Source organism: Cygnus olor, chromosome 5, assembly GCF_009769625.2.
Source record: "Cygnus olor isolate bCygOlo1 chromosome 5, bCygOlo1.pri.v2, whole genome shotgun sequence".
NCBI classification, from domain to species: domain Eukaryota; kingdom Metazoa; phylum Chordata; class Aves; order Anseriformes; family Anatidae; genus Cygnus; species Cygnus olor.
Genome location: NC_049173.1, coordinates 2,546,501 through 2,599,662, shown reverse-complemented (window position 1 = coordinate 2,599,662; position 53,162 = coordinate 2,546,501). Strand labels below are relative to the sequence as shown.

Below are 53,162 nucleotides of genomic sequence, written 5' to 3'. Positions count from 1 at the left end.
GCACCACCAGAGTTCCTGGGGTGAGAGGTTGGCATGCTGTGCGCCAAGGGCTCGTGATTCGGTACTGTGGTGCAGAGCTGTAACTTCCTGCCTGCGTGCCACCATCATAAAAGGTCTAAGGCTTCAGGGTGTGGGAAGCAGTGGGGAATTAACAGTTACCATCAGAACAGCAGCAGAGGGGCAACAGTATGTAGGTCTTGAGCCAGAAATAGCCTGTGGGCAGGGCAGATACTTGCTGGGCTGAGGCCTGTGTGAGATGTGCTGGATAGTCTGAACATCCTCACACTGAATTAAGGAGCTGAATTAGTAGGGGCTTATATATGGTTGGAACCACGCATCTGTTGCTTCATCTGGTGCGTTCTGAAGTATCCAGCCACCTGAAGATTCTGATATCGTGGGGTTGAAGAGTTGGGCTAAGGAGCACTCAGGCATGTCAGAGGCCTGGAGTTATGCCTTCTATTTACCTTTAAGGGGATTAAAAGCGTCTGTTGGGGCTGTCCTATCCAGGTTGGTTTTTTAACCGTTCTCCTGAAGTTACTTTGCATGAGATTACTGACCAGTCAAGTCTAATTATACCTGAAATGGCAAATGGAGCACTTCTGATTGGGTGCTCTGAATTTAGTTTGGGAATCCTTGCCTTTTTTTTTTTTTCAGTCTAGTGGCTATTAAATGTCACAGAACAAAGTGGGGTAGGGTTTGGGGGGGAGTGGGAACAAATTTTAGTGCCGGTGGCTGGAGTATTTATTCCATGTGTTAAAGCCTCGCTCCTGAGGTGCACAGAGCAGTGTACCCGGACCCTTATCCTCTGTGAGTACCTCTCGGAGCTGAAGCGTGGCTGCGTCCTGTCACAGTTCCTCTTTAGGTTTATGCAGTGATGGAAGCGCAGAAAAATCTGATAGATGCCACAGGGATGAGCTCAGCATAGACCTGTCAAGCAAACAGGCATGCCTGATGTCACAGCTGGTGGCCTTTGGTGAACTTTAATGTCAAACTTCCCACGAGGAACCTGTGGGAAGCTGCGCAGGGGTCTCAGGTGGGTTTACAGCAAAAGCTGAAGGGCTGTGGGGGTGAAGCTGCAGGCTGGCACCAGCAGCAGCATGGAGCTTGTTTACTTTTTTCCTAACTGTGCAGTTAAACTGGCACAGCAGCATGTGCTGCAGTGGTTAGTTGGTGCCAGCGGTTTAGGAATTACCTGAAACTAGTTTGAAACTTGCTTCAATACTTGGTAAGTAACACCAAAAGTGAGTTAAAGCAACCAGCTGGGTTAGCACATTTTTTCCCCTGGAAGAAGGTATTGCTATTATCTGAAGAGTTATGTTATCTTCATTGCAAGGGGATTAAACCTTCAGTGAATGACAGGGGAGGAATGGATAGACAGGGAATACTAACCAAGATCAATTAATAGTTAAAGCCTGATACAAAAATTGAAAGGTAGCTATATGGGACTGTCTGGCCTAGAGGATTTCCATCTTCCCTTTGCTTTGAGGCAACAGCATGTTACAGAATCTTGCAGAAATGCGTTCAGTCTCTGTTTTAATCATGCACTGGTCCTCAAAATGTCACACAGACTGTCCTGCATGAAGATGCTGGCCAGCTGTAGCCTGAGAGGATGATGTCTGAGGATCAAAATAAGCTGGGAAAGGCTGAGAGGGCAGGAGGAGTCCTGAAAGTGGTCAAAGTGGAGACCCAGAGAGGGGGGAACCTTGAGGCAGTGTGGGGCAAGAAGGGCACTGAAACAGGAGTGAGCTGTTCCTTTTTGCAGATCCTACAGCGCAGGGATGTGGGTCCTGGGTCACCCTGCAGGCTCTGATGGCTCAGCTCTGCTGCTGAAGGCCTGGGTTTGGTGGACAAGGAACAGCCAGGGCGTGCTGCGGGGCTCATCCTGCTCTTTGAGCCAGGAATGATGAAATCCCAGGGTCTTGGCTGGAAACTTCCCAGTGTAAAGCTCGGTTTGTATGCTAAAAAAAAAAGTTCCTCTGGTGATTGATTTTCCAGTTTCAGCTAAGACATAGGTGAATCCTACGGGGTGCATTTGTTTGGCTTCAACGTGGCTCTGATAATCAGAAACTGCTAGCTGTTTTTTTATAACCGATTACTGAATTTCTTATGTCAAGGGGACTCATTGGAAGGGTCTTTCGTTAAATGTTATTTTAGCTAATGCTACAATCTTAGATTTGTTCTGTTTCAAGAAAGCAAGAAAACGGCCAGCTTTGCTGCTGTTACTGGCCTCTGCTCTTGGGCCCTCAGCAGAGAGCTGGGAGCTGTGGTGTAAAAGCTGCTTTCTCAGGAGGTTGCTCTGGGCTGACATGGGTGCTGCACTTGTGCAGTGCCTCTGCCTGAAGCAGTTACCCACCTGGCCACGTCCCGGGGCATGAACCCCTCCGCATGGTGATGGAGCAGCAGCCTGACACCAAACCTCTGCCAAGGAACGATGTTAAGGAAAATTTACTGACATTGCCAGCAGCTGGGGCTGCGTATCCAGACACATCTCTTCTTACTGTGAAAGATGCTTCTCGTTTTTATTCTGTCCTCATGTCATACACACCTGACATAGTGTAAAATTTCAGTCAAACGCGATATAGGTGAAGATGTAAAATGGTACTGGCCAAGGTGCAAGTCTGAGAGCTCAGAGCTGCAGAGAGACACTCAAGTCTGTTTGGCAGCTGTGGATTAGCCCGCGTCCCCTGAGCAAAGCTCCCTCCTGGTGGTGAGATGCTCTTGGGCACCTCCTTTCTCTGCCCTGTGTGGGTGGTGGGGCACAGCACTGAATTATGCTGGGGCTCTGGGCCCGGCAGCCCAGTGCCCGAGCAGCTGGGTTAGCTGCGTGATGGAAAATCGTAATAAAAACGCTCCGTACCAAATAACTAAGGAATCCAATTGAAAAGGAGCTTCCTACGTGAAAACAAAAGTGAAAGATGTTTTTGAATTACTCTGCACACATTAAAACACCTAAATTGTCACTTGGTAATTTTGTAAACTCCTTAAATGGTCCTGCCTTTTTCCTGTTCTACTGCTCCCATCTTTTAAGTCTAGTGGGAAGGTGGTGTAGTAGAAACTGCAACACCTCTTTACCTTACTCCTGCCTTAGCTAGGTATTTATTGCCCAATATACAGAGAACACTAGGTGCCAAAACCTTGAATTTCCTGAGCTCATTGTGAAAATTGCATTTTTTTTTTCTTCCTAAAGCTGACGGTTATGGGCTCTGAAGGCGCACAGATGTGAAGCTCAAATTTATTTGGAAGCAAAATGATTTATAAAGAGCTGCTGATTCCCCGAAAGAACAGGCAAAATCAAAGTACTCTTCAAGGACTCTGCTTTAATAGCAAACAACTAATACATGTTTTTCTGTGGGGAAATAATGTTGCCTATTTGAAGCCATGCAGGAGATACTGATACCTTTGCTTTGAAAGAGATGAACCTCTAATTGCTGAAATAGAGTTTATGTGAGGTTTGGAGTGTAGGAAGAAACACTAAATTGCGCTGGATTATGCATCAGATAAAATCTGTGATTACCAGAGGCTCCGAGAGGAATTTGCAAAGGTTTAGGTAGAACACCATCTTTTGAACTTGGCCTGAGGCTAGAAAAAATGAATCTGCTTGGTATGCTCGGATAGGAAGCAGTGCAATTCCTTCAGGCCGGCCGCAGCAGCGCAGGTGCTGTGGAAGCCTGTGTGCCTCGATGCCCTCCTGCATGGATTTCCAGCCTGCGTGTGGAGCTGCTCTTCAACCAACAGACCAGTTTTATGGTGGTGGGTGAATGTGGGAACAGGCCGGGGGTGTTCTTTGGGCTGTTGTCTTGTTTGCAGCACCTTGGGATGAGTGCCAGGCCCGGCAAGGGACTCCCTGTCACCTCGGCTGGATCCAACTCCTTGCCCTGTGTGCGTGGAGATCTGGGGGATGCTCTGGTGTCAGCAGAGGCCACCAGAGAGCCGCAGAGATCCTGACCTGACAGTTCAGTGGCATTTTCACTGTTAATGGAATGATGGCTTTCTTATTAGAAACGGCTGAACCTTCCTCTTCTGCTGGTGATTAAAGATGCACTAGTATGGTGGGAAGAACACCAGGTGCACCCTGTTGGGACGAGGACAGCAGCTTGCCCAGGGCTGTAGGTATTTCAAAAAGTGACATTCCTGAATTTCTGCAGGAGCAGTTTGTTCCAGCACACGTGGGCTGCAGGTGATGCTCGGAGCGGAGTGCGCTGAGCCACTGCCCCAACAGGTAAGGGGAAAGGGGCCGGGGAGTTTTGGGGATTTTTGCGGAGGAATGGGGTGTTTGGCTGAGGTCATGTCAAGCAGGCTCAGGGTGGGAACTGCTGCTCCAAAAGTGTGCTTAATGTGACGTTCAGCACCGTGGGCTCCCAGGTCTGGTGGACACGGGGAGATGGCACAGGGGTCGACCGGGAAAGGTGCGCAGGGATGCCAGGTCCAGCAGGAGCTGACCACCACGAGCAGAGCACCCAGCGGCAGGGTTCTGCCCCATGTCCTGTCCATCTGCCAGACCAGGAGGGAGCTGGGGGTCTGCAGTCCCACACACCACGGGTGGAGTGGTCACTGCAGCGAGTACCGAGCGCGGCGCAGCCACCCATGCCTGGGTGCAGAAGCTAGATGGCACAGTCAGCCCGCAGTATCGCTGCTGCGGCAGCTTTGCACAGCCTGGCTGCCAAGGGTGGCCAGAAACTTTCTTCTTTTCTTACTGTGACATCAGAACTGAGTTTTCAATTCTTGTCTTTTTCTCTTTTTTTTTTTTCTTTTTTTTTTTTCCTTTCCGTTTTTGTCTGCAGCCAGCTGACCCAGGTTCCAGGGTGGCCCTGATCTCACTGGTACCTGGCAGGATTGCTTCACAAAACCAAAACATATACAAGTGCTTCGCTGCCAGCCTCGTGCTCTGGTCCTGCACTTGCTGTCATTTTGGAGAGGAATGTTAAAAACCTACCCAAAGCAAGAAAGCACGCTTTATCCCCAGTCAGGTCATCGCTGTCTTTCTCCTGAGCTCATTTGTCACTGCAAGAGGTTGTGCAGAGGGGTGCCTGTCTGGGCCGGCACCATCCCTGAATTTGGGACCATTCATTCATAAATAGATTTTGGTAAAGTCTCAGCTCCCACCTGTGTGTCACTTAATGTGCTTAAGTGCTAGGATGTTGCTCTTCTGCATGCTCTCTGCTTAGGGGCGAGCATTGCTCTTACACCAGCGCTCAGCCATAGCCCCAGCAGATTTGGGTAAAACGCACAGATTTCCCACCCTGATTTCTGCAGATGGCCAACACCAAGAAGGCTGACCCCGCAGGCATGTTCTGCAGTGACACTCGGGTACTGACGGCCCTTGATTTATGGATTTTGGTTCCTCTGCTGCCCCTGCCCCATCCCAGTGCCTGGAGGAGCCCCTGTGGGGGTACAGCACCCCCACCACGTCCCTGTTCTGTGCACTTCGTGGCATGGCAAGATGAACGCCTGGAAAAGGCTGGCCAGATGGGATCTGGCTCATGGCACGGCGAGCAGAAGTGCTTCTAAATAAAACATTCTCAAAGACCAGCATTAGGCATCGGTGGCTCTCTAATATGCGCTGCTTGTTGGGAGTGTGTGTTCGTCGCACACAATGTTTATTTATGGCATGTAAAATTTATTTCAATCAAATAATTTCCATAACTGAATATTTATGCCAACATCCACTGAATGCTCCTTGACTAAACTGAAAACTATTTATTCAGTTATAAATGTTTACTTGTTTAGTGTTAAAACTGCTTTAAACAAACTTAAAAATCAAATTGACATCTTCCCTGCCAGCAGGATTTTCACTGTATTCCAGACACTGACTGTCTGAGCAGTGTGTTTTATTATTATAACTTCAGTTCAAATAGCCTCTGTATATTTATGGCCTTTAATGGCACTGACTATCGGAGTGCCAAGTCCAAATGCAACAGAACTGCTGCCGCTGTTCCCAAATATCTTGGTCGTTTTGAGGCCAGGTCAGGTAGAATAGCACTTCACTGCCCCACATGCTCAACATTGTCTTAAATGACATCGTGCTGAGTTAACTCCGTGTCTCACTGCCTCGCTGCTTTAAAGCCCAGGAGACTTTTAAATAGGGTGAGTCCCCAAGCACGAGAGGTTGGAAGTCGTATTTGTGTCTTGAGGGATCGTGGGCGCTCTGCGTGGGGCTGTGGTGGTGGCTTGGGGAGCAGAGGGTTTTACACACCCTGAAGGAAAACCTGCCTGCTGGGCTGGTGGCACAGGGGTGGGCAGCACATGGTGCCACCTGTCCCAGGGTGGTGGTCAGCAGAGGAACTGCCAAAAATCACAGAGCATCGCCCTGTGCTCACGGCATTTGTGCCCCCACCTGTGATTTTCCAGCCAGAGCTGTGCCCCTGGGGACAGAGGCAGTGGCCATCAGCTGCTGCTGCCCCACTGAAGTGCCCTGTCTGTCCCACCCCAGTGAGGTCCCCAGGATGCGACCACCAAACCCAGTTACTCGTGGTGCTGGGCAGGGCTGAGCAATGTGGTTATTCACTGTTTACAAAATGAATTTTTCCTTATCTTGCATCCTGCGAGAGGCTGAAGCTGCCCATGCTCTCCCTCTGCAGTGCCGGCTGCCTGGCAGAAGGCGGTGGTGATCCTGTGTGGGTACAAACACGCAGCCAAAGTCCTGCCTCCTGGCCAGGTTTGTGCTTTGCAGTAAGGGTTTTGCTTATTCAGTGCCTCTGTGCTGCACTCTGTCCTGCGCATCTCCATCATCCTTCTGTGCCGGCAATACCCATCTGCAGAGCTGGGACTTAGTGTAGGAAATGTGTGAATTTTAACTAGGAGTTCACACACACTGCAGAAATCCCTTCCTAACCAAACACCTGGGATCCTACCGTGTCTGCGGTGCCTTCTGATGGCTTAATTACTTCTCGCTTTTCTGCTAACTCCAGTGCAACAACGAAAAATGTGACCCTGCTCAGAGCAGCGGGCGAAACCCAGCCCCTGCCTGGGGCTCAGCTTTGCTCAGGGCAGCTCCTTGCTCAGCTGTTTTTCTTGAGGATCTAGGAACACAGACATAAATCTTTTTGTGCATGTGCAGGCGTTGTTTATCACTGCTTTGATTGTGTATACCCTGGGCAAGCACTTTACAAACCCTGGCAAATAGATGGTCTGTGGCTCGGAAGAGCAGAAAATCCCCTGGAGTTATACCCGAAGTTTACAGCATCTTGTCTGCAGCACTGCTGCGCTCGCATCAGCTGTAAAACTTGGTTATGTTTCCCCTGCTCTCTCCCAGTGCTCGATGCAAGGGTGGTGGCACAAAATCAATGCCCAGCTCCATGCTCTGAAGCATCTGTCCCAGCTGAAGGACTTGGCGCTGTCCTGGGCTTGTAGGATTTGGGCCACCTCCTGTGTCTTGTCCTTCCCAAAACTCTGTGGGACAAGGTAGGTTCCCACAGGTCTGGGTATTCTTGGACACAGACGTGTGGGTCTCACTTATGATGGGTTTTGTGGGGATTTGCACATTTCTGTATTTTTGGGGAGCATTTGGTTTGGACTTGAATGATCACATGCACATGGTGATGTTTCCCCTATGTGAGGTGATACATGAAGTTATAGCTAATTAATACAACTTATAATAACAAGCTTATTAATACAATTAATAACTAAAATACAGTTAGCAGGAAAGGAGGGCATATTTTAGGATCACACATCCAGAAACATATCCCCCCTGCAGGTGACTGTAGGTGAATCCCATTGGCATGGGGCTTTGTGGCTTACCAAGTCCCCTTGCTGTGGGGCTGTGGGAGGAAATCAGGGTTTGTCCTAATGTCGTAATGTTTGTCCTCTGTATCAGTCCTGCTGCAACACAAACCCGACCTTCTCTGGCTTGAGGACAGATCGAGGACTTGGCTGAAACCTCCATTTCTGGGATAAGGAGGGGAGAACTGACAAATCACCCTTGGATCTTTTATTACAGAGCAGTGTCATTTTATCTTAACCCTGCCAGTGCTGTGGGTCAGAATACACAGCAAAATGATGAGCTCTCTCCCACTTGCAGGTTTCTACCCTAAAAGCTTTCCACTACGATGCCGGCTGAGAGTCCACTGGGTGACTGAAGTGAGGAGGGGACCCCCATACCCGTGCACCAGGCTGGGGTGAAGGAAAAGAGAATATAAGAAAAAATACAGAAGGAAATGTTATTTCCCCAGTGCTTTCCTCCCAGAGGGCTGAGAGTTGCTCCGGGATTGTGTGGGTGGAACCGGGCAGGGCTTTGAGTATCCAGACGCCGTAAACCAGAGGGATGTCGTGCTCTGAAAAGAGGCCGTGAGCTGTGACACCTGCCTTTGGGTGACCCGAGCTGCCTGGTGCCTAAAGCTGCGACCCCTATGACACAAATAAGTGTGTGTGTGCACTCACACGTGTGTGTGTGCCCCTCCAGGGACTGATGACGGAGGCTGGGGGTGCCAGGGCGAGCAGCTGATCGGGGAAGCACACAGGCTCTGCTGCGCTCGCTCCCAGCCGCGGCGGCAGCAATAGAGCTGTTCACAGGCCTGCTGTCCACAGGAGGCAACTTTTAATTACTCTAAAATAAGCACACGTTTCTGGCTTTTTGGCTTTGGTGGGTGGATTTATTCTCTGCAGAGGGATGGAGCGGACCCAGTAAATAACTCTCCGCAGTTGCAGCAGGAAAGGTCTCGGTGCATCTAGAGGGATGGGTATAGATTGATTTATGGTTTTAACAAGCATGGCTGGGTAGAGAATCATGCCTATATGGTTTCAAAGTCGTGAAGAGATATTAATCAAAATTAAGGCTGCTCTAAGAAGGTATCCGAGCCAGCAGTCTGGCTCCGGTTAATTGATGGCCCAGCTCGGGCTGTCCCTGCAGAGACAGCCAAAGGACAGCTCCCGCGGGGGGCTCAGCATCTCACGGCACACGGGGAGCTGAGGAGGGAACAAAGGGTGTAATGAGGAGTAATAGGAATCAGTTAGAGGGATGGTGGACTTGTCCCCGTTGATTATGCCACGTGTGAAGGGAGGAAATGATTAATGGAAACATGTGAAGGAGAAGCAGCAGTGGCATTTCTAGAGCTGCAGCCTGAAACCTCACGTTGCCAAAGGTCAGGGCTGCTCGAACAGGTAGTGAGCAAAAGAAGCATTTTTGGGGCAAAAGCTCTACCAAAAATTTTCAAACACCACTTTTCACTGGTCTGCACAAAGGAGTTGTGTTGTAACGTGAAGATTGGGCTTAAAACTTTTGTTTTAGGGAAAATTGTGTCTGGACTTCTTTGCCTTGCCTCCAGCCAGGATGCACATGACGCTTTGCCTACTGAGGTCTGACTTTACTTTGCCCTTGGTCTTCATGACACAAGGTGTCCCTGGACACTTTCACGTTGTCCAGGCTGTACTCACACAAAGCAGTGGAGCCAAGGTAACTTCCTTCCATGTCCTGAGCTCTTGCAATGGTCCAAGTGTGCCAGGAGGTCTTACTGCAAATATCCACGTCCTTTCGACCCACTGACAGCAGATGGGTACGGATTAGCTGAGCTCCTTGAGAGGCTTCTCAGTGAAGCCTCTGAATTTCTCCAGGCATGCTCAGGCATTAGCAGTTTGCATTGTCTCAGGCTTTGAAGAGTTGTGCTGGCGATCCCATGGGATTAGCTGCAGACATCTGGGGATTTAAGAAGTTTCCAAAGGGTATAGAGGCCTGATTGCTCATCCAAGCCAAGCAAAGCCCCTGATAATAAAAGTTATTTGCACTTTGTAGTTCAAATGATGGCTGCCTGGGGCTCAAGCCTCCTTCACATAATGAGTTTTGCCATTAAATTAAATCTTAGCTGCACTGAAGCCACTGGTTTCCTGCTGGGAGTTTGGCCAGCCACCCATTTCCTTCTTCAAGGAGGAGGACACAGCCTCCAAACCCAGCTGGGCCTGAAGATTTTGGTGGCCTTCCTTTGGGGCAAAGTGCCAGCGGATCTGGCAGGCCTCCTACCCAAATCTGACCCCATGTCCTGCTTAAAGCAGGCTTAGACGTGGGCTCTGTTAGCAGAGCAAGATGTCCCTGCTTGCTGGAATGCTTGTCCTTGGCTCTGCTCCCACCAGGTTTTTTCCAGGGACACTTTGTATCTGTGGGATGAATGGGGAGCGTTCAGGGCTGGGGGTCAGCGCCTGATCCCCATCAGCTGTAAATGGGACCGCACCTGCTGGTGATTTACCCTGCCTAATCCCGTCGAGAACCTGATGCTGTTGCACGTTCTGGGAGGATGTGGCTCTGCTCAGGGGGTCCGGTGGTTTTCTTCCTCAGAAGCAGTGCTCTCACTGACTTTGGAATGATTTCCCCCTCTTCTCTTCCTCTTCAATCGCAGCTCAGGTGTAACTCAACAAGATCGATAGTTACGGTCGTGAAAATGAGAGAAGAGCGGCTCCTCCGTGTGCCTCATGGAGCGAGCTGCTGCCTCTGCCCTGTTCCCTGCAGCTCAGCTTCCATCGGGGTGTCCATCCTCCAGCAGACAATGCCACATACGTCAGTGTTTCTCTGTGAGAAAGTGTCCTGGTTTCAGGTAGGACAGAGTTAATTTTCCTCCTAGTAGCTGGCAGGGTGCTATGTTTTGGATTAGAATGAGAAGAGCGCTGATAACATGCTGATGTTTTAATTGTTGTAGAGCAGTGCTTACACCAAGCCAAGGACTTTTCAGCCTCTCTCTGTCCTGCTAGCGAGCAGGCTAGGGATGCAGCAGGAGCTGGGAGGGGACAGACCCAGGACAGCTGACCCAAACTGGCCAAAGGGGTATTCCATACCATCTGACGTCATGCTGAACAATATATAGGGGTGGCTAGCCGGGGTGGAGGGGGGGCCGGCTGCTCGGGGATAGGCTGGGCATCGGTCAACGGGTGGTGAGCAATTGCATTGTGCATCACTTATTTCGTACACATTATTACTATTAATACTATTATTATTATTATTATTGTTATTCTTTTCCCTGTCTTAATAAACTGTCTTTATCTCAACTCACAGACTTCACTTTCCCGTTTCTCTCCCCCATCCCGGAGAGGGAGGGGGGAGGGTGAGCGAACGGCTGTGTGGTGTTTGGCTGCCAGCCGGGCTAAACCACAACAGAAAGCTTCTCCAACTCTGGCCCCATCAAGGCCCACAGCAGCCTGATGCAGTGAATTTATGCCCCCGAAGAGCTGCAGTGTCCGTCCTCGTGCTCCTTTAGCCTCGTGCCACCGCTCCGTGCCGAGGACGAGCTCACTGCTGTAGAGCCAGCGCAGCAGGTGGCTGCCCGCCACTGTCAAAGTGGCAGTTTTGGGACAAAACACAATTTAAAGCATCCTCAGCTTTCCTGAGCAAAGGCACAAGAGGGAGATAGGAATCATTTAGGAGCCGAGAGCAGGGTGGATGGTGGCCACCTCAGGGTCAGTCCAAGAGCATTGCAGCCAGGACGCGTCGGGGTGAGCCACCGTTTGCTGCGGTCCCATCGATCTCTGGGTGCAAAGAACCATGTGTCGAGGTACAACCATGTGCTGGAGTGTGGAAGTTGGTGTGACGCCCCTTGTTCTCATGCCCTCCTCACTCCCAAAGGAGTTACCCACCTACCAATGGCACCCAACGCCCTCCTTATTAGAATAAATGACGAGGATCAGAGCCAGCTGCTCGGTTAATGCTAAAATCAGAGGGAGAGGAGACCAGACACTTTGTTCCTTGCTGACCTTGAAAACCACGCTGGCGAATGCAACCTTTCATTTCTTACTGCTCCGGGATTAGTGGGATGAGGTCAGCCTGTAGCACTAATTCACTTTGCTCTTAACTCATTTCATTACATTACAGGAGAGCATCGCACTCAGCAAGTGTAATCTTCTATGCTATTCTCCTCTTGTCTTTGCTTTTGTCATAAATTAAATAAGCTACTGACATTTTCCAACTATAAAGATTGATTTTTTTTTTTTTAGAACTGTACTGGGGCAAGTGATGATAATTTATACATCTTAAAGTTGTCCACTTAGTTGTCTCTCCAGCTAGTTATTCTGTCAGCCGCTGAGCTGGCTGCCTTTTCCTTTGCCCATGCTCTCAGGGACAGGCTCTCTCCCAGTGGAGAAGAGGCAATGAGTCTTCAAATTTCCTGCAGTGACGAGCATGGGCAGACCTGAGATGGGCACTTGGCTCCTGTGAACTCCAAAATGAGAGCCCACGGCGATAGGATGTGCTGTCCCCTCCAGGGGGATGTCAAGATGTAATGCTAGGGCATGACTGTGCTGGCTGCATGCCTGGGCTATCGCATCCCCACTGCGAGCAAAGAGAACACAACGTAGATCCTTGGCCAAAATGCAGCATCCGAAATAACCCGGGCTGAGCAGAAGCCATCTCTCCGTCTAGACGTTGAAGTCTAGAAGTCGACTGCCCTGGCAGTATTTGAAACACAATGATAACCCAAAATGACATGGCTGAGTTTCGAAGCTTGGCTGTTGATTTTGAACATGAGGTATTGAAAGTTGTTGTTTGTTGTGCACAACAGGCTCCAGGATCCACGCGGCTCCTGGCGTGCCTGTGAGCTGCTCCCAGGACAAAGCGTTCACTGCTCAGACTCCTTGAGCAGAAGGTGGTGCCTCCTAAAGCAGAGTGAAAGGGCCCCAGCGCTGTGGTCTTCTGGCACGGTAATGAGGCACCATGGTTAGGGGACACCTCTTGGTCAAGAAAGCTGTTGGACCACTGGCCCTTTTTTCTTTTTTTTTTTTTTTACCCATATGTGCTACAGTGGTAGCTATGATCTTGTGTTGCTGATCCATGGCACTAGGGTTTTTTCTTCTTTCTGAACAAGCAGTAGCTTCAGTTCTCTTTTTATTGTGTTATACACAACTCATACAGCTGATGGACATGTGCTAGTTCAGGAGTCTCCATGTCTTGTGTTTTTGGGGAAGCACAAACAACGAACCATCACAGATCCAGTTGGTGCAAACCCGTATGTGGTAGGGTGCCTGCTGAGAAATACCAGAACTGCGAGTGGTTAGAAACTGGATTTAATTATTTATTTATTATAATAATAATTATAATAATTATTATATTTATTTTAATCCGTATAATAGGAGGTGGAATAAGTGATTGGAAAAAAGTGAGCTTGTGGACTTTGCCTAGCTGGAAGGGTTGAGCTGGCTTAAATAAGATGAAAAGCCAGTTGACTGAAATTCCCTGTGGAATGAAAGAAAGAAGAGCCTGAACTAAAAATGATGTCTTTCCAGGAAACGAAGTGTAGCATCTGTGGGGAATGGCAGGTGGGACATTCTGGGGAAGGTGCTGAGGAATATGGACAACTGCTCAAAGAAATCTTCACTGGTCTTAGTCAAAAAAGATGCATATATGAAGTAGACAATAAGCTTGATTACTAAAAATCAGGATAAAAGAATGATGCAAACAGAATTTGAAAGGCTGAAGTGGAGAGCAAAGGGCAACAGGGGAAGCTGTCTCCAGGCGTGCTGGAAGCAGCACAGATGAGGATGGTTGTGCTGAGCCAGCATCAACCGGGAGATGACAAACCAGATGGGAAAACTGATGTGGGAATAAACTACCTAAAAAATGTTCTGAGAAAACCAGAAGGTTGTCAGTAACAGATTTTTTTTTTTTTTGGTCCAGCCGCAACAGTCAGCTCATAAATGCGGGGAAAGGACCAGCGAGCAGAGCTGGAGAGGGGGACCTGGGCTGGGTGTTCTGGCAGGTGTGAGCTCCTTTGGAAGAGCCACGTGCTATATCTGGTGTAGACACAGGAATCAGGGTTTGAAGTTTGTTCTGCAGTGCTGATTTTATTTATGCAGTTGTACTAACAAAGTTGTACAGAGTATTACATAATATACATAAATACATAAATTACATAATATACATAAATACAAAATACAAATATTATTACATAAAGTACATAAATACAAAGTATTTATGCAGTTGTACTAACAAAGGAAAGAAATGCCTAGAAGGTTATTAAGTCAGGTCAGACATCATGGAAATGATATGATGAAATAGATTGTGGCCAGGGAAGTGGAAGAGCTCTTCTTGATCTTCAGCCCTACGGATCTGTCCATTTTTTTCCAACATTTACAGCATCATACTGTTCACAACGCGGAAATCCACTGCCCCCGTGCACTCGATTCATCTCCCAACAATCATTTAAAGCATCACATTAAAGCATCATAAAGATGCAGTTCTTTTAAAAACAATTATTTGATCACTCTGGGGACGCCTCATTGCAGAAGTTTTAATGAACAATGAAACTTCATCATGTTTAGAGGCGTTACATGTGGTACCCATGGCTGCCATCACTGGGGCGAGCGATGGGGAGCCACATCCGTGTCCCAGCACAAGGTTCTTCCTTGTTGTGAAGCCTGTCCTCCGATCTGGGGAGTGCAAATTACATTTTAACAGATATAACCTATGGAAAAATATTATCAACAAAGGAAAAGAAGATTAACTTCTTGCCTGAAGGCAATGTTTGAAGATTTTACAGATAGGGTTGTGCCTGCTAAAGCCGGCACTCGGGGAACAGCGGGGAGATACGGCTCGTGATATACCAAATAAACCAGCACCGTTTTTCATTAGACCTTGCTGGAAATGTTCTCCTTTCAAGGTGGTACATCTGTGAGCTGGATGCTTCTGAGCTGAAGCTGTTTTCAGTGCTCACCAAGGAGCTGTTTACCTCTATTTTTGTTCAGAGTTCTTTGGCAGAAGGAAAATCCCCCCTTTCTTGCACAGCTGATGTATTGGGGCTGCTTCCAGGTGCGGCTGTAAACTCACCACGGTTTCGGGTTGGCGTTGGATCTGAGCCCTTAGAAGTAGGACCGGGCTGATGTATTTCATGAGGATGTGCTTTTGGCTGGTCTAGTGCTTGTGCTAAGCATCAGAGGCCAGTGATCATGCCTTGCTTTTCAGCTGGAACATCTGGTTTAGGATGGGAATAATTTTATTTTCTGGCTTGAGTGGTGTAAAAATGTGAGTGTCAGAACAGAAATTAACCAGCGTGTTAAAGCTGCCCGGGGTCTATCCTGATTCTCCAAGACAAGTGATTTCAAGGTAAAACCAGAGAGGACTGTTTGCATAAAAACTCATGGAGCGGGCTGCCTGGGGAGGCGGTGGGGTCCCCACCGTGGAGGTATTTAACAAGGACAGACGTTTGCTCTCCCCAAGGACTTTGGTGGGTTGGGCTGTACTTCCTAGCTTGAATTCCTGAGGAAATGAAATAAACAATTGCTGACTTTTCCCTTAATTCTTCAACTTGCTGCCCATTTTCTATCTTATTTGGCAGAAAAGCAGAGCTCACCGGAGGTATTACATTTCCACGTGCTATGAGGACAGCTGGCCGAGCAGAGGAGAGAGACCTCTGAACAGTGCTCCTCTGCAGGAAAGGCTGAAGTGTTTGCAAAGCCCTTATTAGACAGGGAAACTGCACGGAAGAGCAAGTGCCAACACGAACAGAGAAAACATGAGTTATTTAATAAGTTTTGCAACCCAAAGCTGTGCATAGGATGAGCTCAGCCAACATTGAAAATAAATGGGAAAAACTGCTCTCCTCGAGGGTTTTTGGGGGTGGACATCTCTGGCAGAGCCTGGTGCACTCTCATGTGCTTGCCTGGGATCAGCCCTGACACTGGTGGGAACCTGCTTGTTTGCCCTTGTGAACTTTTGGGATAAGCAGCCTGCTATGGTCTCATCCACATTTTGTGCATCACTCTTGTTTAACAGAGCCCTGTGCTTGCTGCAGAGCCTGGGACACTCAGTTTCATTAATCTGATACCTCTGAAAGCCCTGTGTGGTTACTATTAACCACATGGGACCAGGCAGCCCCCGAGGATGGGTTTTGGCAGAAGGGGCTCTGGCAAGTTGGGTACCACTACTGGGGAGATGCGCTGGGTGATGTGATGCACACGAAGGGGACTACGAGCTCCAGGTGAGATAAGGAGAGTGATGGTGTTCCAGGATCAGAGAGGGCTGTGCCTGCAGCCCCATGCTGAGGTAGGAAAGTTTTTGGCCTTGGAAAAGCAGCTTGTTCACTGCAAGCCTCAGCCACACAGCAGAATTAGCGGCTTAGCCCCGGGCGATGGCTGGCTTGACAAACCGGCCTCTCATGTCCACAGCCTGTTTTGAAAGGAATATTAAAGCTGTGACATCCATAAAACACTGGGGCTGCAGTGTTTTATTTCTTCGCAAGAGCTGCTCACAGAGGGAGACTAAAAAAAGGGATACTCCATCAAACCAGCCTCCCCACGGACAGGCGGCAAACCACCAAATCTGCACCAGCAAAGGGCATTTCTAAGAACAGGAGGGTTGGTGGGGGCGAGGGAAAGAGCATCCTGTGCCCCAGAGGGACTAGGGGTGAGGCTGGAGCAAAGCAAGTGGATTTGAGTGAGGATGAATAAGTGCCATTGCCTGCCTGGGCGGTGGCAGGGGGACATGTGGATGTTCTGGGGCGGCAGAGGTTTCCCCACACAGCATCATCTCCCTCCCAGCACCGCTGTCTCCCACTGCTCATGCCCGTAAGGGGCTGTGGGTGCATTAAACCTGCCAGCAGTCCATTCCCCTCACTGCCTGCAAGTATACGGAGTTACGCCGTGCCTGCCTCTCACTGAGGTCACGGGATGCAGCTTTCCCTGAGCATCCTCACGGGCGCAGAAGGAGACCGTCATTAAGTCCCTGTAATCACTCGCCACAGCCTGCCTAAATTCATTTCACCTATGAAAATCTAATTATAGGAAGTGGCTCTTTCAGTCATTAACGGCTGCAGGGCTTGTGGCACGGGGAGAATATGCCTCCGGTGCGTTCCTCCACTGCTGTCGCAGATGTGCCGTTAGGGAGATGTGCATTGCCCTGCTCTCCACATCACTTCCCAAACTGTCCCTGCTGAAAGCCCCAGCCCTGTGCAGCGAATCCCTGTGAGCCTTTTGGGGCTGCTCAGAGCCCGACCCAGCACGCCAAGCACCCCCTTGGTGAGGGGGAGGATTGGTGCCCAGCAAGGCCCCTTTGGATCCAGAGAGCAGTAACTCCTGGTGCAGCCTGTCATTAAACTTTTTCAGGGAAACTCATGCATCAGTGGGAGAAGAGGATGGGGGATGGAGGACAAGGAGGCAGCACCTGTGGGTGGGGAGGAAATCAGGGCAGGTCGCTCACACGGGAGAAGAAGTTGGCACCCAAGTGGCCCTGGGAGCCCCGACAGAGGTGGTGGCTATTTATACATTTAAACAAACAGCTACTCCATGCGGTGGTTAAAAAAAAAAATAAATCATCCCTTAATAACAAAGCATCTGCCTGAAGATGTTATTTATAGAGAGAAACGGCAAATGGAATTTCAGGTGGTCCATGACAGCCCTTGCTGAAAAGATGCATTACTGTTTGGCTGCATATCTTTTATTTATTTTTTTATTTTATTATTTTTATTTTCTTTGCATTTTAGCCCAGGGGCTCTGTTGTTGGAGCCCAGCTCTTCCACAACAACCCCAGAACATGCACCCCAGGTACCACCAGGTAAATCTCATCTGGGGTCTGTCCCAGCTCCTGCTGTAAGGGAACTGAACTCACATCTGGGTGTTACATGGGTCAAAAGCCTTGAGGGTTTAATGTTAACTTAACCCGCGGGTGGGTTTGATATTTCCTCCTTCCCTTTGACTGGGTGAAAGCTGAGCAAAAGAAACCTCAGCCAAGCTGAGGTTTCCTGCAGATGCATCAGCAGAAGCTTTTAGCTCCTGTTTTCATTTGATTTGCTTCTTTTCCAAGGGAAGAGATGTAATTTCTCATGATGTCGTGTCCCACGTCTTGTCCCTTGGGGTGACTCTGGGTGCACCACACAGGCACATTTGTGCCCGTGGCCCCAGGACCTCTGCCTCTGTTCCTGGTCCTTGGGGTGCACTTAGGCAGGCTAATGCAGGGCTGTGCTCACAGGCTGAACCCGACCCGTCCCAGACCTGCACAGGGATGCAGGAAAATCTCCTATTTATGGCCTGCAGCAGGGGGTTATCACCACGGGTGAGTTATTCAGCCTGCTCTGCAAACCCAAAGCCACTGCGTGCATGTGCTCATATCAGAGAGGAGAGGAGAAGGAGCCCTCCTCACTGCTCTCCATCCTGCCATGCGGTGCGCACACGCTTCGAGCAGTGGGACCTCAATCCCTTGTGGCCAGAGACCCTCCACCAGCCCTTTCTCAGACTCCTGCCTCTGCTTTCGTGAGGCTGTTGGGTAACCAAGAAGGTGATAAAAGCTGATTTATCTGTTGAGAGTAGAAACACAAATAAAAAATGCCAGCAGTGCTGACAGATCCCCCCCTCCTCCCAGGAAAGCATAAAACTTTAACAAGGAAATGAAACTAAGTTTGTGCAGTGAGGTTAAAGTTGCATGAGGAACGTTTTTGTGCTCGGTGCTGGCTGTGATCTCTGCTCAGCTGCAAATCCAGCCCTGTCCCAGATCCTGCAGGAGCACGGGCATTATTTCCAGCTTCATCCCGGCCCCAAAGCCCAGTTTTTGTGGTCAGAACAGTGAGTTTTGGTTTGGGAAAGAGCATCTGCTGACGGGGTCCCAGCCCCGCAGGGGATGATGCTGGCTGGGGGCATCAGGAGGCTTCCCCTGCTTGGAACTTCCCAGCCCTGAGGATGCAGCCCTGTCCCTGCGGGTCTTTTAGCAGGGATTATAAGGTGATAATTAGCTCCAAATGCTTCTGCCGGGGTTTTAGCATGATTCTCATGCATCTCTGTTCGTCTTACCATAAGTAGCTAAAGTGGGAAATCTGTTTGTGCTGGTGGCATTGGTGATGTTGGTGACATGGATGACAAGGGCGATGAGCCCATTTTGCCTACGCAGGTCCAGTCAGGGAGCATTGGGCATCTCTTGGATGGCATCTCACCATCAGGCTCTTTTTCTAAGGGCTTTGGTCTTTTTTTGAAGGTTTTTGAGTGGGCTTCCTTCCATAGGCATGTTGGAAGGGGATTCCTGGAGGATGTCATGAGACCTGCTCAAGAGCTCACGTCACTCCTTTAAACCCCTTTGCTTGTTACCACTCTCAAATCAAATGCATACTCATCTCCTCGGCTGAAATACAATATTAAAGAGATATTGCATTTCACTCAATGAGATGAAAAGAGATGTGATTAATGTCAATTAACTGAAAATCAGAGGGAACCCTGGTGGAGCCGTGTCAGGAGGGCGCGCTGAAACACATAAGTATTTTTGTTGCAGAAGGATGAGGATCCTGCAAAACTTTTTTTCGGCTCTGTTTTGGTGCCTTTATATTTCACAGGTGCCTTTGGATGCCTGCTGCCCCCAGTGGGTGCCGAGCTGCCCGGGGAGAGGTGGGCTGATGGGGCTGATTTTAATTCCCCCCTAAAACACCGCTGCTCTCCCCAGGGAATGCTGCCAGGGCGCTCCTGGACCCATGGGCTGTGTGGGGCTGTGCCTGGGACGGCAGCTGGGGCTGGCTCAGCCCTGGCAGGATGTGGCTGGTGGCACAGGATGCTCCCACGGGGTCTGGATTTTGGAGGTGAGGATGTCAGTAGATGGAGCTGTTTATTAATGTTTCCCAGTAATTTACCGTGCGTAAGGATGCTCCAGTGCTGTGTGGGCCCGTGCCTTGCTCAGCACAAGGGAAACACCCGCTGGGGTCTCTCTGTCCCCAGGCTGTCCCACAGTCCCCGCTGCCTCCGTTTCCTCCGGGCTGGGTGGCTGAGGGCAGGAGGGGACAGCAGGGTCCTCAGTTCTCCTCCAGAACCACAGGTTGTGCAGTGCCTGGTGCTGTGTGGGACCCTTGGTGTGCTGAGAGGTGGCAGGAGGTGGCAGGAGGTGGCAGGAGGTGGCAGGAGGTGACAGGAGGTGACGGGAGGTGGCAGGAGGTGGCAGGAGGTGGCAGGAGGTGGTAGGACACGGTGGCCATGCAGCACAGTGGGATGGAGATGGGGCAACTGCTCTTGCACAGGCACAAATTAAAGCCAAATTAAATTAGAGACCTGTGGCCACCCAAACACAAGTTTTATCCCCAAAGAGCAGCAAACACGGGTAGTGTCCTTGTCACCACGGCTGGGTCACCCAGTGGATGCCACCCTACCCCATGCAAACCCAAACACTGCCTGTAGGGTGGGGTCTGCTCCATTTACCCATGTACTTTCCCTAAATACCCCCATCCTGTGCAAACTGGGATATCATGCACGCACCTACTGGTCCCAGTTCTGTCCTGTGCAACATTTTCTACCAGATTACACTTTTTTGTAAGAGCTGCATTGCTATAGTGCAGCTTTTAGGGCAAATCCTTTTCAGGGTCACCCCTCAGTGGCGTGGACGTGGGACACCCCGAGGCTGGACACGTCCGAGGGCAGCAGAGCCTCATTCCTCACGTCATCCAGGTCTGTGCTCTCCTCCGTGCAGGCATCTGGGAAATTATCCCCGGCTGCCACAACACTAATTTTAATTTTAAAGAAATGAGCCATGAACTGTTGAAAATAATAATTTTCAATATGAACACCTGAGAGGCTGCTGTGGATATCTGCCAATATATTAATTTTATCTTAAATTCCACCAAGCTGAAAATCTGCTTGTTAGCGAGATGGAGGAGAAATATGTCGAGATGTGAGCGGGGCAGCTGGGGAAGAAGAGAGGAGAATCCAGTGTGGTGGGGCTGGTGGGGAGCCCTGCCCTCCTGGGAAAAAGCAGAAAGCTGGGAAACTGGGAGAGGGAAACCTTTGAGGACAGAATAAAGGAAATCATGCAAAATCAAGAGGAAGAACTCAATTTTTTTAAGCACTTGAGTATTTTGCTTGGAGTATTCGCCAACTTTGGCCAAGGAAACCTTTAGGGGGTATTGGACTGAGGTATATAAAAGGTGCCATGGCGGAGCCTGAGGTCACCCTACCACCATGACTGTGCCGGCTGTGAGGAGCAGCACTGCCATGGGAGAGACCTTCACGAGGTGTGCTCAGATTATTTTGGGGTTTTCTTTTCCATCCACAGCATCGGAGAGCCCTTTGGAGGCAAAGGGTTTGCTCTTTCAGGAAAGTGCTGTGACCGCAGTGCAGGGCTGAGAGGTGGCTACTTCAGCACGTACATTAATCAACACATTAATTTTCTTGGAAATGTCTGTTTTGGCCGTTTTGCCAGTTTGCTGCTGGCTGTCCCTCAGATGGCTGTGGCGGCGTGGGTGTGCGCAATACTGGTGGGCATCTTCTTGTGCACTGCTGGGCACAGCGGGATGCAGAGCCCACCTCTCCTTTCCATCACTTGAATACCCAAAGACATCACAAAATCGATGATTTTGCTGTGTAACAGCAGTTCAAGTGGCCTTCTAATGGCTCTGTGCGCCAGCTGGTCCCCAAAGAGCTCATAAACCACTGTCACATGCTCCAGAGATGTGGCAGGTGTGTGGCACGCGCTACAGGACAAAGTCTTGGGGCATGATAAGTGGGATTTATATGGGATTGCCAGAACCCAGCCCTGTGTGTCCTGCTGGGTTCAGCAGCTACTCCACCAAGCATTAAAATTTCAATAAACCAGGGAACTATTTCCAATAGGAGCCTCTTAGGGCGTGCACCATGGCCAATGTGGTGCTCCTGCTCCTGCACACCCACACTTTTACCCTCGTGGCTGTGTTGCAGAGGCTGTGATCGTCTCAAGGGGCATTTGGGGTGCTGTCCAATGCCAGTGGTACCCACCCCTGCAGCACCTCTCACCCCGGTCTCGTCCCCACTGGGGTGGAGCCCAACACGGCGTGAGGGGATGCTGAGAGGTGTTTCCATGGAGCAGCCGAATCGGAGCTGGATTTTCCCCTGAGTGCTGCTAAAGTGCTGGGGTTGCTGTAGCAACATGTTTGGAGGTAAAACAAAACAAAACAAAACAAAACAAAACAAAAACCCCAAACCAAAAACCAGGGTGGGGAGGGAGGTTTTAGGAGGGGAGAGTTTAGTGTCAAGCCCAGGATGCTCAGCAAATTGCCCAGGACATCGGTGTGGCACAGGGCTGAGCTCACCGCTCCCTGCCTCCATCAAAGGAAATTATTTTTTTCCATCAAATTCTCAAAAGCCGAAGAGCAAGGTTTTGATCTGCGTGCTGGTTTGTTGCAGGGCTGGAGGTGGGTTTTCTCCCAGACTTGGCAAATTGGCCGGATCCAGGGGCACCCCAGGGGCTGCCATGCTGGTGGTCGGTGGGCGCAGTGCTGCAGCGGTCCTGTGGCCACCCCACATGGGAAATTGCTGACATTTTGGATGCAGGTTCATCCACACAGGGCTTTTTTTCTACACTTTGTAGGTGAAATAGTTCGCTTCCCCTTTCTGCTTTTTATTCAACAATTTTATGGAAAAAAAAAAAAAGTACAAGTGTGGTTTGTGAGCGGTGGTGTTCGCAGGGGCTTTGCTCGATGATGCTCAGCAAAGCTTGCAGGCTGCTGTCGGGACCAGAGGCGATGCTGGGCGTCCTCTCTCGAGCTGTTCCCAAACTGAGCAACTGCGAAGCAGTCCCAGGAAATCCCTTTCCTGGGGCTAGAGGAGCAAAGCTGACTGCAGTCGTCTTCAGCAGGTTTTACAGTGAGCGCTGTGGGTTTTTCCACTTGTAGTCCCAGGAGCCCAGTCCTGAATTCCCTGCTCATTTATCTGCTTTTTTTCCTAATTCCTCCTGAATGCTTCCCTCTCAGAGTACATAACAGCGGTAAAGAAATAACGTGTTCTGGAGGGCTTTTGCTCCCAGCTGAATGATGTTGTATAACTAATGCGATCCTGAGCAGGGCTGGCGCCTATTCTGCAGGCTCTGGGAAGCTGCCCAGGTCTCCCACCCCTGCCAGGTGCCCTTGGGGACCCAGCTGAGTGGCACAGGGACAACGTGGGCTGAGCCCTGCCTGGGCTTGGTGTGGAGGGTGGAGATCTGGGTTGTGTTCCTCTTTGTGTAGTGGTGGTGAGACAGGAAAGCAGAGATGCAGCTTCCACCTCTGCTCAGCGAGCTTGTCTTCTTTAACACTTCAGTATCTACTAATAACATGCTGCTGGAATTGTTTTGCCTTTGTATTTTTGCTTTGCAGAACAGCCTTGGTCTTTGCATGATATGTATCTTAATAGCACCTTGGATAAAGCAGAATACTGCTAATTCCATATTATGGGATTATTATGAACTCATATGAATTAATGATGCTTATAAATATAGTCCCATTGAAATCCTTGACACTGCATATTAACCTGGTAGCTGAGCCATAAAATGCAATGCATATTAAAAATCAGCAGCCTGCACTTCCAGTGCTTTCAAAATAGCCAGTCTTTCTGTGACATATCTGGGGTGAAAGGGTTCTGAAAATCCTAGAAGAAAGTATGAGGGCAATGCATTTATACCAGAGACCTGTCACTTGGCTCGGCAGGTTGGATAGATATTAAAATATTTAGTGCCTTTTTTTAGTGGGATTTAGCTCCTGATCCTGTTCAGCCCACGTTTTGCCCACACGGAAAATCCCAGAGAGTTTGGGGATGGCAGTGCTTGCACCCGGGGATGTGCTCTGCGCTGCAGGTAGTCTGCTGAGACAGCTCCTCCGTTCGCTGACCTAGGGCAGGTTGTTTTTTTTTTTTTGGCCTTTCATTTTAGAAGCTGTTACAGTGAGGCTCGAGGGAATTTCTGTGGTGTGACCCGCGGGCCGGTCTGACAGGCTGCACACAACCACAACATGAGGCATCTGCAGCAGCAGCGAGCATGGGCGATGTGCCGTGGGAATGCCCCGATCTGGGGAGGCAGACCCTGGCACAGGGCTCTCAGAAGTCTCTCTGCCACCCCACTACCTCCTCATTTCTGTTGATCAATCCTATAGCCCCAGTTTTTAATCCATCTCTCTTAACAGCCCATCCAAATCTCATGTTTGTGCGCTCTGCTCGCCGTGCAGGCATAAAAACCTGGCATTCACATGCCCCCCGGTTAATTGAGTATCCAGCTGAGGGATCTGCAGGTGCTGTTGAGGTAGCCACTTCTGAGCATTGCTTCGGACCCTTTCAGGTGCCAGGGAGCCGCAGTGTTTGCTGCTGACCGAGCAGAAGGGGCTGGCTGCCAGCAAAGCCCTCGGTTTTTTCCCTTAAAAAACATCCCCGTGTCAGGATTCAGGCACCTGTCTGTGCATTAAGCGTGCCGGGCTCTGTTTCCATTTGTGCAAGCAGAGGGAAATACTGAGCTTAGGGGGCTGGGATAGGCACTGGGATGGGCAGGGGGTCACTGGTGCCCTCCAGCCCGCATTAGAGCGTCTACTCTATTTCCATCCTTAATTACTATCTCATGCTAATTAGGCTTCTTCTTGCTGTCACTGTTTAGAGCTCCAGCCTTGGAGTGCTATAAAGATAGTCTGGATGCAACCAAAATATTGCCATGAATATTCATCCCTGCCCATCTCAGAACTGTTTCTCTTCATCTGTTTGCACGCCTTGCGTGTTTTGGTTTCGGTGTTGGGCAAGGGAGTTCGCAGGCAGGATTGCCAGTCAAAACAGAGCCTTTTGTGGGATCCTTGCAAAAAGCGGTGCTTTTGGGTTCGCAGCCAAGCTGACAGTGCCCAGAGATCTGCTCCATGAGCCACCGGGGCTGGGTGCTCCCTACGGCACCCGCCTCCATCCCGCAAACCCGCACGGAGGGAGCTGGCCTGGCGGCTGCTGGTCCCATACAGGTGCTGAGGGGTCCTGTGGGTGTCTGCCCCCGCTGGGAGGGTCGCCCTCCTTGTTCCTTAAATACAAAAGCGGTGCTTATAAGCAGAGGAAGCAGCGCTGTGCTTGCAGTTCAGGTTAAAGTGCAATGAAACAGGTTAAAAATTTCCTTCTAAGCTTTTTACTTAAAAGTAATGTGAAAGAAGGTTTGTTGCTCATGTTTCACCGGTGCTTTTCTCAGTCTGTTGGCGATTTGCACCCACCTCCTTTCTCCCCCCGTGTGCCTCGTCCCCATGCCCCTGTGCAGGAGTAAAAGGAAGGAAGGAGCGAAGCCCAGCACAGGCCCTCCTCTGACCTCTTGACAAAGTGCAACTGTTTGTAACCAAAAAGAGCCAGCATGTTACCCCAAAATGATGTTTTATATGTTTCATGAAACCGGTCCTTTTCAACCTTTTCACCTCTCCTCTGTCAAGCCTGCAGCTCTTCCTGACACCTTGGCGGTCCACAAGCTTTGCACGAACGTGGCAGCGAAGGGCCAAAGGCCTCGATGCTGTTCAAAAGAAGGCACCGAGTCGCGGTGAATGAGATCGTTTGGTGGATGGCACAATGTTCTCTGCCTCCCTGCAGCCTGGGCTAACGTGGGGCAGGACACGGGAGAAAGAGAAACCAACAAGAGAAACCAAAACCCTGTCTTGGTTCAGCCTGGCGTGGTCATGCTGTAGTGCTGTTATCGGCAGCAGTGGGTCTCGCGCCTTACTCCAGCTGCTTTTTTCCCCTTCGCTGCTTCTTCTCACTGAAATCTTGCGTGTTTTCAAAAAAAAAGTTTTATTTTTAAATTAATTCTTCTAATGAGAATTAACCCCAAAGACTCTTCCTGCTGCCTCTATCATGTCACGCCAAGGGAAGCCCACCCTTGTCCTGCAGAACCCCTGCCCCAGGTGGGGAATGCAGCCGAGGGGCGTTCTCCACCTGCAGACACACGACTCCATCTGCCTCCACCTGCACTTCTCATCTTACCCATGGCAGCAGGGACCACAGGGCAGGAGAAGAGCATCCCTCAAACCGTGACAGATCCTGGCACACGTGGGACATCCCGCTGCTGCTGCCACCGCCCTGCTGGCTGTGGGACCCATCTTGGAGATGCAGCAGGTGGAGAACCCCCGGCTTTGGGATGCGGGTGGAGCTGTGAGGATGTGCTGCATCCCGGAGGTAATTCGGGAGGCTGGCTGCCAGCTCTGGACCAGTTTAAAGGGGATGCTGGAGATGGGGCTGTCCCAGCGGGATGGATACAGTGCCCCTCACTGGCTGCAGCACGTTCCCATCGCATGTGGTCGCTTCAGGCATGCCAGGTCTCTCATCTCCCATTACCCTTCTTCTCTCACCGCACCCCCATCTTGCTTTCAAAATTGGTATTTATTTTAAATGAAGTGCGCTTCTCTTCAAACAAACCCAAGCCATGGATGCTATAATTAGCAGGATGTAGTAATTTTTCTTTGAGCATAATTGGAAGGTTTGCCATTTAGGGATAATACTTAAACTCTCCTATTTTATGGCTCATTTGCCAGAAAATGCCTGTGAAGCTAACAGCTTTATCAAACCTTATCAATGGGTAAGGAGTGTCAAAGGAGGGTGTTTGTGCTATCTGGTGTTAAACCTGGTGCTGCTACTGTTTGGTCTTCTCATTTTACTAACTTCTGTTAATTGAATAGTCTTCCATGGTTGTTTGGTGATAACAAGCTACTAAAGCATGTCTGAAAACCTGTACAAAGACCCATTGCAGGGCCAGAGGATTTCCATCTCTTCCTGCTGGGGCTGATTTGGGGCTGGGGTAGTTTTGGGGGGATGCCCTGGGTGGCTGACCACCTCCCTTGGCCACCTCAGCACCAGCAGGGGGCTCAGCCCCAGCCCCAGCTGGAGCAAACCCAGTAAGGTGCCCAGGCTGGGTAATCCTCATTAGCTGTTAAGCTAATTAGCAGTTCTCCCTTTCTAAGGAGCTCAAATTGAACGTTCCTGATGAATATTGGTGGTGAAAGCTCTTCCTCTTTCTGAGGGCATAAAGGCACCTTTACCACGGTTTTGCTCCCCACTGAGCCTCAAGGCAGGAGAGCAGGGGTGGTGGGGGCCAGCTGAAAACCAGCCCCGAGCTTGCAATGGGTGCAGTCGTGCTCCTGGGTCTTCTTGAGCATCGTGGCCTTGGTGAGTGCTGAGCAGGAGGGCTTCCTTGGAGTCTGTTTGCTGAAAATATGCTTCTGGGCTTGAAAGTATTTCTCAGAAAGCAATCTGAATTGCATTAACTTCTAATCCCCTCTTTTTTTTTTTTTGATGTTTTTCTGGCTTCAGTGGAGATTTATGAAGTGCTGTGGCCTTGGCAAAGATCAATAGATAGCCTGTTAAACAAAGACTCAAAATTTACTGTTTGGATGATTTCGGGGGGGAAAAAAATAATTTGAAGTCTTTAATTTAATATCGAGCTAAGTTTCATAACAAGGAGGGACAGAGCCCCCATCCTAAACAAAATGTGGAACTTTTATTCCTAGACTGCCTGAAGCATTTAATTAACGTCCTGAGGAGTTATGTTTGTACTGCTTGATGGCAAAGCTGCAATAGTGGAGCAGGGGGTGGGAAGCTCCAGCTCCTGTTCTCTGCTGTTGCTGCAGGGCTGTGCCCGCCACCTTCCCTAATCCATCCAGAGCCACCCAAAAACCAGGCAGATGTCTTCCCTCTCTCCTACCCCTTCACCAAAAGAGCTCTCCTAGCCTTTCTCCTTTAGTTTATTAGCAACCTTCTCTTGGTTTCCAGCCTGAAGGTGTTTGCGACCAGCTTATCCTGATATTTTCCCCTCGTTAACACCTCTGCTTTGTGCCATGCTCTGGTTCCTTGTGCAAGGTTTGGTCTTCAGCAGAGTGCCTTCCTCTCCCCTGTGCCCAAACTCTTCAGGTTTTTGTTGTCTCCAACCCTGGGTTATCTTTGGCCCCTCTGCATGTTCCTGGGACACCTCAGCTAACAGCTGGGGCTCTGCCTTGCTGGGGGGTTCAGACTGAGGCCACGGGCTGGGTGCTTGGTGATTCTCCAGTGCTGAAAATCCGCCTCTGATACCAGAAATTCATCTCAGCACGGGGGCTCGGTGATGCTCCAGACCTTGCTTTGACCCTTCCCGTGGGCAAACCCATCCTGAGCAAATCTTTTGACCGGAGCCTGTTTATTAGCTCAGCGGGAGTGAAAACCTGCCAAGAACGTGGAGAGGAAGCAGGGGAGCAATCCTCTTTTATCTCCTTGGAAATAATGCGGCCAGGAATGCTTGCTCCTTCTTGATGTTTTAAATTTATGAAAGTGAACAATAATTTTGCAGCCTCTGAGAGTGAAATGTGGGGGGAACAAACGCACCTTATCGACTTTTTTAGCTGGAGCAGTGCAGGGAACATTACTTTGAGCTGCATCGCGCTAAGCTTGAATCCCAGGAGATGTCTTTGTTGATGCATAAGCTGTGACCTAAAATATTGACTTTATAAAGTAATTGAATCCTAGAATCATGTTTCAGATGAAAAGCGCTTGACAAATGACTGTAGGAAGGAGCTGAGCCTGAAGACCCGGGCACAGATGTGTTGGGATTTACACTGCTCAGCTCCTGCCTGCCTTGCCAGAAGAAAGTCCCCACCAGGCTGGCCCGATCCAGGCTCTGGGTGAATTATGGGGGCCACACGGGTAAGTCACAAGAATCTCTTTCCTTTCTTCCCAGGAAGAAGGGTAATAAATCCTTCTGGCCCTATGAGAGGTGGAGGTAGGGCCCGTGGAGCTTATACAGGGGTTGGGTGAGCAGGAAAACAGGGGGACATAGCAGGTTTCTGTGGGTGCTGAGCTTGTTCTGACACGCCTTGATTTGCCTTTGCCCATGTGTGGCAATATCTTGGTTCTGCACAAAATGAGTTTCGGAGCAAGTTCTGTCCCCAAATCTCTGCTTTGCCATGATGGGACCTGTGCTCATGCTGTGTCACTGCTCAGAGCACAGCGCGCCCTGGAGGGAAAAGTAGGAACCCAAATGGAGCTGCTGCAAAACTAAAAGCCCCACAGGGAGACTGATGAGGAAGAGGAGGAAAAAAGCTGGTTCGCAGGTGCAATGGCTCTGCCTCGCCCCGAGCCATCCCTCTGGGGCTGAGGGCCATGAAAGGCAAATGCTGGAGGAGGACTTGTGGTTTAGCACCCAGCGCTGTGGCCCAACAAGAATCCCCTCCTTCTTCTACTCTTCAAAACAAATTTCCCTTCTTAATTTAAGAGGGCATAATTATATCATTATTTCAAATGTCTCTATTTAAACAAGGCCTTATTTTTGACTTATAAATTGTTACCTTGCTCATCCCACGATGACTGTTTCTCTTATAAGTACGTTAACCTCTCCGCTTTCTTTACTCATCCGTTTTGCATAATGTTATAATAAGCATTTAAATAACTGTAAAGGTTCCATCAGCTCTTGCTTTCATATCTCACTGTTGCTATGACAACTGGCTATCCTTCTCTGTCTATTTTACCCTTTTTTAGATTTGGGCTTCTCAGTCCAGTGCTGTTAAAATCGAGTTAGCTCCGTCCCTTGTTTGCGCGCGACGTTGCAGTGCTCGGTGCGCGTTGGCTCTGTGCCGCTCCACAATGAGGATTTTTGCTGCTGGCCGCTAGCGAGGAAGCTTTGGGCTGGGAGGCAGAAATATATTTTTCATTTTGCACAGTGTGCTGGCGGACAGGGAGATCTGCAGCAGTAATTACTGGGATTGGGGGCACCGGGGTGAAGTTGGAGTGGGCGCAGTTGGTTTCAGAACTCTGCAAAGTGGCAGCACTGCCACGAGGGGATGGCACTGAGTCCCTTGCAGAGAAGTGCAATGATATTTTTGTCAAGGCGCTTGTTTAAAATAATTCTTAATACCCTATTTCTCCATTTAAAAAGAAATAATCCGACAGCATCCTAATGTAGTCTGGTAAATATAGATCTGTCAGACCCAGACCATGGGCTTGTAAACAAAAGCCAAAAGTTAATGCAAATGGCTAAAACGAGCCTGGGAAGGACTGATTCAATGGGGCTGTCTGCTGCAGGTGTGAAGCTCCAGCTTGTCCAGGGACATAATCTCTCCTGGCAAAGCAGGAGTGAACAGAAGGCAGCAGGGAAGGCTCGCAGTTCATGCCAGTCTGCATTTTCATCTGGAAGTAGGTGCTCTTAAAGATGATAAAATGGCAAACGGAGGAATTCTAGAGGGGCGGCTCACTTTTATTTTTTTTTCCCCCATGCCCAAATATAACATGTTGACACAGTGCCTCTTGGGAGCAGCGCAAGGGACCCAGATGGAGCACGAGACAAAACCAAACCCTGAGCAAACAGGGCAACCCAAGCTGCTGGCATTTTAGTGCTGTTTATTTTGAAGGCAAGGGAGCATCTGCTTGTTCGGCCTCCACTTTGGGAGAAGTCTCCACGCACTGACGGGGTGGGTTCTCCTGGGCTATAGGAAGGGACAAGCTCTGGGGCTCCTTTTCTGTTGGACTTGTGGCTCAGAAGTTGAAATCATTGGATCAAGTGAGAGGAACTGACCCAGGGGAGGAAGAGGTGGGCTGTGGAAGAGCCAAATGTTCCTTAAAGCCACGCAAGCTAAGCTGGCCCACTCAGGGTTTAGACCATTTCCCACTGACCACCACAATCACCCTGATCACTTCTGACCACTAGGACAGCGGTCATGCACCCAGCAACAGTAAGCAAGTGGCAAGGGGCCGGTGCAAGTCTATAGCACAAGTTTTTTGTTTATCTCTAGTTTGCTTCTGCAGGAGGCTGATGCATTTGTTCATGGGGGTTTGTGCTCTATACCTACATATCTGTATCTCTGCAAAATTCAGGACATTAAAAAAAATCTTTTGTTCATTTAGATATGATATTTGGGGCAGGAAAAGGAGAGTGCATTTTCAGTCCCTCTTTACATTTACACTTATCCATGTGGCATCTCTTGCCCCTCAGTACCTAAAAGAACCAAGTGCAGTGCTGGTGGAGGGATGTCACAAGACTTTCTGTTAGCAATGTGCATTGTATGAGCGAGGTATACGCACTGGAAGACCCGTGTCTGCCGGTGATGTGCTCTGTGCCTTCCCTTGCAGGAATCCCATTTCCTGGCACAAAGGCAGAAATCCAAGCAGGGGCTGAGTTAATAGAGATGGACACGTGAATGTGCCTTGTCTGTGTTTCCCCATAGAAACACTCGGTGTGTCTGGTTAATTCATCTCGCCTGGTGTACGCTGACAGAGCAGCTTTTCTGAAACACGCTGCTCGGGAGCTGGCTGTACACCGGCCAGTCATGTTTAATATGTATAATTGTAATTGCATCATTTATTAAATCAAATGGCTTAGTGCATTTCACAGTGGTGATGTGTGACCAGCTGTATTGCTGCTGCTCACTTGAAGGCTTGCTTCAAAATAAGTGTGAAAAGTGCTAGTTGTTTGGGTTGGACCTAAAGCCTGGTAGCGTCCTGTGCAGGCACTGCTTGCTTCTGGTGTCTGCTGGTGGGTGTTTTTCCTTTCCTTATGCTCTACTTTAATTTCTGTAGTGCCCACTCCTTGCAGACCAACCAGGGATGTGGGATCTGTGAAATGACTCCAAGAAGTGCCCACACCACTGTCCCTGCCGATATGCCACGTCAGGGGCTGATGAACCCTGTGGTAACCAGAACACTTTGTGCATGAATATTCTTTCTCTCTGGGGACTGGGAATTTTCTTTTCCTTGGGAGCTGCACAACTATTTTCCATCCTGACTGTGCATGCGTTTGGGTAAGGTTTGCAGAAGGGATGTCTGTGAGGATCCAGTAGAATGGAATTAGGGTGAAGGGAAGGGTGAGGAAAGGGAAGGTGGGAAGGGAAAGGTGGGCGAGGCAGGGCAAGGACAGGCATTCAGCCCACCTGACAGCACTAACACAGATACAGCTGTTGTATATTTGCTCCAAGGCGTATGTGAACCTGGGGCTCAGGTTTCACTCATGGTTTCCGTGGTCCCCAAAACCCAGCCTGCTCTGTGCAGGACCGATTCCTGTGTGCTTCTGCAAATAAGCCTGCTCAGATGCCATCTGTGTGCAAGGTATAGCTGCTAATGCTGGGGCTGAGCTAAGTGTCCTTTATGGGTATTTATCCGTCTGGTTTGCCCAGATATCTGCCAAATGGAGCACCCGCCAATGGCTGGGGAGGGGATTTGGCTTTGGTTTCTCCAGACTCTGGAGCAGCCTGGGGAAATGCCCAGTGTGAGTGTGAGCACTGGCCTTGGACATGAGGTGGAGGTGAGGACCTGGGGAGGCTGAGGCTCCCACAGGCAGCCTGGAAGGGGCAGGAGAGCTTGTGAGCAAGCCGGGGGAAGGCAGGAGGGATGGGACGGATGTGTACCTTCTAAGAGCACAGTCCTCTTGCGCTGGGGTGGAGCTGCTGTGCTGGGCAGCCTCAGGCAGTGTTTGTGTGGAGCTCCACGAGGTGAGACTGCGTCGCTATTTTTTGTTCTTGTTGGCTAAAAAGCGATGCTTTTGGAGGAGAGCTCTGGATGCGGGGAATGCTTTCCCCATGGTCAAAACTTTTCACTATTCGAGGAAATAAATCATGAAAAGAGTGGGACGCATCACAGCAAAAGAAAGTGTAATCACAATTTCAGGAAAATCTTTTCATATTGATTACCTATATCTTCAGTGTCTGTGTTTTTAATTTTTTGTTTGTTTTCCGGGGAAGAAAAAACCCTTCCCAACTGCTGCTCTGACTGGCACCACCTCTCTCTGTGCAGGTTTGCTGCCTGCCTGTTTGGGAAGTTGCAGCTTTCCCTAATGGAGTTCTTACCTTTTCACCAGGTTCTGCCTCTTGAAGTGAGGTTGCTGGAGCTCTGCAAGGCTCTGAGTTCTGTCCCTGTCCCACCCCCCTCACCCTCCCCCCCCCCCCCCGCTCACACAATGTAAGTGATAGATATATACCTGGGATAAAAGTGGAGGGCTGAGATTACCACCTGAGGCTGTGTACTTGAAGGAAGCTGCACGCTCACAGTTAAAAATATAAGTTTAGAGGTTTGATGGAGGAGAACTAGCTTGCAAAGAGCATTGAGCAGAGTATGCAAGGAATAGAGGAAAGTGTAAAGGAGTGTATAAACTGGGCTATGCATCCTCAAGAGCCTTCCTGTGGTAGTTGGCAGGTGCTGGTGGGGCTGAGCCATGTGTGGGGCCCGTATTTGCCTCTTGGTGCTTCTGACAGGGTGCAGGTGCTGCAGGATTACTGCTGTGCTGCAGGCTGAAGTCTTTGTCCCATGGCTCTGTGTTGGCAGAGTTGTCATGTTACTGAGCCACCACCTGCTACAGCCACTGTTTCTGTAGGGGGGTAAGGGGTGGTGTGAAAATGATGATAGGAAAATCATTAGGTTTGCTTTAATGAATGAGAGCTGTACAGGCATTTAAATATCTCACAAATCTGCTGATCAGCAAATCAAGCTAGTTAGTGTTTTTGCCCGCGTGAGCTGCACATACACACTAACAAGGTTCATTTGCTGATCTGCAAATCTACACAGGGCCTGAGTGACTGCCCTGTGTAAATTAGGGGAACAGGATCATTAAAACAAACATGTCATTCTTCTGGCAGTGCTTTCATTAATAAAATAAAGCCTCAGATGGGGAAATAGTTAACTTGGTTCTCTCTGTGGGTTTGCGAAGTAGTTAAGATGCAAGTAATTAGTCTAAGTACAGACCGGGAGCCTTGCTGTGAGCGCTCCCTTTCCATGCACGTTTCTAGATGCTGAATTCTTAAAGAGGAGAAAACCATCGCCTTTCTGCTGGTGTTTCAGGGTGTTTCACCCTGACCTCGCTGCCGGCTCGGGAAGGTCTGTCTTGTGGCCGTGCACCCTCTGAGAGGAGGCCGCAGCAGAGTGACGTGACTTTGTAAATAGTGGCTGGCACACTTGATAAGGGCCGGGTGTAAGGGCTGCAGGTGTGCCCCAGCTCTGAGTGAGCTCTGGCTTTGCCCCACGGCCGCTCTCTGCAGCACACTTGATGCTCAAGGCCCCTCTGAAGGCAGTGGATGCTCCTGAAGGCTGGGGCCTTTGAAAGAATCAGCAGGCAGCTGGTAGAGGTCACTGCCTGCTCTGTGCCCCGTGCTCAGTGGTGCCGGCGGGTGCTCGGGGAGGAAAATCCCCATTTGCCCAAGATTGCTTTTTTGAGGGGGAAGAAAGGGGTGATTTGATGACTTGCTTTCCTTGAAGTGGTCACTAATGACTAATCTTCAATGACTTTGATCCATACGTTTTTTTTCTCAATTTGGTTTTTCATCATTTCAGTTAAAATGCCCATTTGCAGTGGAAGCTCTCCTCTCTTAATAGTATCTTCCTAATTTTTTTACATACTTTTAATTTTTATTTATTTGGGAAGGAGATGCTGTTGATGTGCTGTAGGTTCAGGCACTGCAGGCAATGGCTGGCAGAAACCCTTCATGTAGTGATGGAAAAATCTCCTTGGAAACTTGTTCCAAATCCAGCAGTGCCCATTGCCTTACCCCCCCCCCCCCTCCCCCCCCCCCCCCACTGAAAGGAAATTACAGTTGTCTTATATTCTTGCACAATGAAGAAGCCCCCAGCTTCTGATGGTGATGAAGTTAAATCTCTGTTTTGGAGTTCACTTTGAAACCCAGGGTACAGTCTTGGCATTGAGCCTAAGGAAAAGGGTAATTCAGGATGCTCAGGCGATACCACCATCCAACTACCAGGGATCTGTGTTTTATTTTTATTATTATTATTATTTTGTAGCAAACAATGCCTACCCTTTGTAATTACATTGAGCTTTGGAAGGAATATTTCAGGAAATTCCGGGGCTATGCACCTGTGACTGAAATATCCAATTAGTGATGTTCCTGTCCCTCACCTCTGCTAAATGCCTTCTTAAGCTGTCCGTCTTCCATGCATTACTGCAACCTCTGACATCTGTCGCTGGGAATGAGAAAACTCCTCCACATCCCCAGTTTTCTCCAGCTGCTTGCAGTGTGCTGCGGGGAATTGTGCTCTTCCCCGTGTGCCAACTGGAGGTATGATGCCGCATGGCGTTTGTGGGATTTCTGTCGTTTCCCCTCAAACATTGCTCCTGCTCCATGGTGTGAGGTCCCTGCAGACCTCCTCCCACCTGCCCTCCGTTCACTGTGCTGCCTCTTGGAGCTGGGTGTTTTGGGGGTGAGGCTGGCCCTGTCCTCGCCATTGCTTTGCTCCATTCCCCACTGCCCTTCCCTTTGCTGGCTGCAGGCAGGATCCTGGTTTCTGCTTCTGGACTCTGATCCCCTTGGCACCAAAATGAACATTTAATTATCTGGAGTCCGATGTCCCCCTTCATTACTGTGGCTATATTTACCCTTAGACCTTTAGGGATTTAATTGCATCAGTCCCAGATCTTTCTGCTGAGCATAACTTGGCATTTCTCAGCGTGTTCCTCTATCTCTGCTGAAAAGGTCTCCAGGTCTGACAGCGGGGAGAGCAATTTGTCACTGTTTGGCCCAGGTAAGCTTTTTTGTGCAGCTGAGCGGGTTTTTCCTAAGTGTTTGCTTTTCCTCCTAATTTTCTATTGAACATTGCTCTGTGTTTCTCTTGGCTCGCCCCTGTAACAGCTTCTGAATATGGGAAGAGCAGCAGGCAGCTGATGTGTCCGCAGGGCTGCTCAGCGCCCTGGTCTGAGCGCCAGTGTGGTGCTGAGTTGTGCCTTCAGCCCTGCTCCGAACAGGGGACGGCTTCTGGGATAAAAGTTATGCTTATAGTCGGTTGCTAATTAGCAGCAGCAGAGTAATTATGTAACTGATGAAAGAGGGCTGCAATTTGTGATTTGGAGTTTTTTTTTTGCATTGTAAACATAAAGCTTGAAAAAAAGAGGGGAGTTTTATTCTACTTCGGTTGTTTTGATGTGGCAGGTTGTACACATTGGGAGGTTGGAGGAAGCCTTGGGGTGCTGGTAGGACTGGTTGGTGTGGGTCTGACCAGTTGGGGTGCCTATGGGAGGGCTGGGGAGCACTGGAGCAGCTCTGTCCACCTCCATGGCAGCCTGGCTCTGTTCCCCCGTGTCTTCCTCTCATTGCCAGAAGATGAATGTCCCCCGGCGTTATCTATGTTCCAAGCCTCCAGCTCCCTCCCGAGCCATCACTTTCTGCAGCTGTTCTCATAGCTCTCCTGTTGAATCCAAATGAGTTCCCTTTGCCCCTGGGGAGATTTCTGTGTTAAGAGGGTTCATTTGTGAATACCTGTCAGCTGGTGATCTCGCACCCAGACCCAGAGCAGTGAGGATGGTGGGGAAGGCGGTGGGATGGCTTCTGTGTGCTCCATGCACGTGCTTCTGCCCAGTGTCCGTGTGCGAGACACAAATCCGTGAGAAAAGTTCAGCCACCTCCTTTGAGGTCTGTGTCAAGCCTTGCCAGCACATCCTTCTCTGTCAGCTCATTTCTTCTGGAACACGGATAGCTGGCAAGCAATGTGAGCTGCCAGCCCGCTTGCATTGCCTTCGTCTTTTAATGCATTTTGTGTTTCTTCCAGGTCTGCATGGAGCTCTGGGTGTAGCTGAGAGTTGGCTTTGCTAACTGGGAGCCCTCTGGGCTGCTTTCTGCGGGCGCAGGGTGAGGTGCCCAGCGTGGTGGTTGAGTTTCCAATGAGTCAAAGTCAAGCTTTGCTCTGCCTCTGGTGCATGTGCTGCTGTTCCTGGCATTATCTGTGCTCGTCATAAATCGAGTCCATATGGGGTGGCCTTTGGTTCAGCTCAGCCAAGAGTCCTCCAGCTGTGACAGCACTTCTACAACCTTTAATAGCTTTTTGGCTTTTTTCAGTTATAATGGGCACCGTTAAATCATTTCCCAGTCAGCTCCACACAGTGGTACCTGAGAAACCATGGTTATTTCCCATCCTAAATATAGGGAACAACTGTGCATACACCTGCAGTGTTACTGTAGGTAAATGTTGACTTCCTAATGGGGATGTTAAGATGCAGCAGGGCACGATGCTGTCCTGAATGCTCGGATCGTGCAGTGGCTGTCATGGCCTCTGAAGTGATGCAGCAGGGGGCTGTCTGAGAAAATAACTCAGGATATGCACACCTGAGAAGAAAATATGTAAAGACTGAAACACCCAAGAGCCAGTAATGAGAACTGGATTTTTATTTCTTTGCAGGCCATCTCCTAAATCAGGCTATCTGTCTTGGAGAAGATCAGAAGAGGGGGATGCTCCAGGGCAAGATGGCATTGTGCAGTTGGGAGCAGTAAGGCATGAAGTCTAGGATTGCCTCCAGCCTTGGGAGCCCACAGATGGTGGAAATGGGCTGAGCCTGTGGGATGGGTACCTGTGTTGCAAGAAACTCTGAGTGTTGGTGGTAACAGGGGTGATGGTGCTAGGAGGGGAGGGGAAGGTTGAATTAATCTCATGTAGAAGGCCTAACGAGGAGACAGGCTGTGCTTACTGATGGCTTTCTGAGGTAGTCTTCCTTCATCCTGAGTGTTAGTGCCGAGGACTTCCAATCCAGGAGAAAAAAGTAAGGAGATGGTGGATGGACCGCTCCTGTCCAACCTTGCACTAAACGTCTTGTGTGCTGGAAACATGAAAAGCCTCAAAGTTTCTCTAGAGATGTGTTCAGAAGATGTTTCTGGGAGAGGACTCTCTCCAGTGATATAACAAGCTGCAGTTTGCTTCAAACTTTAAGTATTATAAATGTGGCTGATGTAATTCTATTTCAAAAAGCCTTAGAGGCTTGCAGTAATAAACAGAGCCTTTTAGTACCAGGTTATTGATGCAAAATAGTTTAGCAAACTGGGTTGCTGAAGTGCAAATGCCATGTATTATTCATTAAACTTTCTTTCCACAAATCACTGCTTTCCATGGTGTAATGTTCCCCGGTAGCACCACTCTTCGGGAAGCTCTTTGGTGTGAGCCAAAAGTGGAGTCTCAGACCCATCCATCAGGACGAGCCGTTGGTTACGTTGTTGTCTTCCAAATGGAGTTCATAATGGGCAAAGAGGTTTAATTAATGCTTCAGAGTAATGTGTCTGTTTATAAAGTGATAATGTACTATAAAATTAGGCAATGCATAGTGAAATGTACCTTCTAATGGGTAGGCTGGCATTTTAAGTGATCAGTAAATCACTTAAATATTAAGACCTTCTTGAACAAGGATAATAAAGCAAGAGATTTGGAAATGGTAGATACCAGTACTTACAATTATCCACTAAATAAAACATTTTTATAGTGATCATAGAGTTAATCACCTCGCAGAGCGGACAGGTGATGGGGACAGGGGAAGATATGTGGCATTATTGCCTGTGGAAAAAGGAATTTCAGATGTATTCTTTAAGGCCAGAGTTAACAAGGAGAAAACAAACATTTTCTGAACTCCATCTATTCTTTTGATGAATAAATGCAAACAACAGCAGTTATATAGAAACACTCATAATCTAAAACACGATAGATCAAGAATATTCCCTAGACAGTGCTAACGTAATTGCATGAGAGAAAAGGGAGATGATCTATGAATATTACTTTCAAATATTTGAAGTAGGAGTTTGAAAACATTCTCAATTGCTTCCATATTTTTAAATACAAGTTGGGTAGAAATGCTGAATTACTGCTTTACAACCCTAATGGAAGAAGGTTTTGCAGTACTTCTGTAAATTCTGATCAGTGATGGGAAGGATCCCAGGTCTCCACTGCAAGAAGTTTTGGCAGTTCTGAAGGTGAAATGAGATTTTAATGAATGGAATTGGATCCAAATGACAGGGTGGTTTTCAAGTTAAATATACAGAAACTAATGGCCTGTAGGAGATGTAAACTGCTTGTGTAAGAACATACACAGATTTTGGTCCCAGGCTGGAGGTTATCATAACAGTTTTGAAAGGGTGTGTAACAGGATAGTGGAAAGGAAAGGTGAATGGAGATTTTTAATACATGATATCCAAATGGGTGGGATGTAGACTCCTGCGTGCCTTTGAGATGGCCCTCCTGCAATTACCTGAGTGATGCTCTGGCTGGACTGCATGTCTCCTTTAGCAGTGCAGCTCCAGAAATAATCCAGTGTAGTCTAATTCAGGAAGGAAAAGGACTTTTCTTACAAGTGGTGGGATTTTCTTCCTTAAAAGAAAGGCATTAGTAGGCAGCTCAAATAATTTCTTAAAATAATTCAGTCAGAGAGAATATGGAAATATACTTGTGTAAAATATTTTGTATCAACTGAAATGATTGATGAATTTGATGAATGAAGAGTTAGCTCCTGGTTAAGAATTCATAGATGTTAAGTGTCTCTGAAGACAAGGAGAAGTAGATTGCACAATTGTGCGTGCTGCTTTCAGTGATTGGTATTTTATCATTTCTCTATGAGGAAAAATGAGCAAAGTTCTTAAGTGACTTTACATAAAGAGGATGGAGAGATGATGTGGTGGATCCAATTTTGGGGCTGTCAGAAATTAAAAAAAAAAAAAGCACATGGGACAGGAATTGTCAAGAATGAAGAAAACTCAGCCCAGACATCCTTTTGGTTAGTGGCTCTGATGGACCAACAAACAACTCCCTGGTGTTGCAAGGAGTATGTTATGTTCCTGTGTGAGTTGAATGAGAATGCTGAAGGAGAAATAAACCATTTTCTGGAGTCACCTGTCAGAGTAGGAGGTTTTAGGGATGTTTTTGCTAACAGGTAGCTTGGATTTTGGTCAGGACTCATGCGGCTGTATTTCTATGTCACATGAGATGCTGACAACCCAACAGCTGTTCTAGTTCTGAGCTGAAATGAAATCAGGCTTAATCTCCCCACAAAAAAAAGTATAAAACATCATTTTGAAAATTATTTCAGGAAAAAAAACCACATTTTTTTCCTGTTTGTACTACTTCTCTTGATGATGAGTCAGGATTGCCCAGATAGGACATGGTCTATCATGGGAAATCACATGAGTAGCTGAGTGCCCTGCTTCACTGGCTGCTGAGATGCATTGAAACAAATTCTAGAGTATCCTCTGTGTTTCATGTTGAAGTATTTCGTGAAAGAATCAATACAGAGACAGCTGAAGAGCTCCTGTATTTGGTTTCCAAGTCTTGACCTACTTTTGTGGGATAAAAATTTCAAAATAATTTCCTTCATCAACTAGTACTTTGAGATGTTTCTAACATTAAGAAAAATATATCTTCAAAAGCGCTTTTGTAAGAAGTAGGTTTTAAAGTCAACAGTTTTCCAAGAAACAGCAAAAGTTTCCCCAAAACAGATTTTCAGCAAAAACCCTTTTGCACTTATTGGGACCAAGCCTTGTGCCTGGTGTTGTGGCCATGAAACCCATGAGTGCAGAGTGAGCTTTGAGATGAGCTGATACCTCTCTCATCCCATGTTCTGTCTGTGGCAAATTAAGCTGAATTAAAATAGTACTCGGCCCTTAGAAGCTGCCAGAAGAATGCTTCAGATGAGAAGCAGTAATTTATTCTGATTAAGAGCTGACTGCATGTCAGACACCAGCCTAACTATTCCCCATCTCCTGCCCCAAAAGGTCAGAGAGCTCGACATTAACTTTGCCTGGATTCATCTTAAATAACTGAGCGAGTGGAGGGGGGAGGATGGCGAGCCACTCGCAGGAATGGGGACTTGAAGAGGGCACATTTCATGGTCACTTGGGTAATTTGCAGATGGATTTCTTTTTGACCTTTTTGCACTGTATTGTTAACAGCCAAGAATTCCCCTCCTCACCCCACGATTGTTTTATCTTGAAGAAAGCTGCCAGGTAATGTTGAAAACTTGCTGGGCTGTACTTCCCATGCAAATAAACTTTGTGGTGAATATTTAGCATCCTTGGCCCTTTGATCTTGATCTACAAGTGGGAGAGATCTTCAAGGGGTAGGGATTGGGTCTATAAGTGACACTGCGATCAGCTGGCACTTAGTTTACGCTAGGCTGGCAATCACAAAACTGTTTTCCAAGAAATTCTGCAGCTTTAAATAATTTCATTCTGAAATGAAATGGAGTAGAAATTAAGCTTTTGGCACAAGTTCCAGGAACCCATCTGTTTTAGCGATGCTGTAAGGGACAGAATTATTTATTTCAAATTGGATTATTTTTTTCCTTAGGAAATGTATTTAATTTTTCAAAAATTAAAATTTAATATTAAAAAAAATTAAATACTTAAGAGAAATCAAATCATTTTGGCAGTGGTGGAATAGGGCATGCCAGTGTTAGTGAAATGCTTTTGCTTAAATAAAATATTACTGACATCAGTGAGGTTTCTAAGACATTCAGATGGGTGAAAATGCCCACTGCTCATCCCAGCACTTGCAAGGATTTCCATGCAGAGCTCACTCAAGTGACAAGTGCGTTTTTCCTGGTGTTTCTTTGCCAGTGTCACAACCCTTTAACCCAGTTAAGAGGAGTATTCAAAGTGCTCCTGTTTGTGTTGGAGACAGTCTGCGGAACTCAGTTCCTCTGTCTGAGAGGTGGATGTTGATCTTCAGAAGCCACCCCAAACCATGGGTCTCCACGCAAAACCAGCCTCTGTCCCTCAGAGGGGGACAGCTGGGAAATCTCATACTTGTTCTAAGATCTTCGCAAAGCTGTCCCATGCTTCCAGCACTGGTCCTGTAAAGTGCAAACTTTCTGGCTCAGCCTCACTAAAAGCAACTTCTGTCCCACTGCCCAAATAGGACCCCCACCCCGCGTGATTTAACTTGCAAAGCCTTCAAACACTTTCTTATGAAACTCTGAGAACAAATACCAAGTTTGATTTTTTTTTTTAAATTAGTTTCATTTTTCTCTTTCTGGATGCCTGGGGAAGAAGGGAAGGTGTTTCACTGCTCCTTCTTAGTTCCCCTGCTCATGCCCCAGCTTCTCCCAGATGGAAAATGTTAAAAAAGTGAAAAACTTATAATTTAAAATCACAGAAAAAAATCCAGCTCCAAACACCCCCCTGGGAAAGAGCCGATTTTTGGAAATGCCCACTTTTCCAATAAGGAATATTTTGGGCTGCCAGGCAGACCATGCCAGCACTGCTGTGTGCAGCTGCAGGGGTGGGTGAAGGAGCTGTGACCATCGCTGTATGTTGAGTATTTGGTGTTGGTGAAAGTGGGTGCTGGAGTCTCCTTTTGGGTGCTAGGAGAAGATGGCTCACAGGACTGGGGGCTTGCCCTCTGGCACCCTGCTCTGGGAGAGTTTTAAAAACAGGGAAGAACCCAAGTCTGCTTGGGGGTAGGAAAATTGGGCTCATTCTCAGCTGGAGTGGATGTTTTGGGAGCCAAGGTAGAGAGAAATATTTGGCTCTGTGTGCGAAAAGAAATTTATTTAAATACTGTTTTACACTCATTTCATAATAGTAGCATTTTATCTTTTTTACATTGATTTATGGGCACTGAAGCAGAACAGAGGAGTCAGAAGAAAGCAATTAATGAATAAAGAAAAAACCCTGCACAATGCTTCAAGATAAAAAAAGAAAAATTAAGAAAAAAAAAAGGGGAAAGAAATCTTCCAAACGCTGAAGAAGGGGGATAATTGATGGTTCCATTTTAACCTAATGTTATTTCTGGATCTCCTTTTTTTATAATGTGTTATTTACTGCATAGTTTAGAGCTGACAGAAAATAAACAGCATTTGCAATATAACGTCGTTAGCACCCCAATGCACTTGCTCATCCTACTTGGCTGTCAAGTTCGAACTCCAACCAACATCAGTCAACGTCGGCTGTGATGGAGTCTGTTTTTAATAAGCATGGTGCTATAATTACCTTATTGCAAAGTTAAAGCCAAATGACACTTATGATGAAGGTTTCATGGCTAAACAGTAAAGCCAGTGAAGCATTCGCATACCAACTGTCAGATAGGAAATAGCTGGTGCAGGATTTGTTTCTTTATTGCTTGATTGGGGTCACTTCATTTGTACTTGGGAACTTTGTCATGGACACAACAGGTAAAAGAGGGAGAAGGGAAGCCAAACTCTGAAATGAGGGGAAAGTTCTGCAGGTGGCTGCTGGGAGGCAGGTGGGTGTGTTTTTGGGGACAGAAATCAACCAAACCCGATGCTGGACGTGCTGTGCTGTTGTGATTTCCTCCCACTGCTTTAAATACGATGGGCACCACGTGGAAGGGTGGAAGCATTTCATTGGGTCTTCCAGAGTAAAACTGGAGCTGCTTGGTGTCATAAAGCTTCCTGCAGGGGGAAAAAAAAAGTTTTCTAGGGACTTTATCTTGATGAGAAATTGCCTATTAATTGTATCCACTACAAACTGCACTATTTAAATCATCTCCCTTCCGGTTGCACATTTTTAACCATGCTCCCTGTTCACAAGCTGCTCATTGCTGGAACCAGAAAGGTTCTGTCTGGATGAGTTGGATCTTCTCGATGTTAAATAAAAGAAAGATTGTGCCTTTGACAGCAGAGTGTCTTCGGTTAGGTTTAAATCTCTGTTTCGGATTTATTGATAGCTAAAGAGGGGCTGGCATTAGCACACCTACAAACATGCAGCATTACATAGATTGGCTCTCAGTTCAGTTCATATTAGGAATGACCTTTTATTTTTAACCTTTTTTTTTCCCTTTTTCATTTTTTATTTTTTAATAAATAAATAAATAAATAGATAATTCAGGAGCTTTTGTTCCTGTGCAGGCTTGGGGACCACTGGTGGACTATGGACTTCTCCTGACTTGGGAGCATGCACATTGTTTGCTTTGAAGCTTGTCCCCCTGTGGTGTTCCCTAAACGTCCCTTTCATGGGAGAGCAAGTCCATGGCCACCACCCCATGGAGGAGGCTCAAGGCAGACATTTTCACCTCCTTTCCTGCCCCAGGCTTTGCAGCAGCTCACCCCAGTGGAATGGAAAAGGGGATGTCAGGGCAGGAGGTGCAGGGCTGTGGGTCTCCACTGTCCTTCCTGGAGCAGATTCAAGGTGGGAGCTGCAGGCAGTGCACCCACCTTGCTCTGATGTGACCCTGGCCTTAGGGTGGGCATTGGGGTGGTGTAACCTAGCATCTCATGACTTCAGGTGGAGGCGAGCCAGTCGTGCAATCCTTTTCCTATAGCAGCTCCTCAATGATTGCATTCAGCTCCTCTTACTCCCAAACAGCATCTGGTAAAAGGATCATGGGAATAATAGAACCAGGGTGGAAAAGGACTTCAGTGATCTTGGGGCTGGTGTGGAGATGCTTCCCATTGAGCTTTTTACTGTTCAGTTTAATGTGTAATTTCTCTGCCCAGAGAACCTATTGACTCAGCTCTTAAGATAATTACTGGATTTCACATTGAGAAGACTTCATACAAATATTTTAAAATACAAAAGAACAAAGACAAAATAGCTTCATGTTATTAATCAGCGAGAGTAGAAGGGCGTATTGTTATGAAAATACAGCACCCACTCCTCCAGCTTGCACAGAGCACCAGATGGTATAACATTTGTGGAGACATATCTTTAACAAACAGTCTGGATTAACCATTTAGCACTCCCAGCTCCTGCTCCTATTTGCTAAATAGGCAGAGGAAGGCTGGGCAGCAACTGGCTTTGGGTTGGCATCAGGAGCCGGCTGAAGTGTCCTCGGCTTTGTGCAAGTGGCTTTCTCTTGCACTCAGATTTATGTTCTCTGCATTTGGCATGCTCAGCTTGGTGTTCCTTTCAAGAGATGGAGAGGGATGCTACAGATGTATGGGACTGAGAGCAGCATAAATCACAGCCTACTTTCTCTAACATGCATAAGCATGTATGTCTGCAATGCAAGAAGTGATGACACTGCTGTACATAAGCATCCTTATTTTCATTTACTGCTTTCACTTGTGGTTCAAAAAACTACTTGTGTTTCAAAAAACTACCAGAACTATGGAGACAGGAATACAAAAAGCCACCGTCCCAGTACCCCATCTGGCAGGCAGTCGGAAAGAGGACAATCCACTTTCATCTCTAGCTATTTGCAGAATAAAAGGGAAACTGCATTTATTCTATTATTTCTCTAGTGGACTCCCCCAAGTTATTAGCATCTAACTTATTAAATAATTGAGAAGGGTTGTCATAAAGTGACTTCTTGCTCCCCATCTATCATTGAGATGTGCAGAAAATGGCATGTCAAGGAACATTTGCTAGGAAAGCATCAGGGACCATTAACTCTTGTCACTACTTAAGTGATTAAGGAACCAGAAACAGTGATACTCTTTCCCAGAAAGTTTGTAAATATCTGAGCGTGAGATCTTCCATCCTCCTCTCACTTGAGAGGTGGAAAAAGAGTACTGGGGTCTGGACAGGACAAAGAAAGACCACCTTGCAGGAGTGTATCCCATAAATATCCCAGGACAGGCCACCGTGGGAGCCTGCCACCAAACTCTGGGGCCACAAAGCACATTAACTACCTGGTGGCACAATGTCCTATGGCCAAATCTATTTTCTGCCCCCAGCACTTTGAGATACCACACAACCTCACCATCTTACCAGGAGCACCATGACATTCTCTAGTTTATATACACTGCTCATTGTCTGTGAATATATATATATATATTTCCCCACTGATTTTGAACCACCCCACCCTGACCCATCATGGTGTGTGACAGTGTCAACTCCTCCATCACTCTTCCACCACAATGCTGACGTACCAGTGTTGATATCTTGCCATCCACCCTGACGTAGTGCTTCGCAGGCTCCAGCTCAAAGAGAAATCCCCTCTCTGAAGCCAGAACAAGATTTACGCCTGTCCTACCATAATGTTTCTTGGGCAGAAGAAGAAGAACTGAAGCTGCAGAGAACAGGACAGGAGGGAGGCTGGGATCACCACCACCACAGCAAGCAGATTTGGGGCTAACATGAAGTTTTAAATTCATACTGTGAGTTTTGCAACGGCAGACAAACATAAAGAGCCAGCAATAGGATTTTTGACTCCCACTCCTGAGGAGCCAGAGGCTGCTTCAATGCCCCTCTCCTTCTCTCCTTAAAGGCCACCAGAGACACCTGTATCTGCTGCAGAACTGTGCTTCAGCCAGGCAGGACAGCATTTTTAGGGTAAAATGGAATAGAATAGAACAGAACAGAACAGAATAGTTCAGTGTGAAGGGACCCTCAAAGATCATCTAGTCCAACTGCCTGACCTCTTCAGCACTAACCAAAAGTTAGTGCATAGTAATAAGGACACTGTCCAAGCATCTCCTGAACTCTGACGGGCTTGGGGCATCAACCACCTTGCTAGGAGGCCGGTGCCAGTGCTAGTCCAGCACTGTCTGGTGTGAAGGTGATGTCCAGCTGTGTAGGTGCTCAGGATCATGTTTCCTCTAGGGAAGTTTTATGGCATCTAAATGTTCCTCCTGTTCCAAATAGCCTTAGCCAAGACAAATCTGAAGCTCCGTAGCTGGAAGAAGCCTCAGCTGGGATTTGTGACCTGGGGAAAATTTCCCACCCTGAGGCTCTCCTCTGGCACTGACACTAAAATCATAGCTCACCACCACACACCTAGGCTGGAGTATTTCCTGGCCAGAGGGACACAGAGCCCCATGAGGAACCCGACTGCTTGATGTGGTTCCTTTTCCTCAGTGATGTCGAGGCACCGTGTCCACAGCTGGGAATAACCCACACGGGCGAACAAACTGCTGGTTAATACAACAGGTTGGCACAAAATATATGAGGCGATTGCACTGCTAACATTGTCGTGGGCATCTTGTCCCCTCTGTTATCCCAGAAAAGTCTGGTCCCTCTGGTCAGATCTCACCAGATCCATATTCATGGCACAGCCTTAGCTTGGAGGAGAAGTTAGTGAATTCAGGAAACAGCCGTAATTTTCAGGAATATGTCATGTAAGTGGGATGGTTTGACGTATCTTTATTCAACACACTCATCCAAGGGAGAAACATGCTGCATTGTGTGCTGGAGCAGCCTTGTATTTAATGTCTTGTTATCGTTGTTATATATTCTAGGTCAAGGTGAACTCTGAGCTCCTAAATGAGTATTTGTAAGCGCAGGCTCGTACATGGCAAGCAGCGCTCTTAAATCTTTTCACCCAAGTTTTCTCCTAGTGAATTACTAGGTTGTAGATAAGATCTTGGACATTTTGTACTCGGACGAAAATATACCTTTTGTTTTTAAAAGGCTCAACCCAGAAACAATTTTAGACTCTGAAGGGGAAGGTCATTGCCTATCTCTTGGACTTACAAAATATTAGCCCTTGCAATTTGATGATGAGCAGAGCCGAGTCCCTTGCTTTCACCTCTGCTGGCACAGCTCCTGTGTACCGATCTGTCCCTAAATAAGCCTTGTTTCTCCATAAATCACAGTGTTGTCAGCTCATGTTTCACATCTTAAAGTGAGATGCTAACAGTTTATTCCGTTTCCAGCAACTTTTCCTACCCATGCTCAGGGGAAACTGTCCCTCATAGACAATTTATTTGATGAATTTGGTCTCTTTCCACGTGTGAATTATCCAGTGAGATGCTTGGGTATTTTGACAAAAACATTGGCTTCTTCCGTTGTGATGATGAATGCCATGCAGACACCCATGTCAAGCCATTCTGAGGCAGCTTTACCTGATGATACCAGAGGGTTTTTTTTTTTTTTTTTTGTGTGATCAGACACCTGACAATCCACGAGGCTGCGCAGGGCACTGAACGGATGGATGCGACTCCCATAAAAAAGCCTGAAGAAATTTCCACGCTGCAGGAGTCTTTCACCAAACATATGTTTGCACAGTTCCCAGGGATGTGATCGATGTATTTTGCCACCAGGCTGGCCATCTTTTTATAGCTTTATTACACAAGCCAGTAGGGTTAACTTCCCATTGCTGTGGGACCTGTGCCCACCTTCTGCAGGCAGCTGTGGGCAGGGGTAGGTGCACAAGTCCCTCTGCTCTCCAAGCACCCCTTCCCCGTGCTGTGGAAAGAGCCACTTCAGGACAATTTTTTGTGCTGTCCAGAGGAATGTGAGTCCAATTCCTCTCTTGGGTTCCCACGGCTGCTACGATACTTATTATCCAATTATTTTTAATGAAAAAACAATTTGTTCCTTCGCTTTCTTGATACTGGAAGCAGGATGAGCTGAGAACAGTTAAATATGGCCTTGACTTTTTATCGTGCAGTCCTTGTCTCTTACCATTAATTGGCTGGGAACGGATTTCCCACTCGTCTAGTTATTTCTAATTGTGCTCCTCTCATTATCCTGCCATTTTTGCCTCTTGCCACAAATAGGCCTGGCACAGCTGATGAGAAGAGGCTCCACCTGGGCTCCATCTGTGAGTGCACCCACAACCAAGAGGAGCAGCTGGCCCCGGGGTGCCCCCCTGCCCTTTCTGGACAGTTTCTTGTGGAATACCAATTTTGAATCTGCTTTTGGGGGTGATCTTCAGGAATGATTTTGTTTGCATCCCACTGGCTTGTGGACTGCCAGTCCCTGGCTACGTAGATGTGTCCTTGTCCAAATATCATCATTGCTTCTGCCATCAGCCTCCTTTTCTGGCTTAGCAAACTGAGGTTTATTTATTCAGGCCCTGTTGCAGATCCAGGACGCTTGGACGCAGTGGTGTGGTGTTGGCACATGGACCACGTTGCCTGGCCCTCAGGTTGGGTGGAGGCCCCCAATTCAGGGGGATTTCAGGTCTCTCCTTCAGAGCACTGCACCCGTGGTGTGCACCAGTCCTGCATGTTTTTTAGGTGCCATTAGTCTGTTATTTGCCTTCCTGTGCTCCATGTGGGCAGCGTGGTGTATTTGGAGAAGGACAAATGGGCTGTCAGCTAGCCTAAACAAGCTTTTTCTGACTATTCCCTGTGATCTGGTCGTAATTTAAAAGTCATTGGTATTTTCATTTGTTGGGTAATGGAGGATAGTGTTTTCTGTGCCTAACAGACATCTCTGGATGTCACAAAAGAGAAATGATAAGGAAGAGGCACAGCACAAATGGCTGTGTTGTGTAGGTGCTTTTCTGTGTGTAATGATGCTCCCCTTCTAATGTTCCATAGCTACATAAGAGAGGAGCCAAGAAAGATATTTAAGATGTAAAGTTATGGAGGGTTGTATTTATTCATCTATCTACTGGAGTGCATCATGATCACAAATTCTTGTAATATGATGAGACTTTAAAGCTCTGAGCAAGTGTCTCTCTTGTGGAAAATACTATTGCAAAACACGAAATAATATTTTCATAATTATGGTGTCTCAGGAACATCTGACAGCTGCTGTTTTTGTCCTTATATTTTCTGCTCTTTTTCTTTATTGAGTGGAATGAGACAGTAGTGGGGTGTGGAGAAGACCCTGTTATTAACTTACAGCAGTGCTTCACTAACTTCTGATGCATCATTTCCTGAGAATGTGGAGAAGGACATGGAAACCCCAGCCGGCTCCTCTCCTAAGACCTAAGCAGTACCTCATTCAGAGAGCTACTGCAGCTTATTGTGATTCCTTCCACAGATACAAACAATCAATACCCTGCGATGGTATAATTATTAGCTCCCTTGCTTGGGTTGTTTTTCATAGTTATTTCCTTAACACGGAGAGAAGGCCAAGAGAAACAGAAGTGCTCAACTTCAGTGATCATGGGAGTATTAGTGCTTTTCTGAAGGGCGTTCTTCAAGGCGAATGAAAACTGTCTTGCACACACTCCATCACTGTGACACCTTATTTTGGTACTTGGCTTCCATGAGTGTATGGGTAAGTAACCTGTTTCTCCAAGTGTATTTAGCTTGTGCTTTTACAGCTGTCTGTTGTGAGTTTCAATTGAAACCCTTTGAAATCACGAGGAGAATGGACTACAGAGGTGTATTGATCTGACCCCTGTCCTCCAATAAAAATGAAGAACACTTTAAAATCTGTGACACGGCTTATCCATCACTCCTTCAGCTTTGCTGCTCGCACTGCAGTCATTAGGAATCACCAGTCTGTTGAGAAGGTCACAGTCCTGACAGCTCTATGTGTCTTAGGAGAAAACAGGAGCAAACAGCCAGGCCCTTTGACAAGGGAGTCTATTCTTCTTTTCTTTCTCGAACCTTTGTTAACAGCCCTTGGGATGGCCTATGTGAAATTTCCACTCTGATTAAAATTGTAAAGGTTGCATTAAAATATTATTTTTTGGAAATACAAGAAGGTGTGAAGGTAGAGAAAACATGCTGGTGATGAATCACACGTTCTGCAGAGGCAAGGTAGGGAGGGTTCCTGCTCAGCTGAACGAGGAGCATCACGTGCTTTCTAATGCCTTTCTTATTCCAACTCCATTTCTTTCGAGAGGTCTGGACGCTGGTGTCTCAGGGGTCCAGCACTAGGTACTGACTGCTCTCCCCTGCTCCCCCGGATCTCCCTGTCTTCTCTTGCTCTGGTCCTGAAGACTTACCCCAGTAAAGATGTGCTGCTGCTGCCAGGATTCAGGCTTGTGGCTGAGTTTGGGATCTGGGCAAAGCACTTTCACTTCTTCTCTGCTTACCCTGTTTTGTCAGCTGAAGAAGACCTCTGAAAGGTGCAGACTTGCCATGCTCTCAGCCAGCTGGCCAGAGATGCCACATCTCCATTGAAATGAATGACACAACATTGATTTATACCAGCTTCTCTAGATTGATAGCTTTTGTGCACTAACAATGACCCGTATTTTGCTAGGGCTTGCAATTAATGTGTTGCTTGGAGCTCTTTCTTCACCCTCATCTGTCCATCACTTTTATTTTCTACATCTATACCTAATGGGTACACTAATGTCACTGCTCTGCAGAGGACAAATGACTGTACATCTCTTCCTACGGCTCAGCTCTTTCATTTCTTTGTCTAGATCAATGAATCAGAACTTTGCAGTAATTTGTATTAGGTAATGCACACTAAATGAATCATTGTGTGATTGTGTCACAAGAGTAAACTGCATAAAACTCCAGTTCCTACTGCTCTTGTTGGGAACTGATGCATATATTCTGAACCTGGGCTTGTTTATGCTATGTGGGTGAATTCGGACTCATCTCCTTGCAGTGCCATTGCTCTCTGTCTTCCAAAGTTTTGCTTGCCTTCATCACCACAACCAGCAGCTCTGTCAGTGTCCAGATGGGGACAACGTGTCTGAGCAGTTCAGCTCTGTCTCTGGGTCCTGCAGTAGCACTTTAATTCTTCCACAGATATGGTTCCTTCCCTTTACTCCCTGTGTCCCAATTTCCCTCTTATTATAGTCAATTAATCAAATCCTCAAAAATATTCCTCAAATCCATGAGCCTGTTTGTTTTTGTTACTGATTCCTCTTATCCCTAACACTTGCAGCTTTTTTGCCTTCTCTGTGGTTGATTTAGCACTGCTATAGATGTGACTGGAGAGTCTCTGTGTATGGCCGAAGCATCTCAACGCTGCCTATAGCACTGTTGAACATGAACCACTGTGAAACTGTCTTCAGCTCATACAAAATGCAACACAACTTCACTAACTGGCTGACACTGTGCTGGAATACATATCCCTTTTTAATAGCAGCTCTAAAGTGGCAATTGGACTTTTGCTGTGCTGCAAGTTAGATCCTGTCTCCATCTGAAAGGAGACAGGCAAGCTTGTGGCCAAAAATAGGGATCATTAGCTGGATAAGATATTACTGCTTGGCCATGATGACTGTTCTTTAAACAAAATCAAGCAAACATTTGGTTGCTTTTCCAACACAGCTTCATTTTCCTTTTGGCTATAATAAAATGTACTTTGTTTGCTGAAAACCAGCTGTAACAACAGTAAACCACTTACGCCCTGATGTGTGTGACTGCATTTAGCTGCCAGTTTGTTAAATGACTGAGGCAAAAGGTCTTTGGTTTTGAAAGAAACCTGTGTTTATCGTGCGCTTTCCCCTGGAGAAGGTGGGCCATCATGTAGTAAAAGCAGGAGGCAGCTGTTAGGGCTAAGCACAGAGCATGGTTGTCGCAGACTTCTTGTGCAAGCTTGCACAGGTTGGCTGGGGTGTCTGCCTTCGGCGTGCAAAATAGATGCAGAAGAACTTTCTTCTTTGTACAATGCAGACTGGGGTGAAAATGCTCCTTGTCTTGGCCACAAACCCAAATGGATTTATTATACCGAAGGTATTGTGGCCTGGAGCATCCCTGGGATGTCTGGAAGGAGCCTGGGCAGCAGTAGACCAGGCCAAGACCTGGCCAGGAGCATCAGCGGGGGCTTTGGCTGTGAACTGCGGACCAGCCGCGTGTGGGGAGGACAAGCAGCAAGAGCCAGCATGCACTAATGTGGAAACAAAGAGGGAAAGAGGGGAAAAACCTCAAACGTGTGCCTGCTGTAGGAACTTCAGCCTCTGCTCTGTTACTGCCGTGGTCCCAAAATCTCCAGTTGCATGTGACACACACAACACTTCCAGACATCCCATACTTACCAAACCAACATAAGACTCCTGTGTGTGTTTTCAGCGTCATCAAATAGCTTTCAGGTACAAACCTACCCCATCTGGTATTTTCTAGCAGCACTGGTCAACTCTCTGACTTAAAAATATTAAATGTGTATGCCAAGCTTTGCTTCCTATAAAGGCATCAAGATGTGGACTTGAGGGTTGTGTTTGGGTCTTTCATCACAACTTGCAAGCTTCCACCATTAAAATGGTCTTACCTAAAAAAGTGATTTTCAGTTTTAAAGCATGTGGGTCCTGCTTGCTAAGGGGTTAATTAGGTTTGTCCCACAGTCGTTCAGAATCCCAGGTGCCATCTAAAACAGGGCTTCATCAGGAAATTTCTGTCCAGCATCGTATTGATGAATGAGCATTTGCTGCAATTACATATGGAGATAATAATAATCTACCTGCCCTGTAGGAGAATCAGAAGTGTCCTAAAAATAAGTAACTCAATATGATAGGAGCACAGATTTAGAAAATAATAAATAGCATTTTCTGTCATGGCACTAAATTCATTTTCTGTGCTGCAAGACCATGTCATAGGCAAAAGAGAGCAGGTGGGGAATGGTGGAGGAGAGAGCAGCAAGGATGGACCTCGGATGGCCTGGGGTCCTCCTCTTCTCTTTTTGGCCCCGCTAGCTCGTAGTGGGGGCTCTTTGGGCTGGGGGAGCTCAGGGGGAGCACAGCAAACATGTTCTCCTGGGAGAGAAGTGGCCACTGAGCTCAGTCGAATGCAATAATTTTGATCATCTTTTGGGCAGACCTAGTGGTTATTTTATCTTCAGGAGCTCCGTGGTTTCATAACCTGAGCACCCTTTTCTTTGGTTTCTGAGCTCTGCAGCTGGGATCAGCCCAGACACCTGTACAGGATTGGAGTACCTGAGGGCTGGGAAGAAGAACAATCCTTCAGCTCCTCAGTTTTCCTCCTGCTGTGGCCCCAGGGCCAAATGAACTCAAGTGTGATCTTCCCATCCTGCTGCCAAGGAGGTTTCATGGCTTCATGCAGACCCTCTCCTCCCACATAAACAGTCAGGAAAGTGCTAATCCTGGGTATTTTCCATCTCCGTGGGAATTATGAAAGGAGGCAATGTAATAAAAGTGGAAATTGTGTTTTTAAAGCTTTCGAAGGCAGCACATTGAGAGAAAATAAACATTTCATGTCAAAGTCATTTTAAATAAGAACAGATCATATTTATGATGAAAGGAAACTAGATTGATGGGGTGAGGAGGTGGGGAGCACAGCCTTTTCCCTCTGTGTCCTATTCTGAAGGTATTAAACAATTTGATATTCAGGGAGATTGAAGAAGTCTTGCGGTAGACAATGGGGCAAAGCTAGTTGTGAG

General features: G+C 47.7%; 1 long non-coding RNA gene across 1 annotated transcript; it reads left to right on the top strand.

Moving 5' to 3' along the window:
• The first annotated feature begins 26,632 nt into the window (after positions 1-26,632).
• LOC121070992 lies at positions 26,633-37,309 on the top strand. The gene is made up of 3 exons (XR_005820331.1): positions 26,633-26,748; positions 28,091-28,232; positions 36,709-37,309. It is a non-coding gene; the product is annotated as an uncharacterized LOC121070992 (long non-coding RNA).
• Positions 37,310-53,162: the final 15,853 nt, after the last annotated feature.